Source organism: Hylobates moloch, unplaced genomic scaffold (assembly GCF_009828535.3).
Source record: "Hylobates moloch isolate HMO894 unplaced genomic scaffold, HMol_V3 SCAFFOLD_19, whole genome shotgun sequence".
Classification (NCBI taxonomy): Eukaryota; Metazoa; Chordata; class Mammalia; order Primates; family Hylobatidae; genus Hylobates; species Hylobates moloch.
This window is the reverse complement of record NW_026652294.1, coordinates 23,732,708-23,796,910: the sequence shown is the minus strand read 5'-3', so window position 1 is coordinate 23,796,910 and position 64,203 is coordinate 23,732,708. Positions and strand designations below refer to the sequence as shown.

General features: G+C 51.3%; 3 protein-coding genes and 1 non-coding gene across 7 annotated transcripts in view; 3 read left to right on the top strand and 1 right to left on the bottom strand.

Annotated features, from left to right (window-relative positions):
* Positions 1-16,518, top strand: part of LOC116459482 (NADH-cytochrome b5 reductase 3) — a 32,078-nt gene extending 15,560 nt beyond the window's left edge. For both annotated transcript variants that reach the window (XM_032140142.2, XM_032140144.2), the window contains exons 3-9: positions 3,005-3,077; positions 3,466-3,572; positions 6,418-6,547; positions 6,998-7,081; positions 7,297-7,382; positions 11,426-11,525; positions 15,379-16,518. In XM_032140142.2, the coding sequence (XP_031996033.1) occupies positions 3,005-3,077; positions 3,466-3,572; positions 6,418-6,547; positions 6,998-7,081; positions 7,297-7,382; positions 11,426-11,525; positions 15,379-15,551 (753 nt within the window). In that variant the 3' untranslated portion in view covers positions 15,552-16,518. The remainder of the gene's footprint in view (positions 1-3,004; positions 3,078-3,465; positions 3,573-6,417; positions 6,548-6,997; positions 7,082-7,296; positions 7,383-11,425; positions 11,526-15,378) is intronic.
* A 3,982-nt stretch (positions 16,519-20,500) lies between these two features.
* Positions 20,501-20,650, bottom strand: LOC116459539 (U12 minor spliceosomal RNA). The gene has a single exon (XR_004245590.1). It is a non-coding gene; the product is annotated as a U12 minor spliceosomal RNA (small nuclear RNA).
* A 293-nt stretch (positions 20,651-20,943) lies between these two features.
* Positions 20,944-51,879, top strand: POLDIP3 (DNA polymerase delta interacting protein 3). 3 transcript variants are annotated; one of them, XR_004245268.2, is made up of 9 exons: positions 20,944-21,104; positions 32,796-33,186; positions 33,899-33,985; positions 35,956-36,051; positions 39,103-39,282; positions 39,851-39,928; positions 43,352-43,481; positions 43,983-44,127; positions 48,022-48,087. XR_004245268.2 is itself a non-coding variant. In XM_032137765.2 (9 exons), exons 1-9 carry the CDS (start codon positions 21,046-21,048, stop codon positions 49,802-49,804), a joined length of 1,266 nt encoding a protein of 421 aa, XP_031993656.1. In that variant the 5' UTR covers positions 20,944-21,045; the 3' UTR covers positions 49,805-51,879. The 3 variants fall into 3 exon arrangements, 2 of the variants coding, with proteins under 2 accessions (XP_031993656.1, XP_031993657.1); XM_032137765.2 differs by lacking the exon at positions 43,983-44,127 and adding an exon at positions 49,627-51,879 and having other exon boundaries at positions 48,022-48,088; XM_032137766.2 differs by lacking the exons at positions 33,899-33,985; positions 43,983-44,127 and adding an exon at positions 49,627-51,879 and having other exon boundaries at positions 48,022-48,088.
* A 1,691-nt stretch (positions 51,880-53,570) lies between these two features.
* RRP7A (ribosomal RNA processing 7 homolog A) lies at positions 53,571-55,831 on the top strand. Its single transcript, XM_032137769.2, has 2 exons — positions 53,571-53,659; positions 55,512-55,831. The coding sequence occupies exons 1-2, from the start codon at positions 53,587-53,589 to the stop codon at positions 55,661-55,663; spliced, it is 225 nt and encodes a 74-aa protein (XP_031993660.1). The 5' UTR covers positions 53,571-53,586; the 3' UTR covers positions 55,664-55,831.
* The last annotated feature ends 8,372 nt before the right edge of the window (positions 55,832-64,203 follow it).

Here is a 64,203-nt window from a genome sequence, read left to right as displayed (position 1 = left end):
GCAAAAAAAAAAATCACCACCTCCCAAATGAGACCACAACTTACCCTTGTGATATGATTTTTTGTTTGTTTGTTTGTTTTTGAGATGGAGTTTCGCTCTCGTTGCCCAGGCTGTAGTGCAGTGGCGTGATCTCGGCTCACTGCAATCTCTGCCTCCCAGGTTCAAGCGATTCTTCTGCCTCAGCCTCCCAAGTAGCTAGGATTACAGGTGCCCACCACCACGCCCTGCTAATTTTTTTTTTGTATTTTTAGTAGAGTCGGGGTTTCAACATGTTGGCCAGGCTGGTCTTGAACTCCTGACCTCAGGTGATCCACCCGACTTGGCCTCTCAAAGTGCTGGAATTACAGGCGTGAGCCACTGTGCCTGGCCCTGTGATATGTTTTATACTTATGTAAGCAGGCACATGTTTTTTTCTTACCCAAATGAAATAATAACATTTTGAAACCTGTTTTTTTAACATTATTTTCCCTTGTTATTATTATTGGTGGGTTGTTTTGTTTTTGTTTGTGTTTTTTTAGAACAAGATCTCGCTCTGTCACCCAGGCTGCTTGCTGCAACCTCAAACTCCTGGGCACAAGCCTTCTGAGTAGCTGGGACCATGTGCATGCACCACTATACCTGGCTCTGTTACTGTCATTCCTTTTTTTTTTTTTTTTTTGAGATGGAGTTTCACTCTTGTTGCCCAGGCTGGAGTGCAATGGCACAATCTCGACTGACCACAACCTCCGCCTCCCAGGTTCAAGCAATTCCTCTGCCTCAGCCTCCCAGGTAGCTGGGATTACAGGCATGCGCCACCACGCCCAGCTAATTTTGTATTTTTAGTAGAGATGGGGTTTCTCCATGTTGATCAGGCTGGTCTCCAACTTCAACCTCAGGTGATCCGCCCGCCTTGGCCTCCCAGAGTGCTGGGATTACAGGCGTGAGCCACCGCGTCCGGCCCTACTGTTTCTTAATTCCAGAAATAACGTATGATTTATATGTGCTCACAGTAAAAACTCTGTGAGGTATGACCTCCACCCCTGCCCCATTGCCGCATCCCAGGGCCCCGTGCAGAGGGCCCAGGTCACAGCTCAGCGTGAGCCTGCCAGACCCTATGTGGGTATCACGTTCATACACGGGTGTGTGGAGGTGCGGGTGTGTGCACACTCAGTTTCTTTTTTTGATAACCTGGTTTTTTAGCCAGCCATACAACATGGATCCTTTTAGTATTTCATCATAGGGATGTTACACAAGAGAGCATGTGGCAGATGTCCTAGGATTGCAGCTTTGCCCCCTCATTGTGCCCATGGTGGCTTTGCGGGGTCCGCAGTGGGCCTGCTCTGGGTGCTCTGTGCTTTGCCCCACCCGGCTGCCCTACTAGAGGTTGGCCAGCACCATAATTTTTCGTCTTTTGTCCTCATTTCTATTCTTTTTTTTTGAGACAGAGTTTCACTCTTGTTGCCCAGGCTGGAGTGCAATGGTGCGATCCCGGCTCACTGCAACCTTGCCTCCCGGGTTCAAGTGATTCTCCTGCTTCAGGCTCCTGAGTAGCTGGGATTACAGGCATGCGCCACCACGCCCGGCTAATTTTGTAGTTTTAGTAGAGACGGGATTTCTCCATGTTGTTCAGACTGGTCTCGAACCTCTGACCTCAGGTGATCCGCCCGCCTCGGCCTCCCGAAGTGCTGGGATTACAGGCATGAGCCACCATGCCTGGCCATCTCATTTCTATTCTTCCTCCAAATCTTTTCTGGTACATGGGTGTCTGACCTTGACCCTTAGGACCAGTTGATAGTCCTGGAATCCACTTCCAGAAGGCCTTGGTGCTCTGTTTGCCCCTAGTGCAGAAGCTTCTGGTAGAGGCAGCTTTGAGGCCTGGGCTGCCTGGCAGAGGTTGGTGGGCCCCCTGCACACCTGATCCTGAGTGGCGTTTGCACTGTCTTTCCTGCGATTTGCCTCTGCTCACACGTGTAGGGACAGGTCTCTCCTTGAGGCAGTTGCTCTGTGCTGGAACACTGCTCAGGTCGGAGAGTTCTTGTACTGAGCCGAGATGGGCATCTGTGATGTCCTGCCCTGTTGGAGAGGTCTGTTGTCCCCCTCTAAGTGATGACACCATCCACATGTGGACTTTGCCACATTTGGACTTAAGCGCCTCTGCAGCGCCCACCTTCCGCATGGCTTCTTCACACTCCCTCTCCTGGCCATGCTGGGTACTGGGGACCCCACAGGGAGTGCACCCTCAGGGCGCTGGGTTTGGTTCCACCTCCGACTGGAACTGGTTATGTGATTGTCCCTGGCCTGAGCGTGAGACCCACTTAACAAGACCTCAGGGGTTTTAGTCTCAGCTCCTTCCCTGGCCCAATCTGGTTCTTAGCCAGCCCCATCCTCCTCTGCCACTGTCCCAGCCACTGACCATGCCCTGGGTGCCCACCCCATGCAGGGTGGAAGCCTGGCTTTGGGCTCTTGGAGTTCCTGGGCAGGGAAGGCTCCCACTTTCTGCCCTGTGAAGCCCACCTCAGTCTTGGCTGCCCCATTTCCCAAGGGGCTCTCAGGTGCAGTGGCTTTTGCAGCCCCTCTCTTGGGATGCAGGCCTGGGCACGTGCAGCCTTGTCTAGCTCTGCCCCAGTTTGCCCATCCAGCCCCTGAGTTCTTCCTGCCCCTTCAGGCCACTGCTTGAGCTGATGGCAGAGATGGATTCCTCCCTCCCCGTCCTGGAAGTTTTTAGGGCTGTCTGGCATCCTCCCTTTGGGACCCTGGATTCATTCCCTGCTCTGGCCACCTTGTTTGTGGTTCCTCTAGGCCAGCAGGACAGACACACCCAGCGTGCGCCTGGCCTCAGCACCTCACACTCAGCGTGCATGCATGTGCATCTGCGCTTGGCATCGGCGTCACTTCTTACAAGGACAATCAGGCACTGGGGAAGGGTGGGGACACACAGGAATGGGATGGGGGCTCCAAGGCCTGGGAGCCCCCCTGGGAGGCCTCTGCCCTGGGGACCGTTCAGCAGCTTTGGGCCTCTCTCCAGATCATCACCCATGACACCCGGCGCTTCCGCTTTGCCCTGCCGTCACCCCAGCACATCCTGGGCCTCCCTGTCGGTGAGTCACGCCCCTGCCGGGCCCACTCAGAGCCTGGCAGGTAGCTGAGGCACTAGATCAGAGAGATGGGGGCTTCACATTTCCACCGGGGAGAGCGGGAAGCCTTCAGGAGGCGATGACAGCTGCCCTGGGCCTTTGAGGGCAAGTCTGTTGGAATGAGAGTGGGAAGGCCCAGGGTCCCTGGCAGTGGCACCAGCAGGAGTGAAGGCGTGGAGGCAGGAAGCTGGGACGTGAGGGGAATCCCCGGGAGGGGTGGGAGGGGGCCGTGGGAGCTGAGGCCAGGCCAGGCTTTGAATGCCGGGTGAGGTGCAGGGGAGTGGGTTGACAAGACCCAGGGGTCACGCACAGGATGATCTCTGGCCCAGAGTGACCCCATTCTGCCCTGCAGGCCAGCACATCTACCTCTCGGCTCGAATTGATGGAAACCTGGTCATCCGGCCCTATACACCCGTCTCCAGCGATGATGACAAGGGCTTCGTGGACCTGGTCATCAAGGTGAAGCCTCTGGGTCATGACTGTGGAGGTGGTGTGGGTGGGTGGCCATGGCAACAGCCCATGTGGACCCCCTGGACAGGGAAGTCTCCCGCTCCCGCCCTGTGCAGCCCAGCCTTGGTCATGGCTGCCCCGCTTCCCCAGGGGCTTGCAGGGTCAGTGGCTTCTAGAGCCCCTCTCAAGTCCACGTGCCCCCACAGCCTGGACTCTAAAGACCCAGTGCTCCCTTGTGCCTGGTTTCTGAGTAAATAGCACATCATCGTTTACCAACAAAAGCCAAAGAAGGGGGTCTTGGCAGAGAACGGGCCAGGGTTCAAGGCAAGCGCCCTTAAACAAGGACAGGTACCTGCAGCAGAGGCTCCAGGAAGGCCGGCTGGCGGTGCAGACGCCCCTGCTGCGAGGTGCGCAGTCCCATCCCTGCTCTCACGCTGGGAGATCCCTGGGAGTTGGGTCCCGAGTGTGCGGGGTGAGGCAGCCACTCCACCGTGGTCAGTGGCCGGGCCTCTGTGACATGCAGGCCCTGTTCTTACTCATTTCCCTAAGAAATGTCCCTCAGGCCTGCTAGGGAAACGTGAGGGGCTCGTGAGGTGTTGTCTGGGAGCTGGGGTGATGGGCTTTCTGGGGTCTCTTGCGGGGTTCGAGGTGGAGGTTCACAGGAGAAGATGCAGCCGTTAGGGGCAGCAGCCCGGAACCTGAAACACACATGCCAAGTGGGAAGTAAGAGGCAGCATGATGGCCCTAGCAGGGACATTTTTATGAAAATTAGAAATACAAGCTTTTAGCCAGGCACAGTGGCTCAAGCCTGTAAGCCACTTTGGGAGGCCAAGGCGGGTGGATCACCTGAGGTCAGGAGTTCGAGACCAGCCTGACCAACATGGAGAAACCCCGTCTCTACTAAAAATACAAAAAAATTAGCTGGGCATGGTGGCACACGCTTGTACTCCCAGCTACTTGGGAGGCTGAGGCAGGAGAATCACTTAAACCTGGGAGGCAGAGGTTGCAGTAAGCCAAGATCATGCCACTGCACTCCAGCCTGGGCAATAGAATGAGAGCCAGTCAAAAACAAGAAATACAAGCTTTCCTGCAGAACAGAAGCAGCCTAGACCAGTGGGAATGTGGGGTGTTGGAAACCCTTCCCAATCGAGGCCAAAGCCCTGTAGCCTCCCCAGCCCAGCACCCTCAGGTACCCCTGGAGCCCCCTTGCTGGGCTGCAGCTGAGGCCCAGAATCTTGCCAGATCTAGGAGCAGGCACTGGATCTCAAGGGTGGAAGGGGCCCTGGCCTGGGCTCCTTCCTTGCTGGGGCGCCCAGGCCTGGCCTCAGGAGCCTGTCTTTGGCTGGAGGACGGACACTGGGTACGTGGTCATGGGGAAGCCAGTGCTCCCTGCAGGGGACGGGTACCTGCGACCGAGCTTCCAGAAAGGCCACCAGAGATAGGTGGGGTTGGCTGGTGAGAGTGGCTCCCTAGCAGGTGACAGTGAAGGTGAGATCTGGGGCTGAGTAGGCACTGACCAGGTGAAGAAGGAAGAAAAGGAGCTTCAGGTGCAAAGGCCCTGAAGTCAGCAGCGGGCTCGAGGATTGAAGTGGCTGGAGGGTTGGGGCAAAGGGTGGGAGAGGTCAGTGGGGCCAGACAGGGCCTTGGAGGCCCCAGTAAGGTTTGGGGCTTTGTCCAGAAGCACAGAGGAGGTGATGAGGGCTCAAGCATCTGTTCACGTTGAAGTCTCTCTGGCCAAATGTGGAGAAGCTATTAGGAGGATTCAAATTGAGGATGAAAAACTCACAGGTGACCAGGCCTCCCCTGGCTTGGAGACCTCGCTGGCTCCCTTGGTCCTTGATAAAGGTTAGAGTCCTGGCCTGGCACCCAGGGCCCAGGACAGTGTGCTCTGCCTGCCTGTCCCTGGCCCTCCATTCCCCTCTGCCTCTACGCCCTGTAGCCACCCTCTGTGCTGAAGCCACAACAGGCTCCCCTCCCTGAGGCCCTGTGTATACACTGTCACTCCCCCAGCCACCTTCCCCTTCTCCATCCATCAGACTCCCTCGGCAGGGTGAGCCGCTCCTCCTCTGTCTCCCCATCTCTTTGTAGGTGTCAGATCGAGGCCCTTCTCTTTCCCAAGACAGTAATCCTAGAGAGTGCAGGGCAGGAAGTAGTTCCAAGAGTGAGCGAGCTTTTTTTTTTTTTTTTTTTTTTGAGATGGAGTCTCACTCTATCGCCCAGGCTGGAGTGCAGTGGCGCAATCTCGGCTCACTGCAAGCTCCGCCTCCCGGGTTCACGCCATTCTCCTGCCTCAGCCTCTCTGAGTAGCTGGGACTACAGGCGCCCGCCACCACGCCCGGCTAATTTTTTGTATTTTTAGTAGAGATGGGGTTTCACCGTGGTCTCGATCTCCTGACCTCGTGATCCACCCGCCTCGGCCTCCCAAAGTGCTGGGATTACAAGCGTGAGCCACCGCGCCCGGCCGAGCGAGCTTTTTAACGACAGCACAAAACGGAAGGGACTTCCAGAGCCTTGAATTTGCTGACGGGTGTCAGTGTCTCCCGTTGGGAGGGGGCCCCGGAGACAGTTGGTGAAATGTGAGCGCATCCAGCCCTGGAGTTGGTTGGCCTAGTACACGAGGCTGGTGCTTTGCTTTCCCCGGATATGTCAGGTGGAGGCTGACTCCTGGGAGGACAGGGTGAAGGATGGGGGTGCAGGACAGGTACGATTTGACGGCTGGGTGGATGGGGCTCCACAGGAGAAGGCCATGTGTGGGCCTCAGAAGAGCTGAAGAGGCACTTGCCTCCCGCTGTGGGCAAGAGCTCGCCCCTGAGACCTGGAGCCAGGGACTGAGGGCTGCAGGGGTGTCTTGCAGGTTTACTTCAAGGACACCCATCCCAAGTTTCCCGCCGGAGGGAAGATGTCTCAGTACCTGGAGAGCATGCAGATTGGAGACACCATTGAGTTCCGGGGCCCCAACGGGCTGCTGGTCTACCAGGGCAAAGGTGATTCGGGTCGGAATCCCTTGATTACAGAGCAGGCTCAGAGAATTGGAGAGCTTGGGGGTGCTGGGTGCGGGGTGCAGGCCCCTGGCTCTGTGTGGATGGGTGACTCTCGTCGGGCCAGCTGTCCCTCTCTGGGAACTGAGTCTCCCTGGCTGTAGAGGGGATAAGTTGCTGGCACAGGTGTTGCAGACAGCCCGCTCCTGGGGGCCATGTCTCACCCACTGCCAGCCTCCGTTTGGCTTTCTCAGCATCTGAAACAAGCAAGCAAGAGGACAGAGCTGAGCCTCCGGGTTCCCAGCCTCTCCACTGCTCCTGCACCTTCCTAATGGCTGGCGTACAATGGCAGCCACCTCCACCTCGGACCTCACGGTGGGGGCAGGTTCTCCAGCCTCTCCAGCCCCCGCGCATGGCATGTTTGACTGCCAGGCCTCACGCCTTCTCTCTCCCCAGGGAAGTTTGCCATCCGACCTGACAAAAAGTCCAACCCCGTCATCAAGACAGTGAAGTCTGTGGGCATGATCGCGGGAGGGACAGGTATGTGGAACCCCCTACTGAGGCGTCCGGCGGCTCATGTTAAGGGTGGGGTTGGGGTGTGGGTGAGGCGCAAGTTCTGAGTGCCTGGGAGCTACCGGAGGTCAGGGGCCCAGGCCCAGTGGTCCTGGCCCCTCTCCCCCAGTACACCTGGGTGGGGTGGTGCCTGTGAGCAGGCCTCACTCAGCACGTGCAAGGCCCGGCTGGCTATTTTGCAGGCATCACCCCGATGCTGCAGGTGATCCGCGCCATCATGAAGGACCCTGATGACCACACTGTGTGCCACCTGCTGTTTGCCAACCAGGTCAGTGGGCATCCCCATGATGGGCAAACTCAGCTTCCCCTGAGAGGGGACTTAGGGCCTGGTCAGGGGCTGTTCAGGGGTCTGCACAGCTCTGCTGAGATTCTGGGGATGACCGGGATTGGGGGGGCTCTGAATGTTCTGTGCACTGGCGGCCTTGGCAGCAGCATGGCAGGCAAGCTTTGTGGTGCAGCGCCTGTGTCTGGCTGAGGGGGCTGCCTTGCGGGGAGCTCCCTGAGCACCCCCTCCCCTGGTTGCTTCCTCCAAAACTCAGAACTCCCTTCACCATGAGCACGGTTTGGAACCCACTGGTGCAGTGGGAAGAATGCTGGCCTGGGCCGGCCTGGACGTGGAGGGGCCCATTTTACAAATGACCAGACGTTTGCACGAAGCCCCCGAGCTACAGGGTGTCAGGGCAGGATTTGAATGTTGGTGTCTCTGGCTTCTGATTCATATCCTTGTCCACGAGCCCACTGCCTGCCTGCCCTGGCCTGCTGTGTGGCCTTGGACGAGCTACTTTCCCTCTCTGAGCTTCACTCCCTCATCTGTAGAATGAGCTGATGAAACTGGGTTGTTGCAAGGTCTTTTCAGGTTAGTGTTTTGTGACCGATGACGTAGATTTGGGGGAGAAGGTACTTGCCTGAGGTCCTTGGATGTGGGTCCTTGCCCTACCCTGCCTCCCCACAGCTGCAGAAAACTGCCCCAAGGCAAACCGAGATGGCCTTGCTAGGCCCAGGGGAGAAAGAGCCAGAAATTCTAAGCTGGCTGGTGTGGAGGGAGGGAGGGCAGCAGTGAGACCTGGTGGTGCTGGTTCACAGTCTGTGGAGGCCGTCAGACCGTCTGTCACCTGTACAGGCCATCTTTGCAGCTGGTAGCGAGGGCAGTGTGGTCACCTCATCTCGTACCTCCGGACACAGGCTCTGGGAGGGGCTTGACTGTGCATGTCTCATGGGAAGTGCTAAAACCAGGACTCAAACCAGGGCATATTTTTATTTTTATTTTTATTTTTTTTTTTTTTTTGAGAAAAAGTCTCGCTCTTGTCCCCGAGGCTGGAGTGCAATGGCGCAATCTTGGCTCACTGCAACCTCCACCTCCTGGGTTCAAGTGATTCTCCTGCCTCAGCCTCCCGAGTAGCTGGGATTACAGGGTGCCCGCCACCACGCCCGGCTAATTTTTATATTTTCAGTAGAGACAGGGTTTCACCATGTTGGCCAGGCTGGTCTCGAACTCCTGACCTCAGGTGATCCACCTGCCTCAGCCTCCCAAAGTGTTGGGATTACAGGCGTGAGCCACCGTACCCAGCCTATTTTTATTTTTATTTTATTTTATTTTTTGAGATGGAGTCTCGCTGTCACCCAGGCTGGAGTGCAGTGGCGCGATCTCGGCTCACTGCAGGCTCCACCCCCCGGGGTTCACGCCATTCTCCTGCCTCAGCCTCCCGAGTAGCTGGGACTACAGGCGCCTGCCACCACGCCCGGCTAATTTTTTGTATTTTTAGTAGAGACGGGGTTTCACCGTGTTAGCCAGGATGGTCTCGATCTCCTGACCTCGTGATCCGCCTGCCTCGGGCCTATTTTTATTTTTAAAAAACTATATTTTAGAAAACATCATTTTGTTTTACATTTTTGCAAACCTTGGAATGTCTGGCTTCATAGGACAGCTGGATTCCTGTGTTTGTTTCTGCATCCCATCTGTGTGATGTTGCCAGTCATGCAGCCTCTGGAAAGTGGCCCCATCTACTCCTGAGAGAGGAAGAGTGAAAAATACCAATGTCTCAGTATTATATGAAAACCATTTGGCCTCAGGGATCCTCTCCAGGGTCCCAACCCCAGGGGTCCCCACGCTACACTCTGCCGTGCCAATTGGGTCATTGCTGCTCATTTCCTCCTTCTTCCATGACCTCAGTGCCTGGTTTTGAGCTGGGAGCCCCCTACCCTCAAGTAGCAGCCCCCCAAGGTTCCATCCCTCTGTTCATCTGTCAGGTGGGTCGCGTCGGTGGCCACCTCACAGGATGGCGGTGAGGATTAAAGCATGAGACACACTTTAGCTCAGAGAGGAAGACATAACTTTTTTAAAAAAAATTGAGACGGAATTTCACTTATTGCCCAGGCTGGAGTGCAATGGCGTGAATCTCGGCTCACTGCAACCTCCGCCTCCCGGGTTCAAGCGATTCTCCTGCCTCAGCTTCCTGAGTAGCTGTGATTACAGGCGCCCACCACCACGTCCAGCTAATTCTTTATATTTTTAGTAGAGACGGGGTTTCACCATGTTGGCCAGGCTGGTCTCGAACTCCTGACCTCAAGTGATCTGCCCACCTCAGCCTCCCAAAGTGCTGGGATTACAGGCATGAGCCACCGTGCCTGGCCTAAAAAGAAAGTTAGACATAGTTAATAGAAAAAAAAAGTGAAAAGATGCACACAAAAATCCCAACAGTCATTATTTCTGAAGGGTTTCAGGTACTTTTTCTTTTTTCCTTTTTTTTTTTTTTTTGAGACAGAGTCTGGCTCTGTCCCCCAGGCTTGAGTGCAGTGGCACCATCTCGGCTCACTGCAAGCTCCGCCTCCCGGGTTCACGCCATTCTCCTGCTTCAGCCTCCCGAGTAGCTGGGACTACAGGCGTCCGCCACCACGCCCTGCAAATTTTTTTGTATTTTTAGTAGAGACAGGGTTTCACTATGTTGGCCAGGATGGTCTCGAACTCCTGACCTCGTGATCCACCCACCTTGGCCTCCCAAAGTGCTAGGATTACAGGCTTGAGCCACCGCGCCTGGCCCAGGTACTTTTCTTCCATATTTTCTGCATTTTTTTCCTCGAGTTCGTCTAGCCCAAAGCCCGTCCCTGTCCCTGTCCCTGTCCTCACCCCATTAGAGCAGAAAGGGCCCTCAGCCTCCTACCCTCAGAAACTGGAAAAACTGTTCAACACCCCGTGTTCCCTGGGATGTGTTGAGGCTCATGCCCCTCACACAGCTCATCTGCTGGAGGGGAGCACCGAGGAGCTGGACCTGCGATCCCCGACCCTGACGATTCCCGTATTCAGGCGCCCTTGGGCTACGCAGAGGGTGGGTGTGGTTCCCCAGCCCTGGGAACAGAGGAGTCACATCTGTGGCTGCCTCCTGGGGAGAGTCAACCCCGCCCTTGCCCAGCCTGGGAGCTCAGTAGTGATTTGTTAGTGGGCAGCCCTTTCTGGGTGGCAGCGCTCTTTGGCCCCCGGTTTCTTTGAGTCCCATGAGGTCAGGGACACTGCACACTGGCCTAAGGAGCCCCCTCTGTCCCTGTGTGACCTGCAAACGCTGGGCAACAGCCTGTGATGTGATCAGAAGTGGAACAGGGGTTGGGGGGGCGGGGAGTCAGGTGGGGGATTCAGGGGGAGATCCCTGATAGCCCCTGGAGGGTCCAGGAAGCTTTCCTGGAAGGGATGACGCTGGACTGAGTTCTGTAGGGCTCTGTGACAGCCGGTGGGGGTGGGGGAGCCGCAGGTCAGCCAGGGGGATGGGTGTGGGCAAGGCCCGAGGGGGCCAGGTGGGGTGGGGAGTGGTGTCTGTACTCCTGGTTTCTGGAGGTACAACCTGAATGAGATCCCAGAACGCAAAAAGACTTGGTGGAGGGCTGAGGGTGCAAACCCTGAGCCTTCTCACGAGGCCATTGCTTACTGTGTGTGTTACACCCGCTCCCGGGCTGACCGCCTGGAGTATCCAGGCGCATTTCCCGTCTCTTCCCTGTTTTCTGTCGCACAGCTCGGCCGCCTTTAGTTTTTTCCATTTTTCCCACTCCAAGGACATTGAGCCCGTTTCCCCACAACAGCAGAAGCAGTTGACACACTGAGTTTCTGGCGAACGCCTTCGCCCTTTCGGCAGCAGCTTTGAGGGGCTCCTTAGGCTAGACAAGGAGAGAGGAGTGCCGGGGTGATCTCTGGCCGAGTCCTCTCCTGGAAGCTCCGCAAGCGTGTGGCCCGCAGGCAGGCGCAATGACCAGGCGCGTCTCTGTTGAGTGTCTCCAGGGGCAGTCTGCCACCCATCCTTCCTGACCGCCTGGCCTTGTCCCCTGCAGACCGAGAAGGACATCCTGCTGCGACCTGAGCTGGAGGAACTCAGGAACGAACATTCTGCACGCTTCAAGCTCTGGTACACGCTGGACAGAGCCCCTGAAGGTGAGCGAGGGAGGCCCCTCACTGGGTGGGGGGGAGGTGCCAGCCCACAGTTCACCTTTGCCCAGCCATTTGTGGCGTTGAGCCTTTGGACGACGTCTGGCACTCACTATGGCCCTGTGGGAGGCAGATGGTGTGGCCCCATCTCACAGATGAGGAATGAGGGCTCACTGAAGCCACACAGCCAGAAACCACCACAGCCCAGCCTGGAACCCAGGTCCTTGCCTCCAGAGGCAGAGTCCTCTCCCGGGCCCACTGCACTGCTCGGCTGGGCAGAGAAGGCCGGCATCCCCTCCCTGGGCGGGGCTCACTTCCGGGCAAGTCTCGGGGCAGCGGTGGCGGCTGCTGCTCCCACATCCCAGCGTGCATACTCTCAGGTGCTGCTGAGTACACCAAGGCCATCTTCTCTCCCATTGTCAGTCCTGGGGAGTGGGCTGGGCCGACGTTGGGGTTACCCTTGTTCCACCTGTCCAGTGGCTAAGCTGCTTGCCAAGGGAGTTGGGGGAGAGCCAAGCTGGAGGCAGCGAGGGAGGGCCGCCCCACGCCCACCACTTGCAGTGAGGTTGCCTCTGGGAGTTAAAGCGCCCTTCGCTTTTCGGCTTCAGATAGAGATGTAGGTATAAGTAATATCTCAATTTCTTCTTTGCTGTAAGAAAAGCAAAGCTCAGCCTTCCCTAGGAATCATTCTGGTGATGTTTAGCTTCAGGGCTGAGAGACTAGGGAGTGGCGGGGACTGCGGTAAATTGGAGCGCACCTGTCTGGTCCGGAGGACACAGCCCCATCCACCGTGGGCAGTCCTGCTGTGGAGTGTAGCCCTGTGTGGCTAGGGCCTCTGCTTTTCAGGAGAAGCTGGGGACCTGCATTTTCTGGGAAATTTCTAAGCGTTGGAAGCACCATTTTTGAACACCCGTGTGAGCGCCAGTTTGGGGTCTCATGTCCTGCCATCTGCTCCTGCTTTGCCTCCGGCACCTCCTATGGCCCCACAGTTTCCCCAGGACTAATCCACGGTGGGGGGCGCACACCCTCTGCTGATGATCCACAGCGAGCGGGGGGTGCATACCCTCTGTTGATGAGGGAGCTCTGTCCACACCACCCTCCGCTCCTCTCAGAAAGGAGCACGTGGGCTCCAGGACTTGCACCACCTGGCTGGCACCTAGGAGCTAGGTCACCTGGGCCCATCCCTGAGGGAGGAGCCGTCCTTCTCAGATGACCAGCTTGGGTTCCAGGCCTCCAGGCTGAGAGAGCCAGGCCTGGAGGGGGCGGTGGATATGTGGGTTGTCACTGTGTCCGGCCTTCGGCTGGACCTGCTGTCCTGGGTCAGCCCACCCCCTCCAGGTCGGCGGCTCCACCTGGTGTGCTCAGGAAGCCAACCTGACCCCGCAGCTGACCTTCCAGTGGGGGAGGCAGAGGACTAATGGGAAGCAGGTTTCTTAGTAAATTATAGCGTGGTTATGGTGGCGGGGTTCCTGTGATTCGGGGGGCCAAGCAGAGCCAGGCAGCGCCCAGAGCGGAGGTCGGCCAGGGCACTGGCTCTGGGAGTCTAGCTGCTGTTTCTCTTCTACTAACGAAAGGAGCAGGCCAAGCGTGGTGGCTCACGCCTGTAATCCCAGCACTTTGGGAGGCCGAGTCAGGCGGATCACGAGGTCAAGAGATCGAGACCATCCTGGCCAACATGGTGAAACTCCATCTCTACTAAAAATACAAAAATCATCCGGGCGTGGTGGCTGGCGCCTGTAGTCCCAGCTACTCGGAGGCTGAGGCAGGAGAATCGCTTGAACCCGGGAGGCAGAGGTTGCAGTGAGCTGAGATGGCGCCACTGCACTCCAGTCTGGTGACAGAGCGAGACTCCGTCTCAAAATAAAAAAAAAAGAGCATTTTATCCTGTACCCATGTGTCAGTCTAAAGGGAGGAAGTGATAGGCAGCTTTGCTCCCTTCTGACTGCAGTTTCTAATAGCATGGGCGGGGCCAGCTTGCTTCCAGGCAGGGTTTAGCCCCATCCCGATTCCAGATGAGTGATCCAGATCCCTGGTGTGTGCAGGAGCCCCTGCCCTGTGGCCAGAGCAAGCCCTGGTCCCCTAGGGAGGGGCCAATGCTGACCCCTGGTGGCAACAGGCAGCAGCACCTGCACCACCACCTAGGGACAGTTAGTTACCTGCCAATGAGAGGAATAGTTGAGTGATCTCCTAGCATTTTTCATGTACATTTGTTGCCACGGTGACCCACAATTCAAGACTAGTTGAGGTACTGCTGTAGCATTAGATGTAAGCTGAAATTCCAGATGTTGAGAAAGAAAGTGGTAACGGGCCAGTCTGGCTGTACTGTAGCTAAGCCAAGGATGAGGAGGGCCCCAAAGACTCCAGGCAGGGGCAGCGACTGTTTCCCCTACAGAGCCACTTCCAGGACAGGTACAGAGAAAAATACACCAAGCCATGCACGGTGGCATGCACCTGTAGTCCCAGCTACTCAAAGCTAAGGCAGGAGGAGCACGTGAGCCCAGGAGCTCCAGGCTGGAGGGCATTATGACCACACCTGTGAATAGCCACTGCCTGCCAGCTGGAGCAACATAGCCAATTCCTGTGTCTTAAAAACACACACACACACACACACACACACAAAAGAAATCGCTGTGAAATAGAAAGGTGTCTTACATACCTGCACATTTTGTACACTAGCAAATACAGTTTATGCCCATGCAGTTTTTACAAAGTACTTTCAGATCCACTTCAGATCCATTGCCCAGCTACAAAAATATTTTGTGTGCCTCACCTTGTTCCAGAGGGATTTTAGGAGGCTTACAAAGACTCATCTGGTGAGTCAGAGTGGCACAAATGGAAAGTGGGAGTGAAAGAAAAACAAGTGCAGGGCTATAAAATGAATGGAATCAGGACTGGGGTTTGTACAAAAACGGACTATAATGCACGCTTGCTGTGAGTGGGCCATGCGTATCACTCCAGGCTTCCCAGCAGCCAAGGTGGACAGGGAAATGGGGTCAGTTACTTAGCTCATGGTGTCCGTGAGATAAAGAGGACCCCCTTGCTCAGCACGGTAGACTCTTCCTGGTTCTAGGGCAAGCTGGGACTGTTTGGCCCCTCCCCGTCAGGACCTTCATAGCATGGACTGTATGCTGTAAACTTTGGCCGTCTAGGCAGGGTGTCTGTGTCAGCCAGTGCCAGCCCTCCTGGCCTGAGGCTTCAGCAGCTTTTCTCTTGGTGTTGAGGGCTGTGGGGTGGCTGTTGCTGGTTGCTAAGGATAGAGACCAGCCATATCATCGTGGGTGCTCAGGGCTCGAGGGGGCAGGACACACAGCTGTGGATGAGACTCGGCTCCTTATGGGCCGACATTCTTGGGGAGTCACAGTGGGCTCATGGAGGTGGGGGCAGTTAGAGACTGCCACCCTGACCAGCCTGGGGCAGAGCACCAGCCTGGGGACCTCTGGATCCTGGAAGGTACATCTCAGTCATGTCCCTGCCTCATTGTGTGACCTTGAGTGACTCAATTCTGGGTCCTCTGGGCCTCAGTTGCCACATCCATAAAATGGGATTCATATTCCCCGCCCTGTCTACCCACTGGGTTGTTCCAAGGGCCACATGGGAGGCCACATGGAAGCAAAAGGCTTTGCAAACTGTAAAGTGCAGTCAGGGGAACCATGATGGGCTTTGTACACTGGTTTCAGGCTGCAGGGCCTGAGGCCATAGGCCTGAGTCAGGGTTGGGGGCAGGGGGTCCTGGTGACAGTTGGCTGGGATCAGCCTCTCCATTCTTCAGCATTTAAGGAATTCACCGCCTAGGGTTGGTCAGTCAGCAGGTTGGTGACCACACAGCCACACGTCAGCTTACCTGGTCTCTCACCCCACAGCCTGGGACTACAGCCAGGGCTTCGTGAATGAGGAGATGATCCGGGACCACCTTCCGCCCCCAGAGGAGGAGCCGCTGGTGCTGATGTGTGGCCCCCCACCCATGATCCAGTATGCCTGCCTTCCCAACCTGGACCGCGTGGGCCACCCCAAGGAGCGCTGCTTCGCCTTCTGAGGGCCGGGCACGGTCACACGGCCACCCGCCCCGCGCACCCCACGCCCTGTTCACGCTCACCCGGTCACCTCCCCACATCGCACACTGGGGCCCCGGGTTCAGCCTGGCCTGCCCGTGCCCTGGTGAATCACCTGGCTGAGCAGGCCCCCTGGGGCCCCTTCGGGAGCAGGGCTGTGTCCCAGGTGGGCCACGGCTGAGCCTTCAGAGTAGGTCCTGCCTGGCATTTACTGGTCCTTACCAGAGACGCCCAGCCCCATCCCTGTCCTCATGACCCCTCGTCCACCCCACACACACTACAAGGCTGAGGGCTGCCAGCAGCCCAGTCTGCCCACCATTCCCGGCCGTGGACCACAGTCAGGATGTCAGCAGACACACATGGGCAGCCCAAAGCTGCAGGTGCCAGGGCCCGCCCCAGCCTCGCCTGTCACCCCCCACTCCCGCCTCAGGGCCAGGCCCAGGCCTCACCACCTGACACTGCGTGAGACATTGACACCAGAAAGCCCTCTTGGGGGCGCTGCTCCCTACCCCAGGGCCTTGGCCAGCCAGGAGCTTGGCTCTCCTCTGGCTAGACTGGGAAGAGGGGGCTGGCCACGGGGCCCTCCCAGAACCTCAGCATTTCCTTCTAGCCCATCCGAACACTGAGGCAGCCTTGGGGAACCCCGAGCTGGGGGTCAGCAGCCGGCTGCACCGCCTCAGGGTTTTGGGGTCCTGGGCTGGGGCCACCATCCCTGATGGCAGAACTCCCACAACCACATGTATTTATTCCTCTGTCCGAAACCGTCCCCTCCTTCCCTCACCCCCAGCATAGGGGGATTCTGAGCAGTGCCTCTCGTCTGAGGGACATATCGGTGACCTCGACGTTGCCTTTAGACTACAGTTGTGTTAGCCTCTTGCATATCGGCTTTTTCAGTCATTTATGAGCAGAAAAAAAAAAAAAGAAGTAAAACTTTGCTAATATTAACCCTTCTCTAGCTCCTCCAGGGTCTGTGACCTACATCACAAGGGGTGGGGCGGGGGGCGGTCAGGAAAGGGCTGGAGAAGACCTAGCATTTTGTTATTTTTCTTTTCTTTTTTTTTTTGAGATGGAGTCTCCCTCAGTCACCCAGGCTGGAGTGCAGTGGCATGATCTCAGCTCACTACAACCTCCGCCTCTCAGGTTCAAGTGGTTTTCCTGCCTCAGCCTCCTGAGTAGCTGGGACTAAAGGTGCCCGCCACCACACCCAGCTAGTTTTTGTATTTTCAGTAGAGACAGGGTTTTGCCATGTTAGGCTGGTCTCGAACTCCTGACCTCAAGTGATCCACTCACCTCGGCGTCCCAAAGTGCTGGGATTACAGGCGTGAGCCACTGCGCCCGGCTCCAGCATTTATTTTTGATGTATCTTTGTGGTAGAAAATTTGGAAAGTGCAGAGAAGTATACACAGGAAGAAAAATTCCCAACCCCCAAAGACAAACCAGCTGAAACCATGCAACCCCAGTCACCTCAATGCACCGCGAGGCTGCTGCCTCCTGTCAGGGTCAGATGAGCCTCAAGGCTCAGGGAAGTCAGAGGATGCCATCTGCACAGTGGTAAATTACAGAGGTGATGAGGCAAGGTGGGTGTAGGGCTGTTCTTAAAATGGGGCATCAGGAAGGCCCCAAGGAAATGGATTTGGGCTGGGACAGGAAGAGAGAACTGGCCCTGCTGGGGTGGGTGGGTGTTCAAATGGTGGAAACGGCAGACGCAAAGGCCCTGCCGTTGGCACCAGCTTGTGGAATAAACTTTCAGAAACAGAGCAAAGAAGGTGGATGGCTGGAGGGGGCAGCGACCATGAGGCTGGAGAGGGAGGTGGGGCTAGGCTGGTGCTCCGGGGACTTGCTGGGTGGCCCCAGGAGCACAGTGAGGCCAGTGTGGCTGGAGGGGAGTGGGGAAGAAGAGGGGACGGGGCAGGTTCACAGGAAGGAGGGCCCAAGACCAACCCTGGGGACTAGGAGAGCCCTGTCTCCTCTCACTTCGCATTTTCCATTCTGTCTCTGGCCACCTCACTACCAACAGGGGCAGGAAAAGGAATCTCAGACCCAAAATGGTCTTCACACTGTGGCGGGGGACTGCTAGCAATGGACACGCGTTAGGTTTTATCCTCATTTCTGTCCCTGTCTGAGGCTGAAAGGCACAGGATTTGAACACAGGCCTGCCTGAGCCCACAAGAGGCTGCCTCCGGGACCTGGGAAAAGGGAATGAATTGGACCCGATTCCCACCCTTTCCAGGTCTGTTTCCCCATTCAGAAAATGGGAGAGGGCCTAGAGCAGCGATTCTCCATTCAGACTCGACACGTTTATTATTTTTGAGACGGAGTCTCGCTCTGTCTCCCAGGCTGGAGTGCAGTGACATGATCTCGGCTCCCTACAACCTCTGCCTCCCGGATTCAAGCGATTCTTTTGCCTCAGTCTCTGGAATACCTGGGATTACAGGAGTGCACCATCACACCGGCTAATTTTTTTGTATTTTTAGTAGAGATGCGGTTTCACCATGTTGGTCAGGCTGGTCTGAAACTCCTGACCTCAGGTGACCCACCCTCCTCGGCCTCCCAAAGTGCTGGGATCACAGGCGTGAACGCCACCATGCCCCACCAACACCTTTAAAATAACAGTTGTAACAGGCCCTTTACGCTCCAGAATTCACAGGCAGTGTCACCTACCTATGTGAAGAATTTTAAAAATCAACACAGCTCTAAATGAGTTTATAAAAGAGCAAGAAAGGAGGCTGGGTGTGGTGGCTCATTCTTGTAATCCCAGCACTTTGGGAGGCGGAAGCGGGTGGATCACCTGAGGTCAGGAGTTTGAGACCAGCCTCGCCAACATGGTGAAACCCCGTCTCTACTAAAAATACAAAAATTAGCAGGGCATGGTGGCGCGTGCCTGTAATCCCAGCTACTGGGGGTGCTGACGCAGGAGGATCGCTTGAACCTGGGAGGCGGAGCTTGCAGTGAGCCGAGATCAAGCCACTGCACTCCAGCCTGGGCAACAGAGCGAGACTCCGTCTCAAAAAAAAAAAAGGAAAGGACTCTAGTGAAACGATTACTATTTTCCGCACGCAAACGCTAAGCCGGTCCCCGGGACACGTGGGGCAGGCGCAGAATCCCCGGAATCGCGGCCGCAGACGCTGCCAGGCTCTGCCAACTGGGGCGCGGCTTCCCAGGTGGGACCCGAATTCTTTCTGCTGCGGCGCAGCTCCTCTGCTAGAAACTCCGTTTGTTCCCACTGGGCAAAAAGTCCCGCAAGTCCACAGAAGACAGGGAGTGGGGCCCTGGCTGGGAGGTCCGCAAGGGGCTTCTCCACTCCGGGGATGCCCGGGGACGTTGGGAGGGCCAGGGCCCCTCCGGTCCCCACCTCCACGTGCCCGCCATCCCTGTCTTTGGGACCAAACGTCCAAACAAAGCTCTGAAATGCCCCGGGGGAGGGGCCATCCCAGATTTAGATTACCTGTTTATGACTCAGTTGTGCTGGCTTTAAAAAAAAAGTCGTCGGCCAGGTACGGTGGCTCACGCATGTTATCCTAGCAATTTGGGAGACCCAGGCGGGCAGATCGCCTGAGGTCAGTAGTTTGGGACCAGCCTGGCCAACATGGTGAAACCCCCGTCTCTACTAAAAATACAAAAATTAGCCGGGCGTGGTGGCACGCGCCCGTGATCCCAGCTACTCGGGAGGCTGAGACAGGAGAATCACTTGAACCCGGGAGGCGGAGGCTGCAGTGAGCTGAGATCGTGCCACTGCACTCCAGCCTGGGCGACAGAGCGAGACGTCGTCTCAATAATAAAAATAAAAATAAAATCGTCCTCCGCATCTGCCCTACACTGCCCAGCTGACCCCACTGGCCAGCCTGTCCTCCTCTCACCTCTCGCGCGTTCCTCCTGGCACGCCTGGAAGAGGGGAAAGGCTTAATGGTCCCGTTTTATGGGTGAGGAAGAGAGGCCTGGGAAGGAGCCCGGCGTGGTGGGGCGGGCCTGTAATCCCAGCTACTCGGGAGGCTGAGGCAGGAGGATTGCAGGATCGCTCTTACCCAGTTTCCTTCTTTCTTTTGTTTTTCTTTTTCTTTCTTTCTTTTTTTTTTTTTTTTGAAACGTTGTCTTGCTCTGTCTCCTAGGCTGGAGTGCAATGGCGCGATCTCAGCTCACTGCAACCTCCGCCTCCCGAGTTCAAGCGATTCTTCTGCCTCAGCCTCCTGGGTAGGTGGGATTTCAGGCCGCGCCCCCGCGCCTGGCTAATTTTTTTTGTTTGTTTTTTTCAGTAGAGACGGGGTTTCTCCGTGTTGGCCAGGCTGGTCTCGACCTCCTGACCTCAGATGATCCACCCGCCTTGGCCTCCCAAAGTGCTGGGATTATAGACATGAGCCACCGCTCCTGGGCTCTTACCCAGTTTCTGCACGGAGTTCCTGATGCCTGATGGCCAAGAGGACATAACCCGACCTGTTCTAAGGGCATGGAGTGTATTTTTAGATTGGACAAAATATGTGCCGAACACCTACCTGAGGGCTGGCGCATGCTGGAGGCTGGGGTTATATCAATGCAAAAGCCATCCCCTGTATTTAACACGTAAATGAATTAGTCTCTTTAACTCTCCCAACACCCTATAAATTATTTGCTCCATTTTACATATTAAACGCTGTCACGAACTGAACTGCTGTGTGAGACCGGGGAAGGACGTATCTTTCTCAAGCACAGAGAAGCGGTTATACAGGGAAGTTTGAGAGAAGTGGGTAAGGCCGCACGTATGGAAAGTGCCAGTTCCGTGGGTCACAACGTCCATATTGCGGGCAACCTTAGAATGATTTAATGCGCAGTTGAGAACAGCGGTGAACTGCAGAGCGACCCCAACCAGCAGAAACATCGCCTAGAAACTAGCGGCGTCGGTAGAAAAAAAAAAAAAGGAGACACCCCCCACTCCCGTCTACTTTTTGTATATAAAAGAAATCGGGCAGATCGCAACTCCCAGGCATCCCGCAAAGTAGGCGGGTCACCTTAGGGGCAACCTTTACCCGCTCAAAAATTCGTCTCACATTAGTAGTGAGGATTCGGGCGTCACCCCGAATCGTTATTTTCCTTACTCATAAGTTTAAGGCATAAACATGTACGAGGCTTATTTCCCAGGTAATGAATTCTATTCTCATTTGGCGTATGATGAGTATCGTAGTTGACTGTTGAGGTCATGACCCAGTTCCACTGAAGTTCGTCTTACGTGTTAATAATGTATTTTGTTGCTTTTCATTTAATTTTTTTTCCTCGGGGAAAATAAATAATTCATAATATGCCGACCTTCCGTATGCAGATAAGCAGCCAGCACCGCGAAGCCTCACGGGGAACGTCCCCGCCCCTTCCGGTTCTTGCCTGCTTTGAGCTGGCTATCGCGAGAGTTGGTCAGCGGACGCCGGAAGTAGTTCGTCGCTCCGTAGCGGCCGAAGGGGCGGGCTCGCGGGCTGGGGGTGTCTCGACTGCTTTCGGCTTGCTCGGCGGAGCAAGATGGCGGACATCTCCCTGGACGAACTCATCAGGAAGCGCGGGGCGGCGGCAAAAGGACGGTGAGAGGCCTTTCCTTTCTTCAGGGTTTAAGGTCCGCGGCCTAGTGGAGCTCGAGGCGGGGGAGGTAGCAGCCCGGGAGCGACGCGGAGGACCGGGTGCGCCCGCCCCCAACCGTAGCCGCGCTCCTCATTGGCCGGCCGCCGCCGTCCCCGCCGCGGCCTCGACCGCCCGCCCACTGGCCGAGGCGCACTCTCTCCGGCTGGCCTGGGAGGCCGACGGGGCCGCGGCGGGGATGGGGTTCCGCCTCGTCGACCTGAGGGGCTGCTCCCTGGGGCCCCCGCGTTCCGGGGTCCTGGGGTCTCGGCGGCGCAGCCCCCTCGCCTGTCTGGACTGGCATTTGGGCCCCGCTCTGTGATCTCGGCGCTGCCTGGTCTCCACCCATTTTAGAGTTGAGACAGCCGAAGTTTAGTAGCAGGGAAGTGATTTGCTCCGACGGCCGAAGCTGAGGCGCAAGGCCAAATTCCCCTCCACGCGGCCTCTGTTAACACTCCCTTTGTGCGGCGTTTTAAGTTTTCTGAGCCTGTTCATATACACGATGCCTCATTTGATCTTTTACAGTCCTGTTGTCTGCTAGCTATTCATATTACCTCCCTTTTACTGATGGGGAACTTGAGGCTGGAAGTGGTAGAGTGACTTGCCCGAGGCCGCGGAGAACTGAGCGGCGGGCTGAGCGCGATTTAATTGCTGGCTGAGTTGGCCTTCTACATGGGCTTGAAAAACTGGTGGGTTGGGCAGGAGATTGGTTATTTCCTTAGGGAGAAGAAAGTGCTTGAGCTGGGTGAGGAGCCATGGAGGTGATTTGCAGTCATGTCTCCCAAACTTCCCCTAGACCCTTAAATGTTATTAGTCATTTCAAGCCTTTATGAGCTGAGTTCACCTGTATGAAGAAGTGAGAACTTTGCCCAATAGTTTCCCAACACACATTAAGTTTAAATGTCTTTATAAATAGCCAGCATGTAAATATGTTAGATATTGTTTTCTCAGACATTTGTTCTCTCAGCAGATGTTTATTTATTTATTTATTTATTATTTTTTGAGACGGAGTCTCGCTCTGTCCCCCAGACTGGAGTGCAGTGGCGCGATCTCGGCTTACTGCAACCTCCACCTCCCAGGTTCACGCCATTCTCCTGCCTTAGCCTCCTGAGCAGCTGGGACTACAGGAGCCCGCCACCACGCCCGGCTAATTTTTTGTATTTTTAGTAGAGACGGGGTTTCACTGTGTTAGCCAGGATGGTCTCGATCTCCTGACCTCGTGATCCACCCGCCTCGGCCTCCCAAAGTGCTGGAATTACAGGCGTGAGCCACCGCGCCCGGCTTACTAGCAGATGTTTATTTTTATTTTTACTTTTCTTTTGAGACGGAGTGTTGCTCTGTCGCACAGGCTGGAGTGCAGTGGTGCGATCTCGGCTCACTGCATCCTCCGCCTCCCCGGTTCCAAGTGATTCTCCTGCCTCAGCCTCCCAAGTAGCAGGGACTACAGGTGTGCACCACCACGCCCGGCTAATTTTTGTATTTTTAGTAGAGACGGAAGTTTCACTATGTTGGTCAGACTGGTTTCGAACTCCTGACCTCAGGTGATCCTCCCGCCTCGGCCTCCTAAAGTGCTGGGATTACAGGTGTGAGCCACCGGCCTGGCCATTCAGCAGATGTTTATTAATACCACCCGTATACCTTGATGTCTGAAATGTATCCCTCACCTCCTTCCCCATCCTGGACACTTGTATCGACTACAACTGCCACCACCACCTCATAATTCACAGCCAGCACTTACCTGGCTTCTGGTTCATAACGGGCACACATTAGTATTTGTTTCCTCAACTACTGACTGTGAAAGCTCTCTCAGCTCTCCATCTAGTGACTGATGTGAAGTTGGTGCTGGCTCCTCCAGCAGGTTTTGTAGGTGCTCCTCCATCCAGGTTTTGTAGATGCCTTTGGAAACGACAGAGTGATCCACACCAGGTTCTTCTCTCTCTGAGGTCACTCCCCCAGTTTCTGACTGCAGGTGGACTGCTCTGTACTCTATTTGATCTGTATGTTTTTGACTTTAGTGTGTGCAGTTTTGTGTTGGGCAGTAGGTGGGGCTGCAAGAATGGGGTGGGGGGTATGTGTGGATCCACAGGAACAGGGGCCTTGCAGCTCTATACACTTGGCACTTGCCACTGTTGGGTTCTGTTTCCCTGGCCAGGGGACTTCTGAACTAGGCAGTTTCCTCACTTGTAATGGTGATTCCTGGTTGAGGGGGATTAAATGTGAGAAGAGTTTTTTTTTTGTTTTTTTTTGAGATGGAGTCTCACTGTATTGCCCAGGCTGGAGTGCAGTGGCACAGCCTTGGCACACTGCAACCTCTGCCTCTTGGGTTTAAGCGATTCTCCTGGCTCAGCCTCCCAAGTAGTTGGGATTACAGGTGCCCGACACCACGACTGTCTAATTTTTGTATTTTTAGTAGAGATGGGGTTTCACCATGTTGGCCAGGCTGGTCTCGAACTCCTCACCTCAGGTGATCCACCCCCTTCGGCCTCCCAAAGTCCTGGGATTACAGGCATGAATCACTGCGCCGGGCCAGAAGGTATGTTTTAAAGTTTGTGCCATGTGGCAAGTGTTCAGCAAAGGCTGGTAATTATCTTGGACCTTTCCTTAAAGGAACAGAAGCACACAATGCCCCTGGAGCATAGGTGAGCACTGGGACTCTAGAGTCAGACCGCCAAGGTTCCAATCCCTGCTTCTCCCACTTTCCTTAGAACTGTCTGCAAGTTACTTAACCATTCCTTGCCTCTCTTTCCTTATCTATAAAACATGGGTAATATCTACTTTATTAGGTATTGTTAGGACTAAGTGAATTAATACACCTAAAGTGCATTGAAAAGTTCCTGACAACAGGCACTTAAGTGCTTGATAGACGTTAGCTTTCGTTATGTCATTGAAGGCTTCTTAAAGTAAAGGAGTAACATGATTCAATTTTTAGCATGAAAATATTTCTTTGCCATTACGTGAGGATTGGATCGGGGCAAAGAGTGCAGGCAGAGAGACTAGCATGGAAGAACCTGGAGTGCATGCTGAGTTTGAGTTAAATCTTGTGGAAACTCCATTTTTATCTCACTTGCACAGCCAACAAAGAAAAACTAGATCCAGAGGTCCCTGTTAAGATAATGTGAAAGATCTGAACAAATTCAATGAACAGATGTCATTTCCTGCAGTAAGTTTATTTTTGTTTTATTTATTTATTTATTTTGAGATGGAGTCTCACTCTGTTGCCCAGGCTGGAGTGCAGTGGCACGATCTCAGCTTACTGCAACCCCTGGCTTCCGGGTTCAAGCGATTCTCCTGCCTCAGCCTCCCAAGTAGGTGAGACCATAGGCATGCGCCACCACACCTGGTTAATTTTTTTGTATTTTTAGTAGAGATGGGGTTTCACCATGTTGGTCAGGCTGGTCTTGAATTCCTGACCTCAAATGATCCACCCATCTCAGCCTCCCAAAGTGCCACCGTGCCTGGCCATACATTCTGTTTTACATACTGCCTAGAAGAAATCTGCATACTTGGAACTTTGGTTTTAATGTTGCATGGATATTCCAGGAAGAATTTTGTTGTTTAAGAAAGCTTGTTTCCTCTTAGTAGAAATAGCCAAAGATCCAGCTTGCGGAAGTGTAAATAACCTCTTTCCCCACCACTCTGCTCACTTTGTTTCCTGTGATCCCAAGGATCACATTTGTGGAATGTGCTTGTTCTCAAAAGCAGCCATTCTGTTTTTTTTGTTTTTTTTGTTTTTTTTTTTTGAGACGGAGTCTTGCTCTGTTGCCCAGGCTGGAGTGCAGTGGCGCAATCTCGGCTCACTGCAAGCTCAGCCTCCCGGGTTCATGCCATTCTCCTGCCTCAGCCTCTCCGAGTAGCTGGGACTACAGGCGCCCGCCACCACGCCCGGCTAATTTTTTTGTATTTTTAGTAGAGACGGGGTTTCACCGTGGTCTCGATCTCCTGACCTCGTGATCTGCCCGCCTCGGCCTCCCAAAGTGCTGGGATTACAAGCGTGAGCCACCGCGCCCAGCCAGAAGCAGACATTCTGTTTTGTGTTCCTCACACCTTGTGAGTCAAGAAAAGGGTCATAGCTGGATGCAGTGGTTGCTCCTGCCTGTAACTGCAGCTGTGTGGGAGGCTAAGGCAGGAGGATTGCCGGAGTTCAAGGCTGCAGTGAGCCATGCTTGCACCACTGCACCCCAGCCTGGTTGATGGAGCAAGACCTCATCTCTTTAAAAAAGAAAGAAAAGAGTCATAACCATTATTATTACCTAGGCCTTCAATTAATTATTAAAAGATTCCTTGACTAATGGGAAATGATTGAACCAGAAGCGGGTGGTTTTGAGTGATACCTTCCTCCATGGTGAGGTGCTATCTTTCCTCACCACAGCACATCTCCAGTGACGTTAGTTGTGAAAGATCCGTAGAGAGTCTCCTCAGGATAGCATTAGGCACCAGTTGCAGTGCTGGCCTGACCCTCATGTTGGTTTTTTCCTTTATTTATTTGAGACAGGATCTTGCTCTGTCATGCAGGCTGGAGTGCAGTGGAGAGATCACGGCTCACTCCAACCTCTGCCTCCTGGGCTTAAGCAGTCTTCCTGCCTCAGCCTACCAGGTAGCTGGGACCACAGGCATATGCCGTCATGCCTAGCTAATTATTTTTGTATTTTCTGTAGAGACAAGGTCTCGCCATGTTGCCCAGGCTGGTTTCGAACTCCTAGACTCAAGCAGTCCTCCTGCCTCTGCCTCACAAAGTGCTGGGGTTACAGGTGTGAGCCACTGTGCCCAGCAGTTTCTTCCTTTAGATATGAGGGCATCCCCAGTTAAGTCAGTTGACATGTCCCCTCTTGTTAGTTTGATGAGTTTAACCCTCAGCGGATAGCTTTCTGTCTGCTGCCTCCAAGCAGTTCAGTGTGGCAGCGTTGAGTGTGCTGGAGGCTGGAGTTGAGCAGCTCACTGGGCCAGACTCCTCATCTGGGGAGTCCTTGGAGCTGGAAGTGGGAGGTTGTGAGGGGGACAGGGTGGATTGTAAACTTTGCAGTTCAGCCCAGGACTCTGGTCCTGGTACTGATTGCTTGTTTCCTTGTTGAAATAAGATAAAGGAAATAAAGACCTAAACACAAAAGGGAGGAAATGAGTTATTACATAACTCTAGGCAAAGAATTATGTTTTAAAATGAAACAGCTGCACAAGACTCTTGGGTAAGGGGATAGTATTTTATTTTATTTTATTTGTTTATTTTTGAGACAGAGTTTTGCTCTTGCTGCCCAGGCTGGAGTGCAATGGCGCGATCTCAGCTCACCGAAACCTCCACCTCCTGGATTCAAACGATTCTCCTGCCTCAGCCTCCTGAGTAGCTGGGACTACAGGCGTGCGCCACTACACCTGGCTAATTTTTTTGTATTTTTAATAGAGACGGGGTTTCACCATGTTGGCCAGGCTGGTCTCAAACTCCTGACCTCAAGTTATCCGCCCACCTCAGCCTGCCAAAGTGTTGGGATTACAGGCGTGAGCCACCGCGCCCAGCAGGGGATAGTATTTTAGTGTCTTGTTTTTCTTTGTGTCTCCTAACACCTAATTCAGAGTTGACCCTCAGTCATAGTTAGATTTAAGCTGTTTTCTTTCTATTTAAAATGACCTAAACACACACACAGCCCCTAACCCAGAAGTTTTTTTTTGTTTGTTTTTATAAGACGGAGTCTTGCTCTGTCACTCAGGCTGGAGTGCAGTGGTGCGATCTTGGCTCACGGCAACCTCCGCCTCCTGTAACCCAGAGGATTTTAAACCCATGGGTTAAAATCTGCTTTGTAATAATCCAGGGCCCCACTTCATGGGCCTGAATCCTTTGGACTGGACATCTGTCCAGAACGGGCTGTAGCCCTGCCCTCCCAGACAGAGCCAGGGGGGTGAAATATTCCTTTAGCCCAGACAGACCCTCCCTGGTCATCACATGTATGCCAGGTTCCCGTTGGGGGTATAGGGGAGAGAATTTGGGGTCCAGGGAACATTTGCCTTCTCACCTGCCAGCAGCGCTCTTGCCAGGACCTCGCGGAATACCTGGTGAAGCCCTGGAAGCAGTTGCAGAGCTGTAGTTTCAGTGCGATGGAGGTGGGGCATTACGAGGACTCGTTCAAAACCTTCCTCCTTCCCCCTCCCAAACATTTACTGAGGATAAAAGTGCAGGATGTGTTTTGGGAACGTCAGTAGTCACTACAGTGGGGAGTAAGGCTGCAGCCATAAGCTGGAGCTAGAGCCGAGGCTCCCCCCAGGGGCTGGGCTTTGTTAAGGAGCCCTCAGCAGTTCTAGAAGCGGGAGGGTAACATAATTGAGTCTATGTTTTAGAGACCTACCCCTGGCAGGAGTGTTGATTTGAAAAATTTCCGATGACTAATGCCTGCCTGAAACCAGTACTGCTGCCTGCTGGGATGAATAGCTGTCTTTTCATGCAGGAAGAGCAGCTGTGATTATAAAAAGCCTGAACACTGAAGCCCCCTCAAGCTGTTCATGAAAGAAGTTGAAAGCACTGGTGGAACCGGGGAACTGAGTGCATCAGATTGAGGAGAAATAGCTTACTCCCTCCCACCGTGAGGAGCTCCTACTACATCCTCAACTACCGTTACCTCCCACCCCTAAATGTGCCTTTTAGGCTGTTCAAACAGATAAAAATGCCAGCACAAAGCATCTTGGTGGTCCTTCCTGCCAGGCAGGCACTGTGGTATGTGAGTTCTCAGTGCGTGCACCACCTGCTCACCTGGCTGCTTGTGCTCACCCTTTGGTCGCTAGAGAGTGCTCCGTATCCCTGGGCATGACCGGAGTCCTAAGATTTCTTCAGCCTGGGTACAATGTTCATCCTTCCTTTATATATGTATAAATTTTTAAGGGTTTAACAACATATTGAAACTGAAATACCAGACAATAATAAAAAGGAAGATTGTTTCTTTTTGTTTTGGTGGTGGTGTTTTTTTGTTTTTTTTTTTGGTTTTGTTTTGATTTTTGAGACAGGGTCTTGTTCTGTCTCCCAGGCTGGAGTCCAGTGGCGTGATCTCAGCTCACTGCAGCCTGGACCTCCTGGGCTTAGTTGATCCTCCTGCCTTGGCCTCCTGAGTAGCTGGGACTGCAGGTGTGCATCATCACTTGCAGCTAATTTTTTTGTATCTTTCGTAGAGACAGAGTTTTGCCATGTTGTCCAGGCTGGTCTTGAACACCTGGGCTCAAGCGATCTGCCCGCTTTGGCCTCCCAGAGTGTTGGGATTACAGGCATGAGCTACTGCTCCTGGCGTTTTTTATTTTTTAAAGTTTTTTTTTCTTAACCCTTCCAACTCTAGTGTTTACTCTTGACCCATGCTTATTTAATTGATGCTTGAACCAGGTACAGTGAAGTTCAAGTCCATTCCTCACCGCTTAGTAGCTCTTGGGATAGTCAATCTCCTTGGTTCTGAGTTTCCTCATTTATAAAATGTGAACAATAACCTGATTCACAGGGTTCTAACATTTAAAGGATGTCTAAAGCTGGGCATGGTGGCTCCAGACTTAGAAGGCTGAGGCAGGCTGGGCGCGGTGGCTCACGCTTGTAATCCCAGCACTTTGGGAGGCCGAGGCGGGCGGATCACGAGGTCAGGAGATTGAGACCATGGTGAAACCCTGTCTCTACTAAAAATGCAAAAAATAAGCCGGGCGTGGTGGCGGGCGCCTGTAGTCCCAGCTACTCGGAGAGGCTGAGGCAGGAGAATGGCGTGAACCCGGGAGGCGGAGCTTGCAGTGAGCCGAGATCGCGCCACTGCATTCCAGCCTGGGCGACAGAGCAAGACTCCGTCTCAAAAAAATTAAATAAAATAAAAGAAGGCTGAGGCAGGAGGTCAAGGCTGTAGTGAGCTATGATCACTGCACTCCAGCCTGGGCAACAGAATGAGATTCTGTCCTTTTAAATTTTTTTTTTTTTTTTTTTTTTTTAGACAGAGGGGGTGTTTTTTCGCCCCGGCTGGGGGGCAGTGGCGCGATCTCGGCTCACTGCAACCTCCGCCTCCCGGGTTCACGCCATTCTCCTGCCTCAGCCTCTCCGAGTAGCTGGGACTACAGGCGCCCGCCACCACGCCCGGCTAATTTTTTGTATTTTTGGTAGAGACGGGGTTTCACCGTGGTCTCGATCTCCTGACCTCGTGATCCGCCCACCTCGGCCTCCCAAAGTGCTGGGATTACAAGCGTGAGCCACCGCGCCCGGCCTAAATTTTTTAAAATATATTTTTGAGACAGGGTCTTGCTCTGTTGTCCAGCCTGGAGGACAGTTATCACGATCCTGGCTCATGGCAACATCGCAGTCTAGGGCTCAAGTGATCTCCCTGCTTCAGCCTGTGGAGTAGACTTGCTGCCATGCCCAGATAATTTTCTGCTTTCATTTTTATAGAGATGGAGTCTCACTATGTTGCCCAGGCTGGTCCTGAACTCCTGGGCTCAAGCTGTCCTCCTGCCTCAGCCTTCCAAAGTGCTGAGATTACAGGTGTGAGCCGCCATGCCCAGGGAGTCTCGCTATGTTGCCCGTGCTGTTCTCGATCTCCTGGGCTCAAGCCATCCTCGCATTTGGCCTCTCAAAGTGCAGAGATTACAGGCATGAGCCACTGTGCCCTGCCTTGTCTCTTAAAAAAAAAAAAAAGAAAAAGTCTTTGCCAAAAATTGTCAACCTGTAGTGAGTAATACTCAAAAGTTTTCATTGATCATGTCCTTTATTTTTTTTGAAACAGAGTCTTGCTCTGTCGCCCAGGCTGGAGTGCAGTGGTGTGATCTTGGCTTGCTGTAACCTCCATCTCCTGGGTTCAAGTGATTCTCCTGCCTCAGCCTTCTGAGTAGCTGGGATTATAGGTGCATGCCGTCACGTCTGGCTAATTTTTGTATTTTTAGTAGGGATGGGGTTTCACCATATTGGCCAGGCAGGTCTTGAACACCTGACCTCAAGTGATCCACCAGCCTCGGCCTCCCAAAGTGCTGAGATTACAGGTGTGAGTCACTGCGCCTGGCCTAGCTGCAAGTTTCTGAGGTCACCCCAAAGCATAGCAGTTTGTCTATGGCTTTGTAGGCCGTAGAACATGAAGCCTAGGGTAGCCCAGTCCTAGGGAGGGTGGATGCCATCTACCACATACAACCATTTCTTTCTAATCGTGCATGCCGGCCCCCTGAACACCCCCTTCCTTTGGCTTTGCTTTCTCTGGTGCCTCCATCTCCCAGAGTCCTCACATTAAAAAAAATAGGGCAGGGATGGGCAAGTAAACCTTAAGCCTTATCTGATTAATTGTATAAATGACCCTTCTACCCAGAACCCACTGGAAAATCTTTAAATCTGAATTTGCCACTTTCCAAAGAGAAAAATGATAGCGTGCATCACTGTCTGTTGTAGTCCGCTTAGGCTACTATAAGAAAATACCTTAAGCTGGGTAACCTATAAAAAACAGAAACTGCTGGGCACGGTGGCTCACGCCTGTAATCGTAGCACTTTGGGAGGCCAAGGCAGGTGGATCACGAGGTCAGGAGATGGAGACCATCCTGGCTAACACTGTGAAACCCCGTCTCTACTAAAAATACAAAAAATTAGCCGGCCGTGGTGGTGGGCACCTGTAGTCCCAGCTACTCGGGAGGCTGAGGCAGGAGAATGGCGTGAACCTGGGAGGCAGAGCTTGCAATGAGCCGAGATTGTGCCACTGCGCTGTAGCCTGGATGACAGAGCGATACTCCGTCTCAAAACAAAACAAAACTAAAAAACAGAAACTTCCTTGTCACAGAGAGTCTGGGAAGTCCAGGATCAGGATGCTGGCAGATTCCATGTCTGATGAGGGCCTGCCTACTTCCTGGTTCTAGATGGTCTTTTTGCTGAGTCCTCACATGGTGGAAGGGGCCGGGAGCCTTCTGGGGCTTCTTCCTTATAAAGGGCACTAATCCCGTTCGCGAAGTCTCTGTCCTGGTGACTTAATCACTTCCCGAAGGCCACTACCTCCTACCACTGTCACATTGCAGATTAGGTTTCAACAGAGGAATTTTGGGGGGACACAGAGGTTCAGTCTGTATTACCGCCTTAGGTTTGGTACTGGCATATTGGAGGCAGCCGGTGTTTCTCCATTATTTGAGGGATAACAAGATGAAGGTCCAGGTTTGCTTTTATTGGTACCAGGTAGACTCACCTTTGGCTGCATTTCTGGTATTTATTAGCAGAGGAACTGACAGCCAGTCTCACTCCAGCCACTTGAATGCAGCAGTGGGAGAGTGCCAGTGACTGACCCAGTATGAGAGATGCCTCCTGGGAGGTCCAGGCAGTGAAGTGGGAGGCAGTACAGGAGCTCGTTTATGCAGCAGAGTTTACCCTCTAACAGCAGGTCAGAGATCCTCAACATGGCTCTTCTCCAGAATCACCCAAGGAGTTAAAAATGCAGATGGCCAGGCCTCCCCCCAGATTTTGGATTCAGTATCTAGGGTGGGATCTGGACAGCTCTGTATTTAAGAAGCTCCACAGGAGTTTCTGACACTCAGCCAGGGCTCGATGCTGCTTAGGAGGTGCTGAGCCCTGCAAAAGGACTGAACCCTACTGTCCTCCCCCAGCCCCACAAGCAGGTGTAATAATAGGCACAGAGGAGAGTTGGCCTGGAGAAATCCAGGAGGGTTTCTCAAAGAGCACCCCTTGACATAGGCGTCCGCAGGCAGAGCGTCTGCCACATGAGTGGCCGTTGAGGGTAGCTGTTGTAGAGAGGCCTGAGGGTGGGAGGCGACAGAAGAAGCCCAAAGACCTTGGGGAGGATCTCCAGCGCTGTGCTCAGGAGGGCCTTCTGTTCACTTTCAAGCCACTGTAGGCCAACAGAGGAACCCAAGAAAGAGACCGGGGCCTGTTTATGGAGTTTCATTCATTTCCAATTAAAAAAAAAATTTTATTTTAAATTCAGGGGGTACGTGTACATGTTTGTTCCATGGATTATATTGCATACTGGTGAGGATTAGGCTTCTAGTGTACCCATTACCCAAAGAGTGAACCCTATACCCGATCATTTCCAATTTCAGTGGTTTCTGTATTTGATATTTTTGCTGTTGCAACTTTTTCTTTCTTTCCTACCAAGTCTTTGTGTTTTCTGTTTTCCTCTAGCTCTAAGCCAGACCCATATGTTTGCTCTCTTGGTCTTAGCCCAGTAGATGGTGTCTGCCTTCCTTAGAGACACTCTTGGTTAGTCATTGAGCCTCTGCAAACCTGCTTCTCCCACTGTAAAGTGGGCATAGTAAGTACTTCTCAGGGTGCTGAGAGGGCTGACTGAGAACATGGATGGGGATGGGCCTTGGAAACTAAAGTTACTCCTCAGATGAGTGGGATTAGATTTGGTGGATGTTTATTTTATTTGACTGGCATTGTTGGGAAGTTATCGTCCATGTTGGTGTCTCAAGACACGTGGTCTAGGAAGCAAAACAGTCTTAACTAGGGATAAAACTTGCCAGCTCCTCTCTCTTAATTTTGCTTAAAATGCAAAGTTAAAAGCCATCATGAAACCAGGAAAGGAGTCATCATGTAGGCATAATTGTTTACTCAGGCACAGGCAAGGAGCCGCTTTCTGATTCTCCAGGGCCTCCTCTGTCCCCAGTGTTACCACAGTTCCACTTTCGTAGACTGCTGTCGATATCCAGATCAACTTAATATTGACTGCAATTTATATTTACAGGCTTAATGCCAGACTGGGAGTTGGAGGTGTCCGATCTCGAGTTGGGATCCAGCAAGGCCTTCTCAGCCAGTCAACACGCACAGCCACCTTCCAGCAGAGATTTGATGCCCGGCAGAAGATTGGCCTCTCAGATGCCCGGCTCAAACTGGGAGTCAAGGATGCCCGGGAGAAGCTTTTGCAGAAAGATGCCCGATTTCGAATCAAAGGGAAAGTGCAGGATGCCAGAGAGATGTTGAACTCTCGCAAGCAGCAGACCACGGTGCCCCAGAAGCCCCGCCAGGTCGCTGATGCCCGGGAGAAGATCAGCTTGAAGAGGAGTTCCCCTGCTGCCTTCATAAACCCACCCATTGGGACGGTGACCCCTGCTCTGAAGCTCACCAAAACCATCCAGGTAACTTGTGGCTTTTGTCATGAATTCCTAGAAAGCTAGTAACAAAGGTAGATTTAGAGGCAAGGTGCCAGGAATGATTGGGCAAAAATACTGTCCTCTCAAGTGCTGGTATAATACGCACTTTGCTCCTTACAGAGGCTTTAAGTACGTTATAGCCAAGGAACTATACAAGGAAGGAAAGATATTATCTCAGTTCTATATAAAAGAAAGAGGAGGCCCATAGAAATTTAGTGACTTTCCCAGGTGAGATACTTGTGGAAGAAAGAGAGAGGAAAGGACAAAAGATTTATTGAGCACATGCTATGTGGCAAGCACTTAACATGTATGACCTTACAGTCCTCACTCCACCCCCAGGCCCAGTGGGATTTGGCCCCTAGTCCAGGGCCCTGGCCACCCTTCACAGCTGCCACCACAGAGGGAAAGGAAACAATGTCATTTAACCTTCATAGCAGCTTTGGTAATAGGAACAGCAGCGGCCACAGCAAACATTTACTGAGCCAAGTCCATTAAGCCCTACATGTGCGTTACCGGCATGGTCTCTGGATTGATGATTCTTCTGTTACTTCCTACTGTGGGGGATGAGGCCCTCTGTAGTGCCTTTTACCAAAGACCAAAGCTGCATGCCCACCATGTATCAAGTTCAGTAACCCCCTTCTTCTAGAGAATGCATGTGGACCCTGTGTGGTGGATTCTGACTACTGAGTGTTTCCAGGTTCCACAGCAGAAAGCCATGGCACCACTTCATCCCCATCCTGCTGGAATGAGAATCAATGTTGTCAATAACCACCAGGCCAAACAGGTAGAGTGAGTGAGAGAGAGAGAGAGAATGTGTGTGTACATCGTGAACATGTAGGTGTGCACGTGTTTTGATGAGGCCTACTTGGGTGGATGGACTGAGGCTTGTTCCCAAGGTTCCCAGTTGGTAGTATTGGAGGCAGGGTTACAGCAAACCTTTTGCAATTTGAGTTTAAAGAAGAAATTTTTTTTTTTTTTTTTTGAGACGGAGTCTCGCTCTGTCGCTAGGCTGGAGTGCAGTGGCACGATCTTGGCTCACTGCAACCTCTGCCTCCCGGGTTCAAGTGATTCTCCTGCCTCAGCCTCCTGAGTATCTGGGACTGCAGGTGCATACCACCACACCCAGCTAATTTTTGTATTTTTAGTAGAGATGGGGTTTCACCATGTTGGCTAGGATGGTCTTGATTTCTTGACCTCGTGATCTGCCTGCCTCAGCCTCCCAAAGTGCTGGGATTACAGGCGTGAGCCACCGCACCCAGCCAAGAAGAAACTTCTTAATAGAGGAAGGGAGGCATAGGGGGCAGAGAGGCTAAAAAAATTTTTGTTTGTTTGTTTTAATTTTTTTAATAAAAGTTCTATGTGCTTAACACAGAAAACTTGCCAAAAAGTCCCTCAAGTTCCTATTCTCCAAAGCCAATCACTGTTGAAATTTTGCCATAGCTTCTTTTTTTTTGAGACAGGGTCTCACTCTGTCCCCCAGGCTGGAGTGCAGTGGTGCAGTCATGGCTCACTGCAGCCTTGTGTTTCTGGGCTCAAATGATCCTCACACCTCAGCCTCCTGAGTAGCTGGGATCACAGGTGCATACCACCACATCTTGCTAATTTTTATAGAGATGGAGTCTTGTCACGTTTTGCCCAGGCTGGTCTCGAACTCCTGGGTTCAATCGATCCTCCTGCCTCGGCCTCCCAAGTAGCTGGGATTACAGGTATGAGTCACCACGCCTGGCTAATTTTGTATTTATAGTAGAGACGGTGTTTCTCCATGTTGGTCAGGCTGATCTCGAACTCCTGACCTCAGGTAATTCGCCCGCCTTGGCCTCCCAAAGTGCTGGGATTATAGGCGTGAGCCACTGTGCCCAGCCCCAGTCTGTTTTTTGTGTTTTACTAATAGTTGTGGTTGTGGTTATATATTCTTTTTTTTTGAGACCAAGTCTCGCTCTGTCACTCAGACTGGAGTGCAGTGGCGCGATCTCGGCTCACTGCAAGCTCCGCCTCCCGGGTTCACACCATTCTCCTGCCTCAGCCTCCCGAGTAGCTGGGACTACAGGAGCGTGCCACCATGCCCGGCTCATTGTTTGTATTTTTCGTAGAGATGGGGTTTCACCATGTTAGCCAGGATGATCTCAATCTCCAGACCTCGTGATCCGCCCTACTCGGCCTCCCAAAGTGCTGGGATGAGAGGCATGAGCCACTGAGCCCAGCCATGGTTATATTCTTATCCAATTTTGTATCATTCTTTTTTCACTTTGTAACTCAAGCATTTCTCTGTGACATTTCACATTTACTGCACATGTTTTAGTAACTGCAAAATCCATATAGTTGGCATTCTAGTTTTATTTAAACCATTTTCCTGTCATTTTCACTGTTAGAAATCCTTCTGCTATGAACATCTTTGTAAATAAAGCTCTTTCTAGGGTTTGGATTTATTTCTGTAGGTCATATTAACAAGGATGGACTTTCCAAGCCAAAGGATATAAAGAAACATTTTAGGGACTCTTGGTAGATACTGCCCACTGGGAAAAAGGGACTTCTGATGTATCTGGAAGTTGTAGGACCTTCACTGGGCCCTTGTTGACAGGGAGTTAGCCTGTGAAGACTTGGGCCCCAGTCTTTCCAGGCACCATCACCCCTGTGCCCACTTCTCCTTGGTCCCTTTCATTCACTAGCAGCCATTTCCTTGCCATGCCTGTTCCAGATGTCTGTTGAGGGCCCAGATGCCACATTTGCTTATATTTCTTTATGTTATATTCTCAGAATTTATATGACCTGGATGAAGACGATGATGGTATAGCTTCCATTCCTACTAAACAGATGAAGTTGGCAGCTTCAGGCGGCTTTCTCCACCACATGGTATGGCATTTCATGTTTTCTTACACTGCGTGTCTGATCAGGCAGGTGGGAGAGGTTGTGTTGAATAGATCCTGTTGTTTTTGGTTTTTTTTTTTTTTTTTTTTTTTTTTGAGACGAAGTCTCGCTCTTTTCCCCTAGGCTACTGGAGTGCCATGGTGCAATCTTGGCTCACTGCAACCTCCGTCTCCTGGGTTCAAGCTATTCTCCTGCCTCAACCTCCCTAGTAGCTGGGATTACAGGCACCTGCCACCACACCCGGCTAATTTTTGTATTTTTAGTAGAGATGAGGTTTCACCATGTTGGCCAGGCTGGTCTCAAACTCCTGACCTCAGGTAATCCGTACGCCTCGGCCTCCCAAGGTGCTGGGATTACAGGCGTAAGTCACTGCGCGCGGCATGAATAGAGCCTTTCAATGCAGAAATATTTCTTTGTTTGGGCCATAAGATTTTCAGAGCTGGAACTAGTCCAATCCCTTAGTTTTATAAATGCTGAGACACTGGGGTGCTTTCTGATTTGTTCAAGGTCCCACAGAAGGTGAAGTGCAGGGCTGCAGCTCCTAGGTGCTGTGTTTGAGACACTATAGGGAAAATGTGAGTGATCCCACAGTGGGGAGTCTGTGTTCTTTCCTTGGTGGCTGGCCATTCTGCATGGTTTGTAACCCTCTGTGGTCAGCAGCTCTGGCGCGCTGCTCTTGGAGTCTGGATTCCGTTGGTTGACATTAGCAGGAATACATCTCACCTGATCTGTGGGCTCTACCAGGTGCAGCCTGCATGCAGGGAAGGCTTGCTAGGCTAGAGTGTTGATCAGACATCATGCAGAGAAAGAAAGAAAACAACATCTGGGAGCATCAGGGAGGTCCATGCTGCTCAGCTCAGTGATACAGCCAAGTGTCAGACAGGGAGGCCAGTGGGCTGCCCAGGTGGGTCCTTGTGGCAGGCACCTCCTTTGTTTTTCCTTCAGACGCTCAAAGACTCAGTTTTGGTTACTATCCTGAGTATGTGGACCAGCCTCCTGGTTAGTAAGAGAAACGTGGGCCAGGTGCGGTGGCTCACGCCTGTAATCCCAACACTTTGGGTGGCAGAGGCAGGCAGATCACAAGGTCAGGAGATGGAGACCATCCTGGCTAACACGCTGAAACCCCGTCTCTACTAAAAAATACAAAAAAGTTTGGGCGCGGTGGCTCATGCCTGTAATCCCAGCACTTTCGGAGGCTGAGGTGGGCGGATCACGAAGTCAGGAGATCGAGACCATCCTGGCTAACACGGTGAAACCCCGTCTCTACTAAAAATACAAAAAAATTAGCCAGGCGTGGTGGTGTGTGCCTGTAGTCCCAGCTACTCTGGAGGCTGAGGCAGGAGAATGGCATGAACCCAGGAGGCAGAGCTTGCAGTGAGCCGAGAGGCGCCACTGCACTCCAGCCTGGGCAACAGAGTGAGACTCTGTCTCAAAAAAAAAAAAAAATTATCCGGGGTGTGGTGGCGGGCACAGCTACTCGGGAGGCTGAGGCAGGAGAATGGTGTGAACCTGGGAGGCAGAGCTTGCAGTGAGCCGAGATTGCACCACTGCACTCCAGCCTGGGTGACAGAGTGAGACTCCGTCTCAAAAAAAAAAAAAAAAAAAAGAGATAGGTCGTGAAGCTGAATGATGCCAGTTTGTTTCTTTACAAAGGGACCAGGCCTTTCCAGTAATTAGACTGCTCAAGTCTGCTATCAAGGGAACTATCAGCTTGCTCAGTGAGTCTCTATCCCTATTTGATACCCTAATTGAATAAATGCCATATTTATACTAATGCATTTTGTACCCTGTGAGATGGGTGCTGTTGATTACCCTCGTTTATGGATGAGGAACAGGCGTGGAGAGGTGAAATAAGCCTGTTCAACATCACCCAGCTGATGAGAAGCAGTGGATCTAGGAATGGAGCCTGAGCAGTCTCACTGTCAGGGCCCTGTGTGTAGTCACTGTGCTGTCCGGGCTCTAGAGACTCAGAATTCCATGTGAGGAATGTGGAATTCAGCATGGGGATGATGCTGCTTCACCCAGACTTGGAGAAGCACGGTGAATTGCCCCTGCCCATGCTCTGATGTGCCTCTCTGGCCGCTGCGTTCCTCCTTTCTCCCTGGGCCAGTGCCTGTAAACACTGCCCTAAATCAGCAGGGCCCCCGTCACTTCTGCTTTATGCGCCTTTTTCCTCAGACACATTAATACAGGGGAGTTTTGTTTCCAAGGGACCACATCCGGATGGGAGGGGCTGTTTTTGGTGATCTGCACTGCCAAATGCCCGAGTGTCCCTGACAGTCTGGGAGCTGATGAGGCCGAGGCTGTGTGTGGTTCCTCTGGATGGCCAGAAGAGGAACCAAAAAACTGAATTCTGGGCCTTTTTAAGAGTGGTGATCAGCACATTGTGATAGGAGCATATCTGGGAATGAACTTGGCCTCAAGCTTTTGGCCTTTTAATTTTTTTTTTGTTTTTTTTTTTTGGTAAGCAAAAGCAGCTTTATTAAGAAAACAGAGGAATAAAAGAATGGCTACTCCATAGGCAGAGCAGCTCTTTTACATTTTTTGTAGAGATGAGGTCTCACTGTGTTGCCCAGGTTGGTCTTGAACTCCTGGCCTCAAGCAGTCCTCTCACCTCAGCCTCCCAAAGTGGTGGGATGGCAGATGTGATCCACTATGCCTGGCCAAGCTTTTGGCCTTCTGACCAGCCTCATATTGTAGAATTTTTAGAAAGTCTAAGTGGTGTGGGTGAGCCTGTGGCTCCTGGGTAATTTTCCAGGTCAGGGCTGTGTGGAAGCTTCCTGCCAAGAGCTTCTAGCACTGTGGGGAGTGGCTTCTGTGAGTGCGCGCTCAGGCTGTGTGTTTTTCTCTCCCCCTGCCCCTTCCCTATGGGATGTCACTGGCAGCCGGCAGCTTTTTTGGCTCCAGACCTCTAATAGAATTGGAGAGCTGGGAGGCATCGAGGGTTCATGCTCTCAGCAAGTTGTCAACCTCTTGGGGCTTCTTTAGAACATTCCAGGTCTGGCTTCTCAGATTCTTTTCTGTCTCTTCGTTTAGGCTGGGCTAAGCAGTTCCAAGCTTTCCATGTCCAAGGCCCTCCCTCTCACCAAAGTGGTTCAGAATGATGCATACACAGCTCCTGCTCTCCCTTCCTCTATTCGAACAAAAGCCTTGACCAACATGTCCCGGACACTGGTGAACAAGGAAGAACCCCCCAAAGAGCTGCCACCTGCTGAGGTGAGGTGACGGTGGTGACCACAGCAGTTGGGGTCAGGAGGGCTGTATGCTTATATGTATCTCATTGTGTTCCCCACGCCTTTGTGAGGTGGGCATTGCCACCCCCATTCTACAGATGAGCAAACCAAGACCTAGGGACTCTCACCCTCAAAGACCTTGCAGGCTAGTGGGGACAGCAGACCTGCTGAGAGATTGCGATATCTGGTGATATGTTAGACTCTCCCAGAAGAAAGCTGTTAGGAGGGCTGAGGACAGATTATCTCATTCCAGTTGGGAAGTCTGGGAAAAAGGGCTCTTTTAGCTGAGTGGGTCTGGAAGCATGAGTAGCCTTCCAGGTAGAGGCTCAGGGCCTGAGAGGCTTGCGTATTTGGGAGATGGGAGAGGGTCCATGCTTTTAGCATAGAGTGGTGGGGGGTGTAGTGGACGCTGAAGTTCAGGGGGCCCAGTTGTGGTAACTCTCCATGGAGCTTTCCTCTAGGCCTTCCTAGTCACGTGCCTGGAGGAATTTCTGTTGTGGGAATGCTTATCAGCTATCTGGCTTGTGGTAACACTCTTGTCTGTGTGGCAGCCTGTTCTCAGCCCATTGGAAGGCACCAAGATGACTGTGAATAATCTGCACCCTCGAGTCACTGAGGAGGACATTGTTGTAAGTACTGTGACCTACCAAACATTTAAATCTCAAACCGCCTCTGTGGCAAAGGTCTCTTAAGACCCACCCTCAGGTTTGATGACTGCTAGGACTCACCAGACTCAGGTCACGCTCAGGGCTGAGAGTAATGACAGCAAAAGGATGCAGAGCAAATGGCTCATGGGGTGAAGTCGGGGGGAAACGAGGCACAAGCCTCCAGAGGCCCCTCCCAGCAGAGTTGCACAGGATGCTGGGCGCAACTCGCACCAAGTTGTGACAACACATGTGACACCAGGGAAGCTCATTAAAGATTCACTACCCAAAGGTTTTACTGGGGACTGGTCACTTCGGCATTTTCTATGTAGCATGTACCAAAATTCCAGACACCCAGAGGGAAAGCAGCTGTTGAGCAGAAACCATGTTGTTTGCACAGTCCAGGCACAGTGAACTGTGGGGTGGCAGGAGCCCTCCTGAGATCTGAGTTCCCAGATGCCAGCCAAGGGCCACCTCTGGAATCGGACCTTTCAAACAATAGCAGTCAGCCCAGCTGCTTCACTCTTCTGCACAGCTTCTAACCAAGGCCAGGTGCCTGGCCTGAGTCTCAGAGTCAGGGGATATCTATGCTATAATGGGTCCTAAATGGGATCCTTTAGTCCCACTGGGCAGTATCCAGTAGTTGTGTTTTCCTTTGTCCTTTAGAGGTATTACAAGATGATTCCAAAGTGAAAGAAGTGAGATGGATTGGTGGTATCCACCTTCCTGGTCCATCCTGTTCCACCCATGGCAGTCATGGGCAAAACCTGTCAAATGCCTGTGAGTGGGGTTCTGGATGCAGCTAGGACTTTTCAACATCATTTTCATTCAGGCACCCAAAAGAGCCATTAGTTTAGAAATCCAGACATCCTTTGAACTGTCAGATCACAAAATGAATACGTTTGGAGAATCCAGCCTTTCCCTGCAGTTGAGTCCCAGACTAGCAGACTGCACTGGTCACTACATTTGTTAAATCTTTTTGTTTTGTTTTGTTTTTGAGATGGAGTCTCACTCTGTCACCTAAGCTAGAGTGTAGTGGTGTGATCTCGGTTCACTGCAACCGCTGCCTCCCAGACTCTAGCAATTCTCCTGCCTCAGCCTCCCGAGTAGCTGGGATTAGAGGTGCCTGCCACTACGCCTGGCTAATTTCAGTAGAGACAGGGTTTCACCATGTTGGCCAGGCTGGTCTCGAACTCCTGACCTCACATGAGCCAACCGCCTTGATTTTTTTTTTTTTAAGATGGAGTCTTGCTCTGTCGCCCAGGCTGGAGTGCAAGTGGTACGATCTTGGCTCACTGCAACTTCCGCCTCCTGGGTTCAAGCGATTCTTATGCCTCAGCCTCCCTGGTAGCTGGAATTACAGGCGTGTGCCACCACACCTGGCTAATTTTTGTATTTTTCAGTAGAGACGGGGTTTCACCATGTTGGCGTGTTGGTCTTGAACCCCTGACCTCATGATCTGCCTGCCTTGGCCGCCCAAAGTGCTGGTATTACAGGTGTGAGCCACTGCGCCCAGCTGAGGTTAAATCTTAATTGTGAAACACAAACATGCTGTGAGATGGGTCACTCGTATGCCCTTCTCCTTTAGCAGGGACAGTGCTGTGAATGGTACACATGAGGATGGAAATTGTAGCCTATTTTGTGTAATACTTGACAAGTCATTAAGAATTAAAGCTGATTGCTGGGTGCAGTGGCTCATGCCTGTAATCCCAGCACTTTGGGAGACCGAGGCTGGTGGATCACCTGAGGTCAGGAGTTCAAGACCAGCCTGGCCAACATGGCAAAACCCCATCTCTACTAAAAATAGAAAAATTCGCCAGGCGTGGTGGCGCATGCCTATAGTCCCAGCTACTCAGGACACTGAGGCAGTAGAATCACTTAGAACCTGGGAGGTGGAGGTTGCCGAGAGCCAAGGTCACGCCATTGCACTCCAGCCTGGGTGACAGAGGGAGACTCTGTCTCAAAAAAAGAAAAGAATTAAAGCTGTTAATAAGCGTAATAACAACTGCCATTTACTGAGTACTTGCTGTGTGCCAGTCACTTTAGGCAGACTCTTGGAAGATACATAATGGTGGAAAAGTAAACACCAGTCATGATCAGTGCTCAGGGGAAATTGCCAGTAATAATCACCCTCGCTTCTCTTCTACCCAAATAAGCAATGTTAAAAGGACAATGGTAATAAAATTGGAATTACACCTACTATTTATAGTTGGCCCTCCATATCTGTCGGTTCTGCATCTGTGGATTTAGCCAACCACTGAATGAAAATACTCAAAATTTAAAAAATAACAGTATGATGAGAAATAATACAAATTTTAGAAATACAGTATATTTATATAGCATTTACATTGTATTCGGTATTATAAGTAATCTAGAGATGATTTAAAGTATAGTGGATGATGTGCATAGGTTATATGTAAATACTACAGCATTTTATAGCAGGGACTTGAGCATCTACAGATTTTAGTATCTGCGAGCGGTTCTGGAACCAGTCTCCTGCAGGTGCAGAGGGGCATCTTGTTTTGATATTTACCATTAAAAACAAATCATGTCAAGGACCTTTTCATAAACCTTTGACCCTCACAGCAACCTTGTGAAGGCAGTTGCAGGTGAAGAAATGGCGTGAGTGCTAGTCAGCCTCTGTCCATCTTCACATTTTGCTCCCTCTCTGGCCTTAGTCGTCTTGTCTGTAAAATGAGGTGGGGATCGGAGTCAAAGATGTGTGCAAAGCACTGCCTTAAAACTTATCTCAGTTGAGCTTTCTAGTAACCCTGGGAAGTAAGCTAGTCCTTTTTATTTTCAGAGGAGGAAACAGGCTCAGAGAAGTTAAGTAACTTGCTAGACGTCTCATAGCAGATAGGAAGCAGAGCCTGGGGGATCAAACTCAGGTCTGACTTAGAGTGACCAACTGTCCCTGTTTTTCTAGGGACTCTCCTGGTTTCATCACTCAAAGTCTCATGTCCGGGGAAACCCTTTAGTCCAGCCAAACTGGGACTCTGGGTAGAACGCCAGAATTTGTATTTCTAACAGATTCTCAGGTGACAAATTAGCAGCTGTCTTTCTTTGTATACATGTATTCTAATGACAGGGCTCTCTGAGAAACTTTTCATAACTGTTTTATCCCTGTTGAGGTGGGCACTGAAGACTTTGGTGGTAGCTTGCTGGGAGATCCCAGGTGATCCAAGGCTTGTAAGCCCAGCCCCTTTCCCACTGCTGACCTCATCTGGTGCTGTGTTGAGGCCTGTGGATGTCTCAAGAGCACCACCCAACGTGGAGCCTCCCTGCAGTCTCAGGCACAGGGGTGTATTTAGCTGCAGCAGAGCCACCACACCCCAGGGCCTTCAGAGTGTGTGAGTGGCAGGTGGTGAGAAATCCTTCCCCAATCCCAACCCCTCTTGTTGTGTGCAGGAGCTTTTCTGTGTGTGTGGGGCCCTCAAGCGAGCTCGACTGGTCCATCCTGGGGTAGCAGAGGTGGTGTTTGTGAAAAAGGATGATGCCATCACCGCATATAAGAAGTACAACAACCGGTGTCTGGACGGTAAGTTAGGGAGAAAGCAGTCCCCTGACCCTCCCACTCATCTCTACTTGCTGTCAGGTAGCAGGCCTTCCAGGGGAAGTCTCTCCGAGATGGGTGGAACCTATCTCTGGGGCCTCGTCTGCACCAGGAACTGCTATGCAGTCTCTGAGTAGTCCTGAGCTGTGGGTTACACAGGGCCCTGGATTTTCACCCAGCCCTTAAGCTTTTGAGCCCAGCAAAAAGGAAAACAGCATTTCTCCATGGATGGTCCTCTTAAGGGGTCTTGCCAGGGAAGCCAAGAGGCACACCTGTTGCCTCCCAGATGTTGATCTGCTTAGTGCTAGGGCAGAAGTTCCTCCAAGCCCTGGAGTTTTGTCTGAATGTTGGCACCTGGGTGAGAGCTGCTCCTGGTGGGTAAACAACAGACTTTATTGACTTGAGGTTCATATTTTTCATCTCCAGATAGCCTGTAGAGAAGAATTCTGTCTGCCATGCTCCTTTTCCACTCATTTGTTCTTTCAGTATGTATTGAGTGCCTACTGTGGACCAAGGCCCTGTGCTAGAAGTGGAGAAGCAGAGACTAATAAAACAATACAACAATAAAAAAATTACAAATAAAAGACCTGGAGCCTTGGCTAAATCTTGGCACCTGGGTGAACTCCCCTGGGTGAGTCAGTGGAGTTCTGATTTGCATTTCCCCATGGCTAATGATGTTGAGCACCTTTTCATGTGCTTATTGGCCATTTGTATGTCATTAAAAAAAATTATTTTTATTTTGAATTTTAAATTTCTGTTCTTTTTTTTGTTTTTTCTTATTTTTTGTCATATGTTTGGATGTGGAAAGATACTTATTTTCCTTTTTCTTTCTTTTTTTTTTTGAGTTTCCCTCTGTTGCCCAGGCTGGGGTGCAGTGGCGTGATCTCAGCTCACTGCAACCTCCACTTCCCCGGTTCAAGCAGTATTCCTGCCTCAGCCTCCCAAGTAGCTGGGACCACAGGAACGTGCCACCACACCCAGCTAATTTTTTTGTATTTTTAGTAGAGATAGGGTTTCACCATGTTGGCCAGGCTGGTCTCAAACTCCTGACCTCAGATGATCTGCCCACCTCGGCCTCCCAAAGTGCTAGGATTATAGGCATGAGCCACTGTGCCCGGCTATCTTTGGAGAAATGCCTGTACAGAATCTTTGTCTGCTTTTTAATTAGGTTCTTTTTTATTATTGAGTTGTAAAAGTACTTTACATATTCTTAAGTCCCTCATCAGATAAGTGATTTACCAATATTTTCTCTCATTCTGTAGGGTTTTTTTTTTTCCTGCCTCAGCCTCGGGTAGTGGGATACATAGCCCGCCACCAGCCGGTAATTTTTTTTTTTTAGTAGAGACAGGTTTCACCTGGTCTCGGCCCGCCTCGGCCTCCCAAAGTGCTGGGATTACAAGCGTGAGCCACCGCGCCCGGCCTCTGTAGGTTTTTTTACTTCTGCTTTTTAATGTATTCATATGCAGTATAAGGACTTTTTGGTTAACAGCAGACCACATATATGACAGTAGGCCCATAACATTATAATACCATATTTTTACTGTATTTTTTCTATGTTTAGATGTACAAATACAGTTGCCTACTGTACTCAGTAGAATAACATGCCGTACAGCCGGATGTGGTGGCTCAAGCCTGTAATTCCAGCACTTTGGGAGGCTGAGGCAGGAGGATCGCTTGAGCCTAGAAACTTGAGACCAACCTGTGCAATATGGCAAGACCCTGTCTCAAAAAATAAATTAGCTGGGCGTGGTGGCGTGTGCCTGTAGTCCTAGATGCTGGGGAGGCTGAGGTGGGAGGATCACCTGAGCCTGGGAAGTTGAGGCTGTAGTGAGCTGTGATCGTGCCACTGCACTCTGGAATGTATTCCCATGGTTAAATGGTACATGACTGTATGTGCGTTTACAGCTATATATTCTAAGCATTGCTTTAACTGCATTCCATGTTTTGGTACATCATGGCTTCATTTTCATTCATCTTGAATTATTTTCTAATTTCCCTTGTGATTTCTCCTTTGACCCATTGGTTATTTAGGATTGTTTCAATTTCCATATATTCACGAATTTTCCAGATTTTCTTTTCTTCTATGAGTGTTTAAGGAAAATAGGGATTGTCTTGTTATTAGGTGGAATGTTCTGTACGTGTCTATTATGTCTTGTTGCTTTGTAATGTTTAAGTGCTGTTTCATTGTTGATCTGCTTGGTTCTATCTAGTATTGAAAGTGAAATACTGAGGTTTTATTTTGTTTGTTTTGTTTTGTTTTGTTTTGTTTTTTGAGACGGAGTCTCCCTCTGTCACCCAGGCTGGAGTGCAGTGGCATGATCTCGGCTCACTGCAACCTCCGCCTCCCAGGTTCAAGCAATTCTCCTGCCTCAGCCTCCCAAGTAGCTGGGGTTATAGGTGCCCACTGTCACACCCAGCTAATTTTTTGTATTTTTCGTAGAGATGAGGTTTCACTGTGTCAGCCAGGATGGTCTTGATTTCCTGACCTCGTGTTGGCCAGGCTGGTTTTGAAGTCCTGACCTCAAGTGATCCATCCACCTAGGCCTCCCAAAGTGCTGGGATTAGAGGTGTGAGCCACCGCGCCCGGCGAGATCTTTATTACTGTTTATCTGTTCCTTTCACTTGTGTGTATTTTTATTTTATATATTTGAGGTTCTGTTGTTAACTTGCATATATGTTTGATTGTTTTCTTCCTGATGAATTGACCCTTCATTCAAATTTAAATCTCTCTTTACCTCTAGTCACTTTTTTTGTTGTTTTAAAGTCTATTTCAGTTTATATTACTAACAGCTAATAAGTAAAAGACCAGCTTTCTTAGGGTTGGTATTTGAGTGATATATCTTTGTTCACTCTTTTTTTTTTTTTTTTTTGAGACAGAGTCTCGCTGTGTCGCCCAGGCTAGAATGCAGTGGCGTGATCTTGGCTCACTGCAACATCTTCCTCCCGGGTTCAAGCGATTCTTGTGCCTTACCCTCTTGAGTGGCTGAGACTACAGGTGTGCACCACCACACTCGGCTAATTTTTAGTATTTTTAGTAGAAATGGGGTTTCTGCCATGTTGGCCAGACTGCTCTCAAACTCCTGGCTTCAAGTGATCTGCCCATCTCAGCCTTGCAAAGTGCTAGGATTACAGGCATGAGCCACCATGCCTGGCCCACTCTTACTTTCTATCTTTTTCTCTCATCGACTGTAAAAATGTGTTTCCTAGGCTGGGCGCAGTGGCTCACGCATGTAATCCGCCAGGCGGATCACCTGATTGGGAGTTTGAGACCAGCTTAACCAATATGAGGAAACCCCATCTCCACTAAAAATACAAAATTAGCCAGGCGTGGTGGTACATGCCTGTGATCCCAGTTACACAGGCGGCTGAGGCAGGATAATCGCTTGAACCCAGGAGGCGGAGGTTGCCGTGAGCTGAGATGGCGCCATTGCACTCCAGCCTGGGCAATAAGAGCGAAACTCCATCTCAAAAAAAAAAAAAAGAAAGAAAGAAAAATATGTCACCTATAGAGAGTGTATAGTTAGATCTTACTGGTTTTTTTTTATTTGAATTCAATCTGACAATCCGTCTTTGGATTGGATTATTTAATGCATTCATATTTAATATTGATAATTAGGTTTATTTCTTCCATTTTACTTTTTTTTTTTTGAGACGTAGTCTCGCTCTGTTGCCCAGGCTGGAGTGCAGTGGCGCGTGGTCTCTGCTCACTGCAAGCTCCACCTCCCAGGTTCACGCCACTCTCCTGCCTCAGCCTCCTGAGTAGCTGGGACTACAGGCGCCCACCACCACACTCAGCTAATTTTTTGTATTTTTAGTAGAGACAGGGTTTCATCGTGTTAGCCAGGATGGTCTCGATCTCCTGACCTCGTGATCCACCCGCCTCGGCCTCTCAAAGTGGCTGGGATTACAGGCGTGAGCCACCGCGCCCGGCCCTATTTTAATTTTTTGTTCCTCTTCAGTGGCTTTTCTTTCACATTTTTTTCCCAATATTTTAATTACTTTAATGATGTATGCACTAACTTTACTCGAGTAAGATATGGAAATGTTACTCCCACATGGCCCTGTTCCTTCTTCCTCTTTTTTGTGCTATTACCATTACACATGTTATGCTTGGTATACAGTGGGAGTGTGGTCTTCCCATCGTTTGTAGACAGAGTAGAAGCCTGTACGTAATGCTTTTGATCATCTTTTCACTGAAATTGATAGCATAAACCTTTTCCCTTACTACTTGGATGGCTTCACATTGAGTCTCGTTTCTCCCTCACTTCCCACTCATCTCTGCCTGTATGAAGCAAGGTTTGTGGCCACTTTGCCTCTTGGTGCTCCACTGCTGAGGTTTCCTCACGCCCTGGGATTTTCTTAGTGTTTGGCTTGACTGGAACCTAGCAGCCCCATCTCCATCTGTGGAGCCGGAACTGCCAGTGGTGGGTGCTTTGACCATTGATAATGGAGGTACAGCCCTTGTCCTCTTGTGTGAGGAGCTGAGGTCTCATAGCAGAGCCTTTTTCTTTCTTTGGTTTTTCAGGGCAGCCGATGAAGTGCAACCTTCACATGAATGGGAATGTTATCACCTCAGACCAGCCCATCCTGCTGTGAGTTCCAAAGGCGGGGTGCTGGGGAGAGGGAGCTCCGTCCATCTCTTTTTATTCTAATGGGTAAACTGCCTGCATCACAGCTACCCTTCATCCCCCCATTCCGTTTCCTCTGTTCTAATGGCAGCTGGTCGTTTCAAATGCTTAAACTTGACCAAAATGGTTTTGCTTTGTCATTTCCCCAGGGGTTGACCCTATAGGGAGGCTAGCATTATGATCTCATTCTCAGCCTTCTGATTTAGAAACATCTGAGTGGAAGGTGGAGGGGGAGGCTGCTTGGGTCTCCTAGCTGTGTGCATCATCCCGGGAACACAGAACTCCACCTCATGATTGGCTCTGATGGAGACAGTGCCAGATGCTACCCCTTATTTTGTTCCTTAATGAGGTTTTTTGTTTGTTTTTTTGTTTTGTTTTGTTTTTTCAGTTATTTTGAGAGTCTCATTGTGTTGCCCAGGTTGGTTTCCAAACTCCTGGGGTCAAGCAACCCTCTTGCCTCAGCCTCCTGAGGACCTGGGACTACAGGCGCACACCGTCACGCCCAGCTGGATTTGGCTTTAAGTACAATGGGAAGCCATTGAAGGCTTTTGTTACACACAGCTGAGTATACATGCCTGGCCCAGGACTGAGGGATGTTTTGAAGCCTGAGATGCATAAAATGTTGAGACTGTGAGGACTTCACGTTCTAGATAAGGAAGCAGATACCAGGGAGGAGGTTAGACTTGTCAGGGTGAGTGGGATAGTGTGGGGCAGGCCTGAAATAGACTTTGAGATTTAAGAAGACTAGGATTTGAACCCTGGGTAATGAATTATGTGATTTGGATAAGTTCTTAAACTGTGTTCTAGGAATAAGAAATATTTCTTAGGGTCTTGTAACCTAATAAGTTTGGGAAGCACTGGGCTAAACAGAATTACATCTGTTTCACTTTTGGGCTTCTCAGATTGTGTAATATGCTAATATATGTTACCATCCAGAAGGAACATGCAGTGTTTCCTAAACTTAAAACCACAATTAGCCAGGTGTGGTGGCATGCACCTATAGTCCCAGTTACGTGGGGGGCTGAGGTGGGAGGATCGCTTGAGCCTGGAAGATTGAGACTGTAGTGAGCCATCATCATGCCACTGCACTTCAGCCTGGGTGACAGAGGGAGATTCTGTCTCAAAAAAACCCCACAAAACCCTAGAACATAGAGCACTGCCTGCGTCTCCATTTTCTCATCAGTAAATAAGAAAAACGCAGCCTGGGCCACATAGTGAGACCTGGTCTCTGCAAATAATTTTTAAAAATTAGCCAGGCATGGTGGTACACGCCTATCGTCCTAGCTCCTCAGGAGGCTGAGGCAGGAGAACTGCTTGAGCCTAGGAGATGGAGGCTACTGTGAGCTGTGATTGAGTTTGCTGCAAGATGGAATGAGATGAAGGGGTATGGAAAGTGTTACACCCAGTGCCTAGCTCATGACAGATGCCCAGTAAATGGTGGGTCCCCTCCCCATCTAAGGAAAAACTGACAAGAATTTTTGACCCTTCTCTGCTCTCCACAGGCGGCTGAGTGACAGCCCATCAGTGAAAAAGGAGAGCGAGCTGCCTCGCAGGGTGAACTCTGCCTCCTCCTCCAACCCCCCTGCCGAAGTGGACCCTGACACCATCCTGAAGGCACTCTTCAAGTCCTCAGGGGCCTCTGTGACCACGCAGCCCACAGAATTCAAAATCAAGCTTTGAGCAGGGGAGTGAGGCAGCCAGAAGTGGGGGCAGAGGAGGGTGGCTCTGTTTCCCCAAGGCAAAGCTTATGACCATTGGGCCATCGGACTGGAGACCCCTGATTGTGGGAAGGGTTGCCAGGGGTAAAGAGCTTCCTCACTGGATGGGACCCGCCTTTCTGTGTTGTGTTCTGCCCTGTGCTCTTCTCTCTACGTTAACGTTTCCTGTAGTATGTTTCTTCTCCATCTCATCGCCAAGGTAGGCTTGTGTTTTTCAGTGTGTGCCTCCCCCAGCCTCAGCCCCAAGCTGATTTCTTATCTGGAAATGGTACACTGAATTCTCTGGGTGGCTTTCTTGTGGCCCCATGGGATGCAGCGCGGGGGCTGTCTGAAGGACCCTGCTTTTTCCAGGGGCCGAGGGGCTGCCTTTCCTTTGTGTGTATTAAGCTTTTCAAACAACAGAGGGTATGGAAAGCCGTGGTGTCCTGACAGGAGCCAGGTTGGCCTGAGAGCTGTGCCTTTCCTGTCTTGTCAGTGGAGGTGCCTAGGTGGGGAGCAGGTCTCAGGCCTCTTGTCCTCTCCCCAGTGTCTCCAGACCTCACTAGTGGCAAGGGCAGGATGAGGCTGCACTGCTGGGAAGAGTCTAAGCTCTTGGCTTGGAGTCCCGAGTCGTCTCCGCCCAGAGGAAGTTCTCCAGAGTTCACCTTTCCCTTTTTCTTGAGTTGTGCTGAATGCCCCACTCCAGCTAGCTCTCTTTCCCTTCTGGGTGTCTTTGCTGGGAGGGGGCTGTGTTGTGAGCCCTCCTGGTTCTCACCTCGCCTGGCACTTACCACACCCTGGTTTTGTGTAGCCGCCAGCTCTCTTCTGGTTGAGCCTTTGAAAGGCTCAGCCTCCCATTCTGCAATGCTGTGGGTTTGGAGCTTATTTGAATGGAAGAGGTCAGTTTGCTCCTGGCTCTCCATTTCTGGCCTCAGTTGTCTACAGGACAGTGGTCAGGGATGCCTGGAGGCATATATCTGGCTGCCACCAAGGGGCACTGTTTGTTCCCACTTATGTGAGTGACCCATCTATCCATGACCAGAGGATTATTTTCCTGCCTTGGCAGAGGAGGAGTCAAGGGAGCAGGGCAGCTCTACCAGGCAAGCTGTTTCCCCAGCATAGGCGCAGGCAGTTGGGACAAAACTTTAGAGCCCAGGGGCAGTCCCTGAATGACCTGGCCAGTGTTGTCCCTGGTGTCACTGAGTGCTCCCCTGCTGGTTGGGAGTGAAGGGAATCCAGGCTGGCAGAGCTGGAGCCAGTTGGGGAGCACGGTTCTGGGAGCTCTGCAAAATCAGTAGCAAGTGCTGGGAAAGGCGCATGCCGGAGACACTCAGAGCTCCCAAGATTTGCTTGAGGCTAGCCCAGTGAAGAAAAACCAGAGACTCATGTTTCCAGAGGTCAGTCTGTCAGGCAGGAAGGACCCAGGGTTTGAACCCAGCTTCAGTGTGCAGGCTCTGAGGCTGCCCAGTCCGGGAAAGTCCCAAGGAAGGGGCCTGGTGGTGCTCCACTTCCAGTTCTTTAAAGAATGCTGCTTTTTATTCTCCTAACCCTTTCAAGTGGGTGCAGACTTCTCGTTAGCAGCTGGAAGACATTCCTCCCACACTTTACCCTTCCTGGCCCAAGAGAGCATCCAGAAGGCAGTAGGACCGGGTTTTTCAGGTACTGGGAGCAGGGGGCTCACTGCTTGCACTCTGCTTAGGGTAGGGACGGTAAATATCCTGCCTGCATGGCTTTACCCTCCCTCTCATCCCAAAGCAGGTATCTTCTGGTTGTCACAGAGTTTCATTGAGTCCAGCTGCAGCCACTTGGCCATCTGGAGCTGGTGCTATAGGTGACCATCTGGTACATTGAGGGGACCTGTTTGCCTCCTCCGCTCTATAAGCAGTCATCTTGGGAGACTGGGAAGAGAAGGTGGTGGGCTAGTCCTGTGTCCTCCTCCACTTCCCATGCCTCTATGTTACCCATCTGTGTCTCCTGTGCAGGAGGAGAGGAAGGGGCATTAAGAGATGAAGGGTGATTATGTATTAACCATTTCTGAATAAACATTTGTTATTCCTACCTTTGAGTTATTTATTTATTTATTTTTTTTGAGACAAAGTCTCACTCTGTTGCCGAGGCTGGAGTGCAGTGGCACTATCTCAGCTCATTGCAACCTCCGCAGCCAGACTCAAATAATCCTCCCACCTCAGCCTCCCAGTTAGCTGGGACTACAGGCGAGCATCACCATGCCTGGCTAATTTTTGTAGAGATGAGGTTTCACCATGTTGCACAGGCTGGTCGTGAAATCCTGACCTCAGGTGGTCTGCCTGCCTCGGCCTCCCAAAGTTGGAATTACAGGCGTGGGCCACCATGCCCAGCCAAGGGTTTTAATCTTGCAGGGATTTCAACATTTGGGGTGCAACTTAATTATTTAAAAAATAGAGACAGATTCTTGCTATGATACCCAAGATGGTCTCAAACTCCTGGGCCCAAGTGATCCTCCTGCTTCAGCCTCTCAAAGTGTTGGAGTTACAGGCGTGAGCCACTGCTCCCTGCCAGGGATGCAAATTACTTGATACTCCTCTCTTCAGAAGGTGGGCTCCTGTGCCACTCCTGAACCCAAGTGTGCTCTGTTACTACTTTGACCAGATGTGACTCTGCCATTTCTGGGCCTAGGCTTTTAAAGATGGCCACTTCTCCATTTCCTGTGCCTGGAACATTCTCTGGGATCCTTGACACCACATTTGAAGTTGCCTATTGGGGCCGGCATGGTGGCTCATGCCTGTAATCCCAGCACTTCAGAAGGCCGAGGCAGACAGATCACATGAAGTCAGGAGTTTGAGACCAGCCTAACCAACGTGGTAAAACCCTGTCTCTACTAAAAATTACAAATATTAGAGGGGCGTGGTGGTGGGCGCTTGTAGTCCCAGCTACTCAGGAGGCTGGGGCAGGAGAATCACTTGAACCCGGGAGGCGGAGGTTGCAGTGAGGTGAAATCACGCCACTGCACTCCAGCCTGTGCAACAGAGCGAGGCTGTGTCTCGAAAGAAAAAAAATAGCTGACTATCGGTTCGGCATGGTGGCTTATTCCTCTAGTCCCAGCACTTCGGGATGCTGAGGCAGGAAGATTACTGGAGCTCAGGAGTTCGAGACCAGCTTGGGCAATATAGTGAAGGCCTATCTTTACAAAAACGAAAAATTAGCTCAGCTACTCAGGAGCCTGAAGTGGAGGATCATTTGCGCCCAGGAGGCAGAGGTGGCAGTGAGCTGTGATCATGCCACTGTACTCCATCCTGGGCAACACAGTGAGACGGCAGAAAAAAAAAATAGTTGACTACTGAGTCTTTATTGTCAGTGCCCACCTGACATCTCCCCTGAGTGGCCTAATGAGCATCTCACTACGGCCCACAGAGAACTGATCTCGATTTTCCCTAAGCTGGCCCCTCTCCGGCAGTCTTCCCATTTCAGTCAATGGCAACACCATCCTCTTAGTTGCTCCGACTGAAAACCTAGCAGCCATCCTGGATTTCTCTCACACTGCCTATTCAACGTGTGAATGCATGAGTGGAAAGCTGAGTTCGCACTCGTGACTGGTCGGGATCAACTCTGTGACATTCGCTCCCACTTTCGCGCGCTGATTTGTCTCAGCGGATGAAGGTTGGGCCCTGGCGGGCCGGGCTGGGGAGGCGGGCTTGCAGCGAGGGGGCGGGGCAGGCGCTATGAAAACGTGCTCGCGCCGGCGCCGAACCACAACTCCCGGCGGCCCCCGCGCTCCCAGGTGGTAAGATGGCGGCGCGCAGGAGGAAGCTCGCGGCGCGGGACCCGGAGGACCGTATCCCGAGCCCACCGTGCTACGCAGGTGAGCGGCTCCGGAACGCGAGACCGGGGGCGGCCAACATCGCCGGGAGGTTTTTGGGGGCTGGCGGCGGCCGGGGGTCCCCAGGAGCGGCCGCGCAGTTGGGTGTGAGCCCAGGTGGCCCCTGGCCCCAGGCTCGGCAGGTCTTGAGGCTCCGGGGCCCCGAGGACCCACGCAGCTTCCTTCTGTCTGCCCACTCTCCCGGGCGAGCCCATCTTGGTCCACGCTTCCCTTGGGTGAGCCCACCTCTGTCCACACTCTCACCCAGGGCAAACCCATTTCCGTCCACACCCGCTTGTCCAGGTGAGCTCATCCGCTTCTAATCGCCTCTGCTCCTAGTCCAGCCCCCATCAGCTCTTACCGGGCTGTTATAGGCCCTCCTACTCAGTTGCCCTCCTTCTTCTCTTGCCCCTGCTTCTGTTCTCCACCCACGTGCCAGAACGTTCTTTTTAAGGCCATTTACATTAGATCATGTCTGACACGCCCATGATAGGCCCCACACCCACTGCATTCCCTCCAGTGGCTTTATCAGGTAGCTTCTAAAACAAAAACCAGACTGCTTAACCTGTGTGGGCCACGTGGTCTGGCTGGTGCTGACCTAAAGCTCTTTCTGTTCCTCTGAGGCAATATGCTTTTTCCCGCTCTGGGTTTTTTTGCACGTGCTGTGCCGGTTTGTTGCACAGTGGCGTTTCTGGTCTGAGCTTTAATGTTGCTTCCTCAAAGAGGCCATCTGTGATGGCTTATGGAAAGAAGACCTCTGCCACTCCATCACCCTGTAATGTTTGTTTCATAACTGATATAAGTTTGCTGTATGCTTACTTGTTAATTGTCTTCTCCGTTATTGCAACTGAGCTTCCTGAGTTCAGGGACCGCAGCTCTATGCCAACCGGTACTCTGACGGAGGTGTGAGAAAAATAGCAGCCGTTCCTAGCTTTATGAGGATTACAGTCACGGGTGTGCCAGCGATTAACCAAAGAATCTCATCAATATAGCTTACAGACTGTTAAGAGAAGCTGTGAAGGCACAGGCAGTGGGGTCTGACCTGGCAGGAGGGGCTGGGGGTGATGCTGAGGCTCTCCTGAAGAAGCGAGGTTTGAGCTAAACCTGAAGGTTAGCGGGAGGGAAGAGGGTGACACGCCAGGTAGAGAGGCGAGCATTGTTAGGTAACAAGAGCACCCTAATGGCTCTGGTTCCGGGTTCTTCTTCCTCAATGTAAACCCGCCAAAGGAAAAACCAATCAGAGAGAGGTGTTTTCCCGCCTCGCTTTCAGCCCCACCCCAACCCACGCAGCCCTCCTGGGCATAAAAGAAGCAAACCTCCACCGCTCTCTCTGTCTCCTGCCCAGCCTAGCCTGCTGCCTCCAATAAAGATCTCTTGGCCGAACCGGTGTAGCGTGGTCTGAGTCTGAGCCTACAGAGTCACTCTTTCAAGCATGTGTGAGGCCCTGGTGTACTCGGGGGAACAGGGAGAATCCAAGGTGCTGGGGGAAGATGGTATGAGAAGAGGTCACAGTGGCAGGCAGGGTCTTACGGGGCTTTCAGCCATGGTTAAGATTTTGGTGTTGACTCCAAGAGCTGCAGGGTTCGAGCTTCCCTCTCATTGCGCCCCCATCTGTAATCATTGCCCATTTAGCCTCTCTCTCTCTGCACCGCCTTGGGAGGCCCTCCTGGGCAGACTCTTAGAGCCCGCACAGGCTTTGCCAAAAGGTAGGGTGGGGGGCGGTTGGTGAAGGGATGGATGGATCGATGAACAGATAGGACTAGACAGGGATGTGGAGAAAGGAAGTTGTGTGAGTGTCTCACTGGCCTCAGCTCAGGGTAGCCTGGCCATCCCTCCCCTTCCATTTCCTTTCCAGCTATTCCAGTCAAGTTCTCTGAAAAGCAACAGGCTTCTCACTACCTCTATGTGACAGCACACGGCGTTCGACAAGGCACCAAGTCCACCTGGTCTCAGAAGAGGACTCTTTTTGTCCTCAATGTGCCCCCATACTGCACAGAGGTGAGCTAGTGTCTGGGAGACCTGTGGGCTCAAGGTGGGGGCTCCCATGGCCTCCACCAAGTCCTTGGTGGTGAGACGGACACAGCTAATGGGAGCCCCAGAGGAGAGTGTCAAGAGGGCTACTTTGATCTCCAGTCAGGAAACTGGCTTTTTAAAGATGTCTTTAAAAGTATAATCATCCTGCCAGGCACAGTGGCTCATGCCTGTAATCCCAGCACTTTGGGAGGCTGAGGCGGGCGGATCACCTGAAGTGAGGAGTTCAAGACCAGCCTGGCCAACATGGTGAAACCCCGTCTCTACTAAAAAACACAAAAAATGAGCCAGGCATGATGGCGTACGCAGGTAGTCCTGGCTACTCGGGAAGCTAAGGCATGAGAATCCCTTGAACCTGGAAGGCAGAGGTTGCAGTGAGCCGAGATTGCACCACTGCACTCCAGCCTGGGCGACAGAGTGAGACTCCATCTCAAAAGAACCCAAAAAGCCCCCAAAATTAGCCGGACGTGGTGACGCATGCCTGTAATCCTAACTACTTGGGAGACTGTGCCACAAGAATTGCTTGAACCTGGTAGGCGGAAGTTGCAGTGAGCGAAGATTGTGCCACTGCACTCCAGCCTGGGCAACAGAGTGAGACTCTTTCTCAAAAAAAAAGGAAAAAAAAAGTATAATCCTAAGTAGCGCAAGGCATTTTTACATATTACCCAAAGTTGTTTGAATTACGTGTTTTCTTCCAGATTGTACATGTCCATAATTTAAAAGTAGGAAAGTATAAGAAAATAAAAAGTGCCTCTAATTCTATTCAAACATAACTTAATTTTTTTTTTTTAAACATCTCTCTGTTGCCCTGGCTGGTTTTTTGTTTTCTTATTTTATTGTTTTTTTTTTTTTTTAAGACAGTTTCTCTCTGTTGCCCAGGCTGGAGCACAGTGATCACAGCTCACTGCAACCTCCGCTTCCCGGGTTCAAGTGATTCTCCTGCCGCAGCCTCCCGAGCAGCTGGAATTACAGGGGCCCACCACCATGCCCGGCTCATTTTTGTATTGTTAGTATAGACAAGGTTTCACCATGTTGGCCAGGCTGGTCTTGAACTCCTGACCTGAAGTAATCCGCCCCCTTCAGCCTCCCAAAGTGCTGGGATTACATGCGTGAGCCACCGCCCCTGGCCAAGGAAATTGCTGGATTTGTTTTCAAAAAAGAAACCCTAATTTGTAAAAGATTCCTCTAAACTTAGAGAAAAAAAGAAGCATGTAGAAGAGGGGGTGTGAGTTCTGACCCTTTTTGAAGTGCAGCATGTGTGCCAGGAAGGGCCCCAGTGGCAGGTGTCCAGCTCGCTGCATCCCAGAGACAGAACACACCTGTGTAGTCAGTACCCAGGTGGAGACACAGCAGCACATCCCAGAACCCCCGCTGCCTCCACCACAGACAACCATCATCCCGACAGTCACAGCATAGGTGAAGGGGTGGGTTGCCCCTCCACACCTGTGGGTGTTTCTCGTTAGGTGGAACGAGAGACTTGGAAAAGAAAAAGACACAGAGACAAAGTATAGAGAAAGAAATAAGGGGGCCCAGGGACCAGCATTCCGCATATGGAGGATCCCGCGGCCTCTGAGTTCCCTTAGTATTTGTTGATCATTTTTGGGTGTTTCTTGGAGAGGGGGATGTGGCAGGGTCATAGGATAATAGTGGAGACAAGGTCAGTAGATAAACACGTGAACAAAGGTCTCTGCATCATAGACAAGGTGAAGAATTAAGTGCTGTGCTTTAGATATGCATACACATAAACATCTCAATGCCTTACAGAGCAGTATTGCTGCTCGCATGTCCCACCTCCAGCCCTAAGGCGGCTTTCCCCTATCTCAGTAGATGGAACATACAATCGGGTTTTATACCGAGACATTCCATTGCCCAGGGACGGGCAGGAGACAGATGCCTTCCTCTTGTCTCAACTGCAAAGAGGCGTTCCTTCCTCTTATACTAATCCTCCTCAGCACAGACCCTTTACGGGTGTCGGGCTTGGGGACGGTCAGGTCTTTCCCTTCCCACGAAGCCATATTTCAGACTGTCACATGGGGAGAAACCTTGGACAATACCTGGCTTTCCTAGGCAGAGGTCCCTGCGGCCTTCCGCAGTGTTTGTGTCTCTGAGTACTTGAAATTAGGGAGTGGTGATGACTCTTAACGAGCATGCTGCCTTCAAGCATCTGTTTAACAAAGCACATCTTGTACAGCCGTTAATCCATTTTATCCTGAATTTGACACAGCACATGTTTCAGAGGGCACGGTGTTGGGGGTAAGGTTACAGATTAAGAGCATCTCAAGGCAGAAGAATTTTTCTTAGTTTCATGCGCGTCCGTGTGAAGAGACCACCAAACAGGCTTTGTGTGAGCAACATGGCTGTTTATTTCACCTGGATGCAGGCGGGCTGAGTCTAAAAAGAGAGTCAGCAAAGGGTGGTGGATTATCATTTAGTTCTTATAGGTTTTGGGATAGGCGGTGGAGTTAGGAGCAATGTTTTGGGGGCAGGAGGTGGATCTCTCAAAGTACATTCTCAGGGGTAGGGAGAATTACAAAGAACCTTCTTAAGGGTGGGGGAGATCACAAAGTACCTTCTTAAGGGTTGGGGAGATCACAAAGTACATTGATCAGTTAGGGTGGGGCAGCAACAAATCACAATGGTGGAATGTCATCAGTTAAGGCTATTTTTACTTCTTTTGTGGATCTTCAGGCCATCTGGATGTATATGTGCAAGTCACAGGATGAGATGGCTTGGCTTGGGCTCAGAGGCCTGACATTCCTGCCTTCTTATATTAACAAGAAAAATAAAACAAAATAGTGAAGTCTTGGGGCGGTGAAAATTTTTGGGGGGTGGTATGGAGAGAGAATGGGCGATGTTTCTCAGGGCTGCTTCAAGCGGGATTAGGGGCAGCGCGGGAACCTAGAGGGGGAGAGATTAAGCTGAAGGAAGATTTTGTGGTAAGGGGTGATAATGTGGGGTTGTTAGAAGAAACATTTGTCGTGTAGAATTATTGGTGATGGCCTGGATACGGTTTTGTATGAATTGAAAAACTAAATGGAATAAGAGAAGGAGAAAAACGGGTATAAAAGGTCTAAGAATTGGGAGGACCTAGGACATCTGATTAGAGCGTGCCTAAGGAGATTCAGCATAGTCCTGCCAGCAAAGATTATTTATTTGCTTCAAGAGTTTAGAGTGGCAGTTTGGGGATAGCACCAGGAGATTATCAGCTGTGATGGCTTGGAGAAACAGTGTAAACTGGCAGTGTAAACAAGCACAGGGCATGTATGAGTAGTTGAGAACGGTGAATAGGAGTATGACTAGACAGAAGATAGTAGGGATGACAAGTTTTTTTGGGGCACAGTCTAAGTTGGTCTGGTGTCTGGAATGAGACTGGGGCCTAATAAAAAGGAGCGTCTGTACAGGAGCTTAAATGGGCTGTACCTTGTAGCATTCTGAGGACAGGTCTGACTTCTGAGAAGGAAAAGTGGTAAAAGTATTGTCCAGTCCTTTTTAAGTTGGTGGCTGAGCTTGGTGAGGTGTGTTTTTAAAAGACCTTTAGTCCGTTCTACTTTTCTTGAAGACAGAGGACCGTAAGGGATATAAAGGTTTCACTGAATACTAGGAGCCTGAAAAACTGCTTGGCTGATTTGACTAATAAAGGCTGGTCTGTTATCAGACTGTATAGAGGTGGGAAGGCTAAACTGAGGAATTATGTCTGATGGAAGGGAAGAAGTGACTGCGGTGGCCTTCTCAGACCCTGTAGGAAAGGCCTCTACTTATCTAGTGAAAGTGTCTACTTAGACTAAGAGGTATTTTAGTTATCTGACTCGGGGCATGTTGAGTAAAGCTAATTTGCCAGTCCTGGGTGGGGGCAAATCTTCAAGCTTGATGCGTAGGGAAGGGAGGGGGCCTGAATAATCCCTGAGGAGTAGTAGAATAGCAGATGGAACACTGAGAAGTGATCTCCTTGAGGATAGATTTCCATGATGGAAAGGAAATGAGAGGCTCTAAGAGACAGGCTAGTGGCTTGTACTATAGCATAGCCTGCCTTTGCTGGTGTGTGGCGATTAGGCCTGGGGGAACTGCCATCAATAAACCAAGTGTGATCAGGGGGAGAAACAGAGAAGAAGGAAATGTGGGGAAATGGGGTGAACGTCAGGTGGATCAGAGAGATAGCGTCATGGGGGTCAGGTGTGGTGTCGGGAATAATGTGGGAGGCCAGATTGAGGTCCGGGCCAGGAACAGTGGTAATGGTGGGACTTAACAAAGAGTGAGTACAGCTGAAGGAGCCGGGGAGCAGGAAGTATATGCGTCAGGTATGAGGAAGAAAATAGATTTTGGAAGTTATGAGAAATGTAGAGTGAGTTGAGCATAGTTTGTGATTTTTAGGGCCTCTAAAAGTATTAAAGCAGCGGCAGCTGCTGCACGTAGACATGAGGGCTAGGCTAAAACAGTAAGGTCAAGTTGTTTGGACAGAAAGGCTACAGGGTGCGGTCCTGGCTCTTGTGTAAGAATTCTGACCGCACTAACCATGCCTAGGAAGGAAAGGAGTTGTTTTGTAAGGGACTGAGGTTTGGGAGATTAATCGGACACGATCAGCAGGGAGAGCTCGTGTGTTTTTATGAGAATTATGCCGAGATAGGTAACAGATGAGGATGAAATTTGGGCTTGACCGAAGTAATGGGGGCTGTCTGTGAAGCCTTACGGCAGTACAGCCCAGGTAATTTGCTGAGCCTAATGGGTGTCAGGGTCAGTCTAAGTGAAAGCAAAGAGAGGCTGGGACGAGGGGTGCAGGGGAACAGTGAAAAAAGCATCTTTAAGATCAAGCACGGAATAGTGAGTTGTGGAGGAAGGTATTGAGGACAAAAGAGTGTACGGGTTGGGCACCACAGGGTGGATAGGCAAAACAATTTGGTTGATAAGGCGCAGATCCTGAACTAATCTGTAAGACTTGTGCGGTTTTTGGACAGGTAAAATGGGGGAATTGTAAGAGTTTATAGGTTTTAGAAGCCCATGCTGTAGCAGGCAAGTGACAACAGGCTTTAATCCTTTTAAAGCGTGCTGTGGGATGGGATATTGGCGTTGAGCGGGGTAAAGGTGATTAGGTTTTAATGGGATGGTAATAGGCATGTGATTGGTTGCCAGGGAAGGAGTAGAGATGTCCCATACTTGTGGGTTAAGGTGGGGGAATATGAGAAGAAGACGCAAAGGAGGCTTTGGGTTGGGGAGAAGGGCGGCAATGAGATGTGGCTGTAGTCCAGGAATAGTCAGGGAAGCAGATAATTTAAAGTGTCTCGGCCTAATAAGGGAACTGGGCAGGTGGGGATAACTAAAAAGGAGTGCTTAAAAGAGTATTGTCTAAGTTGGCACCAGAGTTGGGGAGTTTTAAGAGATTTAGAAGCCTGGCCATCAATACCCACAAGTTACAGAGGCAAGGGAAACAGGCCCTTGAAAAGAAGGTAATGTGGAGTGGGTAGCCTCCATATTGATTAAGAAGGGGGACGGGCTTACCTTCCACTGTGAGAGTTACCCGAAGCTTGGCATCTGTGATGGTCTAGGGGGCTTTCGAGGCGATCGGGCAGCGTCAGTCTTCAGCCGCTAAGCCAGGAAGATCTGGGAAGGAGTCAGAGAGCCTTGGGCCAGAGTTCCAGGGGCTCTGGGAGTGGCTGCCAGGTGAGTTGTATAGTCCGATTTCCAGTGGGGTCCCACGCAGATGGGACGCAGCTTAGGAGGAATCCTGGGCTGCAGGCATTCCTTGGCCTGGTGGCCAGATTTCTGGCACTTGTAGCAAGCTCCTGGGGGAGGAGGTTCTGGAGGAATGCCCAGCTGCTGCGGTTCAGGTGTTTGGAGTTCTTGTGTGCTGGAGATGTGGCTGGGGTTTGTCTCACAGTGGAGGCAAGGAATTGCAACTTTTTTCTATTATTGTACACCTTGAAGGTGAGGTTCATTAAGTCCTGCTGTGGGGTTTGAGGGCCAGATTCTAATTTTTGGAGTTTTATTTAATGTCGGGGAGCAGATTGGGTAATAAAATGTATATTGAGAATAAGACGGCCTTTTGACCTTTTAGGGTCTAGGGCTGTAAAGTGTCTCAGGGTTGCTGCCAAACAAGCCATGAACTGGGCTGGATTTTTATATTTGATGAAAAAGAGCCTAAATGCTATCTGATTTGGGATAAAGAAAAAGGAGCATTAACCTTGACTGCCTTTAGCTCCAGCCACCTTTTTTAGAAGAAATTGCTGGGCAGGTGGGGGAGGGCTAGTCACGGAACAAAACTGGAAGCCAGACGGGGTGTGAGGAGGGGAGGTGATAAAAGGATTATAGGGTGGAGGAGCGGAGGCTGAGGAAGAATTGGGACCTAGCTCGGCCTGGCGAGGAGGGGAGAGGTCAGATGGGTCTGTAGAAAAGGAAGATTAGAAAGACTCAGTGACACTTGGGGTTGGGACTGAGGGGACAGGCAGGAGGGAAAGAAGATTTGGGATGAGTTGCATTGGGCACAGAGAAGAGGAAGGGACTGATGTGTAAAAGAATGCCTGGATGTCGGGCACCTCAGACCGTTTGCCTATTTTACGACAAGAATTACTTAGCTCTTGCAGGATGGAAAAATTCAAAGTGCCGTATTCTGGCTATTTGGAACTACTGTTGAGTTTGTATTGGGGTCAAGCAGCATTGCAGAAGAAAATAAGGCATTTAGGTTTTAGGTCAGGTGTGAGTTGAAGAGGTTTTAAGTTCTTGAGAACACAGGCTAAGGGAGAAGAAGGAGGAATGGAGGGTGGAAGGTTGCCTATAGTGAAGGAGGCAAGCCTAGAGAAAAGAGCGTAGAGACATGGAGGGAAGGGGTTTGGGGGTTCTTACCTTCTAGAAAAGCAGGAAAGGGGTTGGGGCACGGAAATAAGGGATTGGGGGTTCTTGCCCCTTAGAGAAGTGGGACTTGCTGCTAAGGGTGAAGGAGAAGGGGTTGAGGGGTTCTTGCCTCTGCCCCAGAAAATCAGAGAAGGGGTAAAGACATGGAGAGAAGGGGTTGGGGTACTTGCCCCTCCCCCAGAAAAGCGGGACTTGCTGCTAAGGGTGAAGGAGAAGGGGTTGGGGGTTTCTTGCCCCCCAGAAAGGCAGAGAAGGGGTAGAGACATGGAGAGAAGGGGTTGGGGTACTTGCCCCTTCCCCAGAAAAGCGGGATTTGCTGCTAAGGGTGAAGGACCAAGGCAGGCGTCCCTGCGTGGTCTGACACCTCTGAAACCTGGGTGAATAATCAGAGAGGTGTCCCTGCAATGATTAAACACCAAGGGAAGTCTGCCTTCCCTAGTCCGTGACCAGCACGGAGTTTTGGGTCCACGGATAAAACGTGTCTCCTTTGTCTCTACCAGAAAAGGAAAGGAATTGAAATTAAGAGAAGGGAGAGATTGAAGTGTGGCGCCAAGATTGAAAGGAGAAAGAGGTTGAGGGATAGTGAGGGAAGTTGGAGAAGAGAGTAAAAAGAGACCGCTTACGGGATTTGAAATTGCTGAGATGTTTCTTGGGCTGCTCGGTCTGAGGACCTGAGGTCGTAGGTGGATCTTTCTCACGGAGCAAAGAGCAGGAGAACGGGATTGATCTTCCAAGGGAGGTCCCCGATCGGAGTCACAGCACCAAATTTCATGCCCGTCCGTGTGAAGAGACCACCAAACAGGCTTTGTGTGAGCACCATGGCTGTTTATTTCACCTGGGTGCAGGTGGGCTGAGTCCGAAAAGAGAGTCAGCAAAGGGTGGTGGATTATCATTAGTTCTTATAGGTTTCAGGATAGGCGGTGGAGTTAGGAGCAATGTTTTGGGGGCAGGGGGTGGATCTCTCAAAGTACATTCTCAGGGGTAGGGAGAATTACAAAGAACCTTCTTAAGGGTGGGGGAGATCACAAAGTACCTTCTTAAGGGTTGGGGAGATCACAAAGTACATTGATCAGTTAGGGTGGGGCAGCAACAAATCACAATGGTAGAATGTCATCAGTTAAGGCTATTTTTACTTCTTTTGTGGATCTTCAATTACTTCAGGCCATCTGGATGTATACATGCAAGTCACAGGGGATGCGATGGCTTGGCTTGGGCTCAAAGGCCTGACACTTAGTACAGAACAAAATGGAGTCTCCTATGTCTACTTCTTTCTACACAGACACAGTAACAATCTGATCTCTCTTTCTTTTCCCCACACATAGGGTCACTACTGCTGATTCAGGTAGTAAAACTTGTCATAGGAAATCAGAATAAGAGCAAGAATGTCCCCACCTGTCTCCAATGAGAGAGAGTGGGAATATGCCAGGCACAGTGACTCATGCCTGTAATCCCAGCATTTTGGGAGGCCGAGGCGGGCAGATCACCTGAGGTCAGGAGTTCAAGACCAGCCTGGCCAACATGGCAGAACCCTGCCTCTACTCAAAATACAAAAATTAGCCGGGTGTGGTGGTGGGTTCCTGTAATCCCGGCTGCTCGGGAGACTGAGGCACGAGAATCACTTGAAACCCAGAGATAGAGGTTGCAGTGAGCCGAGATCACTCTATAGCACTCCATCC

What these genes read in the sequence shown, in the direction of transcription:
- RRP7A (XM_032137769.2), top strand. Translation starts at nt 53,587, where the DNA reads ATGGCGGCGCGCAGGAGGAAGCTCGCGGCGCGGGACCCGGAGGACCGT. An exon ending in GAGCCCACCGTGCTACGCAG is followed by an intron (nt 53,660 to 55,511) that starts GTGAGCGGCTCC and finishes TTTCCTTTCCAG; the next exon opens with CTATTCCAGTCAAGTTCTCT.
- POLDIP3 (XM_032137765.2), top strand. Translation starts at nt 21,046, where the DNA reads ATGGCGGACATCTCCCTGGACGAACTCATCAGGAAGCGCGGGGCGGCG. An exon ending in GCGGCTTTCTCCACCACATG is followed by an intron (nt 36,052 to 39,102) that starts GTATGGCATTTC and finishes CTCTTCGTTTAG; the next exon opens with GCTGGGCTAAGCAGTTCCAA. An exon ending in TCACTGAGGAGGACATTGTT is followed by an intron (nt 39,929 to 43,351) that starts GTAAGTACTGTG and finishes TGTTGTGTGCAG; the next exon opens with GAGCTTTTCTGTGTGTGTGG.